General features: G+C 27.5%; 13 protein-coding genes across 13 annotated transcripts in view; 8 read left to right on the top strand and 5 right to left on the bottom strand.

The window, feature by feature from the left end:
* Positions 1–5,118: 5,118 nt before the first annotated feature.
* OCT59_029225 (uncharacterized protein) lies at positions 5,119–7,394 on the top strand (the record flags this gene model as incomplete). Its single annotated transcript, XM_066142350.1, has 7 exons — positions 5,119–5,155; positions 5,244–5,422; positions 5,650–5,718; positions 5,801–5,959; positions 6,078–6,243; positions 6,336–6,772; positions 6,861–7,394. The coding sequence occupies 7 exons, from the start codon at positions 5,119–5,121 to the stop codon at positions 7,392–7,394; spliced, it is 1,581 nt and encodes a 526-aa protein (XP_065994564.1).
* A 2,177-nt stretch (positions 7,395–9,571) lies between these two features.
* On the top strand, positions 9,572–14,329 carry OCT59_029224 (uncharacterized protein; the record flags this gene model as incomplete). The annotated part of the gene is made up of 4 exons (XM_025317031.2): positions 9,572–9,895; positions 11,024–11,485; positions 12,405–12,507; positions 13,977–14,329. 4 exons carry the CDS (start codon positions 9,572–9,574, stop codon positions 14,327–14,329), a joined length of 1,242 nt encoding a protein of 413 aa, XP_025179176.2.
* A 4,167-nt stretch (positions 14,330–18,496) lies between these two features.
* On the bottom strand, positions 18,497–19,104 carry OCT59_029223 (uncharacterized protein). The gene has a single exon (XM_025317030.2). The coding sequence runs from the start codon at positions 19,074–19,076 to the stop codon at positions 18,627–18,629; it is 450 nt and encodes a 149-aa protein (XP_025179175.1). The 5' UTR covers positions 19,077–19,104; the 3' UTR covers positions 18,497–18,626.
* A 7,840-nt stretch (positions 19,105–26,944) lies between these two features.
* On the bottom strand, positions 26,945–27,411 carry OCT59_029222 (uncharacterized protein; the record flags this gene model as incomplete). The annotated part of the gene is made up of 2 exons (XM_025330343.2): positions 26,945–27,102; positions 27,195–27,411. The coding sequence occupies 2 exons, from the start codon at positions 27,409–27,411 to the stop codon at positions 26,945–26,947; spliced, it is 375 nt and encodes a 124-aa protein (XP_025179174.1).
* Positions 27,412–30,161: 2,750 nt separating this feature from the next.
* On the bottom strand, positions 30,162–31,107 carry OCT59_029221 (uncharacterized protein; the record flags this gene model as incomplete). Its single annotated transcript, XM_066142333.1, has 5 exons — positions 30,162–30,245; positions 30,316–30,488; positions 30,710–30,779; positions 30,846–31,015; positions 31,080–31,107. The coding sequence occupies 5 exons, from the start codon at positions 31,105–31,107 to the stop codon at positions 30,162–30,164; spliced, it is 525 nt and encodes a 174-aa protein (XP_065994563.1).
* Positions 31,108–32,162: 1,055 nt separating this feature from the next.
* Positions 32,163–33,294, bottom strand: OCT59_029220 (uncharacterized protein; the record flags this gene model as incomplete). The annotated part of the gene is made up of 5 exons (XM_025308522.2): positions 32,163–32,320; positions 32,408–32,732; positions 32,803–32,978; positions 33,131–33,200; positions 33,274–33,294. 5 exons carry the CDS (start codon positions 33,292–33,294, stop codon positions 32,163–32,165), a joined length of 750 nt encoding a protein of 249 aa, XP_025179172.1.
* A 2,508-nt stretch (positions 33,295–35,802) lies between these two features.
* OCT59_029219 (uncharacterized protein) lies at positions 35,803–37,093 on the top strand (the record flags this gene model as incomplete). The annotated part of the gene is made up of 5 exons (XM_025331985.2): positions 35,803–35,982; positions 36,058–36,127; positions 36,199–36,371; positions 36,455–36,785; positions 36,879–37,093. The coding sequence occupies 5 exons, from the start codon at positions 35,803–35,805 to the stop codon at positions 37,091–37,093; spliced, it is 969 nt and encodes a 322-aa protein (XP_025179171.1).
* A 1,386-nt stretch (positions 37,094–38,479) lies between these two features.
* Positions 38,480–38,728, top strand: OCT59_029218 (uncharacterized protein; the record flags this gene model as incomplete). The annotated part of the gene is made up of 1 exon (XM_066142323.1): positions 38,480–38,728. One exon carries the CDS (start codon positions 38,480–38,482, stop codon positions 38,726–38,728), a length of 249 nt encoding a protein of 82 aa, XP_065994562.1.
* A 276-nt stretch (positions 38,729–39,004) lies between these two features.
* OCT59_029217 (uncharacterized protein) lies at positions 39,005–40,237 on the top strand (the record flags this gene model as incomplete). The annotated part of the gene is made up of 4 exons (XM_066142315.1): positions 39,005–39,332; positions 39,392–39,638; positions 39,712–39,811; positions 39,887–40,237. The coding sequence occupies 4 exons, from the start codon at positions 39,005–39,007 to the stop codon at positions 40,235–40,237; spliced, it is 1,026 nt and encodes a 341-aa protein (XP_065994561.1).
* A 2,842-nt stretch (positions 40,238–43,079) lies between these two features.
* OCT59_029216 (uncharacterized protein) lies at positions 43,080–43,892 on the top strand (the record flags this gene model as incomplete). The annotated part of the gene is made up of 1 exon (XM_025331984.2): positions 43,080–43,892. The coding sequence occupies one exon, from the start codon at positions 43,080–43,082 to the stop codon at positions 43,890–43,892; it is 813 nt and encodes a 270-aa protein (XP_025179169.1).
* A 17,959-nt stretch (positions 43,893–61,851) lies between these two features.
* Positions 61,852–63,383, top strand: OCT59_029215 (uncharacterized protein; the record flags this gene model as incomplete). The annotated part of the gene is made up of 2 exons (XM_066142303.1): positions 61,852–62,105; positions 62,168–63,383. The coding sequence occupies 2 exons, from the start codon at positions 61,852–61,854 to the stop codon at positions 63,381–63,383; spliced, it is 1,470 nt and encodes a 489-aa protein (XP_065994560.1).
* Positions 63,384–65,408: 2,025 nt separating this feature from the next.
* OCT59_029214 (uncharacterized protein) lies at positions 65,409–67,067 on the top strand (the record flags this gene model as incomplete). The annotated part of the gene is made up of 3 exons (XM_066142298.1): positions 65,409–65,705; positions 66,393–66,607; positions 66,668–67,067. The coding sequence occupies 3 exons, from the start codon at positions 65,409–65,411 to the stop codon at positions 67,065–67,067; spliced, it is 912 nt and encodes a 303-aa protein (XP_065994559.1).
* A 4,980-nt stretch (positions 67,068–72,047) lies between these two features.
* The window catches only part of OCT59_029213 (uncharacterized protein), a gene marked incomplete at both ends in the record, with an annotated part of 1,532 nt that continues 1,490 nt past the window's right edge, over positions 72,048–72,089 (bottom strand). Inside the window, one exon of the mRNA XM_025317027.2 lies at positions 72,048–72,089. This exon is cut by the window's right edge and continues 1,165 nt beyond it. Within this exon, the coding sequence (XP_025179164.2) occupies positions 72,048–72,089 (42 nt within the window).

Raw genomic sequence — 72,089 nt, 5'->3', positions numbered from 1 at the left:
TCCAAAGTGTGTTAGTTTATATCTATCAAAAAATAATAATTATAAACCAATGTTTTTGAAACAAGAAATTAATCAAATCAAGATAAAATATCTCAATTGTAATTGTAAGAATACGTGTTTTGTTTGTAAGAACAAAAAATTAGAAATATCAAAAAATGAAAATGACGTTGAATGTATATTATTTTATAGCTAAATCTGATTTATTTGTTATTTATTTGGATGGGGCAGGGTTATTTATTTTCATGAAAGATGAATAATCATATTTATTTTGCTTAATAAATAGGAATGAGTAAGCTATTATTATGTATCCTTAAAATCAGTATCATGACACTGTAAATATTTATAAAATAATTTCATTTTTATTTCCAGAATGAGAATATCATTGAATCCATTAAATCTGAATAATTATATAAATAATTAAAGAACACTTTTAACTACAGTCGGACCTCCATGTAATCACCTCCTATGTAATCACAACTCTTTATAAGCACACAATTTTATGTAACCGACTTAAAATTAATTAAAAAACCCTTTTATAATCACGTATATTATATAATCACTATCACCGAAATAATCATGCAACGTACATATTAGTTTTATTAATATAAAACCTTCCTTGTAATCACATAATTTCTGATTGGTTTGATTATCAGTCATTTGATTGGCAGAAATGTGTTGGATATACAAATGCACAGCACCAGTGAGTAGTGCGCCTTTTACATAACACATTCTATTTAGTATTAAAATTTATGATACTTGCTAAAAGACAATATTTAGCTATTAGTATGATAGTAATAATATCAATCACCAAATTTGTAATTGGGCAGAGGTTAAGCAGATTAAACATATATAGAGGCCTCATTCCAAGTAATCACACTTCTATGTAATCACCAATTTTCTTGTAACAGACTCGGTGATTATATAGAAGTCCGACTGTATATAAAATTATTAATTGACTTTACATTTTTTTTAAATATTAATATAACAAGATATGATAGGACTGTTCATCCTGAAGAAGATTGGCATGCCAAATTAACTGGCTTACAATTTAGTTTTATTGTTCAGCTTCAAACATGTTATCATGAATCATGATGTTAATTGATCTTTCTGCCTCTATAGATGTTCCAAAATAAAACGGACATATTACTCTTTAACAGATAAGCCGATTACTTTCGAAATCAAACCTAATACGGAACAAATTATCAAATCCATGTAGAGCATTTCACATACTTGAAATTCTGGAATAGTTTTAGAGAGATTGATAATTATAATTTTGCATTTGCGACTTACCATGTCCTATTTGTGATGGAAAACATGGAATTATGAATTACATGGCGAATGGTATAGAAATGGAAGAATGTTGTCTATAAACTCAAGTTCGCAATTTTAGCATAAAGCTTATCGAGCTAGTCTTGCACTTGTATTTATTTTTTTCATCGCTCATTAATTCACACCTATCGCCTGATATGTAAAAAGCAGTGATGTCAGAGACTGTGACCATGGGTCACGAATCAAGATCTCAAAGTTTGGCACTTTTTTTATGTGTAGAATGTAAAATATGATTCATCATCCATCAATTCCTTTTAAAAGTTTTTCCGCCAATTTCTACTGCGTCTTTGTGTCCATCAGAAAAATAAATGCACATCAATCACTTTTTCCCGAAAGTTCTAGGATATATTTTTTTTAAGACTAACTGTTAATGATTTGCGCAGATTAAACCAAGCTTCTATTATGAATTTAGGAGGCGAGTTGATCTGATTGCGAGGCTTTAGTTAGTAAACCCTCACGCAAGTAAAAAAAACGAATGAGTAAAGAATAATAAGGTATTGTTCGATTAGCGAAACATTTAATTACAATGTTAATCGCCTCTATAGACGTTTCAAAATAAACCAGACATATTAGTATTTTTAAGTATATAGTTTACGAATAATAAATAAATGATTGACTGCAAATATTGTTTTAACGTTTATGAATTTTATTTTTTTTCTAAAATATATGAAACTCTAATTAAAAATATTCTTTATAACATCTGTCATACCAACTAAAGAACATTGAAAAGATTTTTTGAAATTTTGATCTTACAGATAAAAACTTTTTAATAACCGAAACCAAACCGTTTATAGACGATTTAAACAAACATGTCATTTAAACATATTAAAAATCTTGGAAATATTCGGTAAATCGGAAATATTTGGTACCGCCTAATTTTAGAAAAGAGAAAGATGCTTTAGTGTTTAAATTACCTTTGAAATTTTCAAAAATAGAGGGGATCACTTTTTGTAATTTAACTTCTACAATCTTAAGAATAAGAATTTATGAAATTATTTGAATAGCTTATTAGTTATTTACCCAACATTATACTAGGATTTCATTAAAAAATTATATATATTATATACCTTTTACATTTCTTATTACAAATGTGAGCTAAAAGGAATTAATTAAAAGCTTGTTTGAATTAAAACAGAGGCACTATATGAGTAAATTAGAAAATTAGAAGCATTTGTAACAGTCTTCAACATATTTTTCAACCTTAATTTAAAAAAGGTTGGATTATTTTCATATTAATAAGAAGTTATTAAAACGTTATTAATACACTTTATTCAGTTTATTGTTACCCATTATTTTTACTACAGAATTAACAAAAGATTTTAGAAAGCAAGTGTTAATTTTGGGATATTGTAAACTTAAAATCGTGTTGCTAGTATTATAATTTCATATGAAAATTATTTTCTGGCTGTTTAAAATTAATAATTGGTTTTTAAAAAAGGAAATTCTTGGACGTTTACAGAAGATAAGTGGAAAGTAAAGTCGTTAAATAAGACCATATGATAATCGGCCAATCAAAATGCTTTTGTCAATTTATTGACAACCCATATGGGTTAAAAGAAACAATATATGTATTATTTTGAAATTGACTTTTTAAATAATTAAAAATCGAAAATATAATTTAATTTAACATTATTTTTATTTTTATTAACGATTATCTGGTTTACATTTGACATATGCACCAAAATGACTGTGCCATGCTAAAACGAGACAAAGAAAAAGAAAAGAAAATGTATAAGAAAAGCAATAAACAAACTATCACCAGAAAAAACTAAATATCTTTAACCAATTTCATTCAACCCACTTTTCAATGTACGAGGGTCTGAAAAAAATTCTGCACTTAATGATCCCCTACAAAATATGAAAAACTCACTAAAAATACTCATATTAGGAGTATATTGCGTCAAAGAATCAATTTTTTTAAGAAATTTCATGGTTGAATTATGGGAAAAGCGAAGTTATTCATCTTGGAAAACGTGTGAATAAATAGTCGTGATTATCGGCAGAAAGAGCTCCCTTAAAGTAATATCCTCTTTTAAGTAATATGTTCAGAGAATTCAAATATATCAAACAGTTGTCAAGTATTAATCTTAGACATGAACAGGAGTTCATGTTTAAAGAGGAGTTAAAACTATAAAATGTAAAATACAGTATATTAAATGTGATTTATTTTGAACTTGTTTATTTCTATCATTTCTAATAAAATCATGACATTCGAATTTATAATAAATATTTTTAACCATAATTGAGTTAATTATGCAAATTTTTTAGTATCTTGATTTTATCATACCTTCAGAATTGTTATTTTTTGTGCAGCAGTGAAAGGAGATGTTTTTATATGAAAAGTTCTACTATAGGAAAATTTGTGATGAGAGGGTCGCTGGTTCTAGCTTCCTCAAATTAACTAGAGAAGAACTTCGTGCTGAACCTTACAGACTCCTTGATTAACCAGCAAGAAGGATTGTTTGAATAGCCAAAATAGTAAGTTCTATTATAAAATAGTTTGATGCTTTTACGCCTCACGTTTTATTCAACAAACGTTTTTCAAGGCAGTTAATTTTCGTAGTAACTAAAGCTATTTTTTTTTTTTTGCTTTTTCAGAGAATAAGCGTTATCATGTGTTCCGTTCCTATTGTGTATAATCAAAATGTTATTACTTCACAGGATACTACATATTCAGGTGATCAATTTCCAACGGAGATTCGTCTTTTGGATGATCTTTTCAAGGAAATTAATAAGTTTCACTTTGACAATTAACCAAAATTTGAAAGACCACAATTTGGCAACTTCCTGTCTTGCATTAATGAAGAGGATATTTGCTGCACTTTTTATTGCAATATTTGTCAAGTTTTAAACATTCTTTTGCCAGACTATAAATTTTCGAGACAATCAGTTCCTATCACTAGTATACCAGATTTTCCTGCCATGTTTGCTTCATTTGAATTTATCGTGCCAATCGAGATCAAGAGAGAACACGGTTTACAATTGTACTATTGAATGGTGAACTAACATTCTTGTATTTTGATGAAACAAACAAACGTTATGAAATGAACGAACATGCAAGAGATGCTATCTGACAGACTTTCACCTATATGACAGAAGCTCAACTTTAGTATGGCGTAGTATCAACCTATCAACATCACTGATTTCTGCGCCGATCAGCTGATGCTTCCTTAAAAAATTGGACATTTCCACTGTTAAGTTTTAAAGTGTATTAATTCAAAGTCATACATGCATCCTTATTACAATCTATTTTTCAGTCTTGATCTTTTGGATTACTTTATTACTCATATGATATGCATTATACCTTAAATAATTTTAAAAAATGACTCAAAGTTAAACAATGACCTTTCTATGTTTTTTCATTTTTTATTCATAGTTACACCAATATCTATGGTGTTGCTACATTAAAAACATTACATGTTCTAGATATATAAAGAAAAAATGTGTAAATTATGATATATTGCAAATCACATCATAATGTCAATGTGTCATATTTATTAATTTTTTTTTCTTTTTTTGGTAAAAATAATTGACAATATATGAATAATTCGTTTATCATTTCTAAATCAAGCTACCATCTTGTAATATTGATGCAAAATTATTAAAAAAATGTAATATTAACAAAAAAGATGTAATATCGATTCATTATTACTAAGATAATGTTAGATCAATTTTTTTATTTAAAAAACCCCACTAAACTGCTAAAAAACTTAAAGATAAATTTATTACAAAACTTAAAGACATAAATAATAAATTTATTACTTTATTTTCTGCCATTCATTAATCAACATGAACACCTCTGAGTTGAACTACTTTGGCCAAGACAGTAAGTCTTGTGCATTTGTCTTGTAATCTTCTTGATTAGTTTATTTACTAATCTTCTTGATTAATTAATACTAATCTTCAAATTTCAGTCCTCATTGCTTATTTAAAAGAACGAAAATGTAAATCCTACAAAGGATTCTTAGATCTACATTATGATGACTTGATCACTTCCTCATCATCATTCTCAAACTGGAAAAAAATGGATAATTATTGGGCATTTAAATTTTTAAGAGAAGCAGAGAGCCTTGGGCTAGATTTAAATGAAAAGGTGCGTGTTTTTATTTTGCAAAGTTAGGGTAACTCCCATGACAATGCGTTTGATTGGGAGAATTACTGTCTTGTCTGCTTGGTAACCACCCCGTAGTTTTCACTTCAGGTGTCCTAACTTTGTTGTTGGTAAAGGTCTGTTAGTTCTGGAGGAGGAACTGACTATGTACCTTCCTTTATCCTAAATAAAATATTATTGCACTACTAATGTCTTATTTCTTGCAATAGGTAAAATCAGAGCGTTTAGGAAAATGGGTGAAGATATATTGGGAAGGAATCATTAAAGAACATAAAAAGGTGAATATAATATTACAAATTCTGACATGTGGTAATTGATTATACATTCACTAAGCTATTTAATGTATTTAACAATTTACAGTTAATTTACATATCTAGTCCAACTTCTAACACATCTAGTCCAGATTTTACTAGTAAAGTTGCTTCTAGCACATCTGATCCAGCTTCTATTAGTAAAATTCATAATTTAAGAAAGAGGCAAATCATAGATTATAATGAAAATCAGATGGCAAAAAAGAATGTAAATATTTATAAAAAAATAAAAAATTTATGTGAATTTACAATTAATATTTTTTATTTTTATAATTTTGATTTGGCTTTTATAATTAATATTTTTTATTTTTATAATTTTGACTCAGATAAGAAGACAATTCACTCAATCAAATGATAAAGTCATTCAGTCTGCTCAAGTGGTTCAATCCAAAAATGAAAATGAAAATGAACAAGAAATTGATAACTTAACCAATTTTGATCTTACCTACCATAGCCTAAACCCAGCAAAAATGTGGACTCTTAAATCTTCTGGTTGTATTGTTGAAATATATATAAACTTATACTTACCTTAGGAATCGAACCTAGGACCTGAGGCACTTATTTTTCGTGATCTAATCACTTAGACTATTTAAAAGTAATTTATGAATATGCACAAAATTTACCATATGAATCATATTTACATTCCTTTATTATTAATGATGTTGATAAAGAAGCAGAATCTTTATTTCAAGAAGAAGAATGGGAGGAAATATTTTCTTTTAACTTACAAAAAGTACCAAAAATTGATAAATCACTTACTGATCTTATGAAAAAGTATTCTATTACTGACTTATCCTTATTTCAAAAAATCATTTTTGAGCCTTTCTTACCTGCTAATATTTTATATTCCAATAAGGAACATTTTGACTTAAATTACATTCATCTTGCATACAGTATAATACACACACTTTGGGAAAATGAAGATTTCACTCTAGATTCATCAAGATTAGAAGGATGGTATCAGCATAATATATGGAGTCCCATTATTGATCCAATATTTCATAATTCAAAAATCAACTTGGTACGGGGAGAAGGTATGAGTACAGCATCTAGTGATAGAAAAAATAATAAAAGTTGTAATACAGATCGAAAAAAAATTGGTAAAAAAGGTGATGGAATTTTTTAGATTAAAAGGGGATAGATTAGAAATTGGTGGAATTGAAGCTGGAAGAAAATGGGAGGGAAAAAATGGAAGAAAATATCTTCGAGATAGTTTGAAGTTAGGTAAAATGCTTAGGGATATGTTAGTACAACTTATAAAAGAATGTAATGGTGATGAACAAATTATTAGAAAACTACAAACTGTTGGAATGTTACATAGTGCTAACCGATTTCAACTTATTACCATGGATATTCCAAATGGATATATATGTCGAATTAAACGTTTTGACATTCAGGAAGTTGCTGGCCAGATAAATAACCCTCCATTAGCATTTGTAATAAAAGATATATTAAGAGCAAAGGCAATTATGATGCAAACTTTAGAATTAGTACAAGAAAAGAAATCCAATCTTAATGACCTTGATGACTTTGATGATAATGGAAAAGAAGTTAATAGATCAGAACAATATACAACTCATCAAACAATTACCTTAAGTGAAACTCACAAAACTCCATCACGAAATTTCAAGCAATCACTTTAAGTGAAACTACAAAACTCTATTATGAAATTACTCAGATAATTTAAGATAAGAAGTTTATAGTATAAATATTTTGTGAAATAAGAAATGCTCATTTTGCTATGTTAATATAGTAAGTAATCTTATCAATTTTAATATCATTAATAACAAATTTATTTCTATAATATGAATTAATATAATATCATTTATATTGTAATGAAAAATAAAAATCAATTAGTTTTACAGGCAATTACCAAAGTGATTTGTATTTTGTTTAAAACAGGTTAACTATAAAATACTATAAATACATATTCCAAAGTAAACTGAATTTACAATTTATAATATTAAATAAAACTAAATGAAGTATGTTTGAATTTAAATAAGAAATCTACATACGACATATTTTACACATACATAAAATCATGTATGGTTCTTAAAATTATATAAAATAGTGTATGTAAATTTTATATCAGTTTTGTTGAGATATATATATATAAGTTCTTTGAATCTTTGTTCGTAAAAAATTGATAAGTTGTTCCGCGTCAAATCCTTTCACATCCTCGACCGCAGTAGTACTGGTAGAAATGATATATAATGGGACGAAGGAGTCAACTGTTGTAGTACCTTTGGCACTGGTTTAAATTAGAAGGGTCAGAGCTAAAGGGTTGAGCAGAAGGATTAGGAGAGGAAGAAATATTAGTTATTAAGGCTCTACAATCTTAACAGTCACCACTTCCAGACTGTAAACAGTAAAATTAATACACGAGCTTTAAAAAAAAAAAAGATGTAATACCGATAAGTTTATCAACTTATGTATTTAATACAAATACAACCCGAAAAAGTATTAAGATTGCCGCCAAAAGTATAAAATTTGATATGGGGAAAAACGGTTTACCATGGTTGAAAACGAAATAAGTTTGGAGAACAGTTCTAGAACTAAGAATCACGGTCTATTAAAGTTTTTCTGATATTGCAGTCAGTGTTAGCACATGTTTGTCATTTGGCAACGCTTATGACTTATGACTTTGTCATAAGATTCTTAACTCCGGCCGACATTATAAATTTGGCCGGAATTATAATATAATATTGAAATATGCTGTGTTACAACATTTTATATGTGCTACCGCTGAAATATATTTTTATAATTTGGCATAGCAAAAGGTTAACAATTAAACAATTAAGTTTATTAAGTTTATTATTTTTATTATTATTAATTATAATTATCTTTTTTTTTAAATTTTTTCAACAAAAGCGTAAAAATATTCAACAAAAACGCAACAATAAATTATTGGCTGAAATTAATTACGTAGTTAAACTCGCCTTCCTTTCCAAAGTAAAAAAAAATAAATAAAATTACGTATTATTTGCAAAAAGATTTATTTTTTACCCACCTAAAAAACCAGTCAGCATTTTTTTAAGACGATTCCCTTTTTCTACATAAGTCTTTAAAGTTATTTTTACAATTACTTTACTCCCTTCCACTATTTTGCTTTTCATTTCCCTTGGGCAGTAATTACATATTTAACTCGAAAAGTTCCTTAACCGCTGCTTTACTTTACCCTGGGTCGGTTCTGTAAATCAGCCCATAGGTGTACGAAAATTCAGAGTTGTACGAAATTCAAATTTATTGTACGAAAAAATTTTAAATTTTCTTACGTACCAGTATAATTTTATCATACTTTGTAAACGGGCGTACAAGGACCCCGAAATATATATGTAGAGGTCAGGTCCAGAAGTGGTCCAAAATACGCATTCTTTCAGGGCCGGAATTACGATAATTTCAGCCATTATCTAAATTAGGAAATATTATTTTGGCTGGGATTATCCATAAAAGGAATGATCTACATGATTTTTTTGACTCATTATACGCAAACTCTGACCTGACCCTTTTATGTATATTTCGGGGTCCTGGCGTACATCCAAAACTTGTATCAACGTACAGTTCTATTTTATATTTTCATTATCGTACAATATTGAATACAGCACCTTTATTTATTTTTATTTATTTAAATTAAAGTTGGTAACTCAAAATAAAAATAAATCTAACGTTAATTGGAATGATCGGTGAATTGATGATATTAGTGCATCATTACGTCATATTTTTTTGTTAACCAAATTTAGTATTGTAGTGAATTTATTTAAAATTATTATTTTATCGTTCATTCGTTCTATCGTTTAAAATTTCAATATTATTTTATTAAATGAAAATTCTTGATTTTAGAGATTTGACTGCTGGGAAAAAAATTATTGCAGAAAATTTTGCAAGTTGGACCAGTGGAAATGAAATAATTGATAATTTCATTCAAGAAAAGCAATTAAATTACAATGAAGATGCAGTATTTGAATGGATACCATATAGTGAACTTATGGATATTAAAGAAATTGGAAATAATTGTTTAACTACAGCAATATGGAAGGAAGGTTCATTATATTATAATAAAGACGAAAAAGAATGGATAAGATGCCCGTATGAAATTGTTACATTAAGATTTTTATATGATGTAACTGACGAATCTATAAATAAGGTATTAAATTTCCCTGTTAATTTAACTAGTAATATACAGTATTAATATATTATTAATATCATTTTTTATTTTGGTAGATTAAAGCATATTTAACATTTGGATACTATGGAGTATCTCAAACCCCAGATACAAAAGTTTATATTTTAGTTTTTAACAAAGGATATATTGACGATTATTGTGGAAAATGTGGTAATACATATGAAAAATGTCAAACAAATCATTTAAAAGATAATTTTATAAACTGGACAAGTAGAAATGTAATACTTGATGCCTTTATTCAAAAGATGCAATTAAAACTTAATAATTATGGTAAAATATTTGAATGGATACCATACAACGAGTTTATCATTATTAGAGAGTTAGAAAATTATACTACTTTAGCAATGTGGGAGAAAGGTCCATTATATTATAATTCTGATGATAAAAAATTGGTTAGAAAATCATGTGAAATGGTTTATTTAAAATATCTATATAATTCGCAAGAAATTACTGACGAATTTTTAAATGAGGTATTTAATATTTTCTATATATTTAAATCGAATATCAACATAAATTTGATTTTTTTCTATATATTTTGAATTTTTGATAGGTTGAATCATATTTAGAAAAAAGTGTAATCTTTGGAATATCTCAAAATCCAGATAAGGAAGTTTATCTTTTAGTTTTTAATGATAAATATTTTGATCATTATTGTGAAAAATGTGGTAGCAAATACGAAAATAATTTTAATAAATGGTGTAAACAATGTAAAATAAATCAATTAAAAAATAATTTTACAAATTGGACTAGTGGAAATATACAACTTGATGATTTTATTCAAAAAGTGCAATTAGAATTTTATGTATATTATACACTATTTGAATGGATACCATACAATGAATTTATCATTAATAAAGAGTCAGGGAAATACAGGAAACACATTACTTTAGCAATATGGGAGAAAGGTCCATTACATTATAATACTAATGATAATAACTTTGTAAGACAACCATGTGAAAAAGTTTATTTAAAATGTCTACATAGTTCACAAACAATTACTGTGCAATTTTTAAATGAGGTATTAAAATTTTCTATATATTTAAATACGAATATCAATATAATATTAATTTTTTTTTCATATTTTGATAGGTTAAATCATATTTAAAAAATAAAGTAATCTTTGGAATATCTCAAAATCCGGATACGCAAGTTTATCTATTAGTTTTTAATAATAAATATGTTAACTATTATTGTGAAAAATGTGGTAACAAATACGAGGATATTTATTATAAATGTTGCAAACAATGTCAAATAAATCAATTAGAAGATAATTTTATAAACTGGACTAGCGGAAATATAAAACTTGATGACTTTATTCAAAAAATGCAATTAAAGATTTATGAATATAATACATTATTTGAATGGATACCATACAATGAATTTATCATTATTAAAGAGTTAGGAAAACATACTACTTTAGCAATGTGGGAGAAAGATCTATTATATTATAATACTAATAATAAAAAATTGGTAAAGAGGTCATATAAAAACAAGGTTTATTTAAAATATCTATACAATTCACAAGAAATTTCTGATGAATTTTTAAATGAGGTATTAAAATTTTTTATATATTTAATTTAAATCAAATATCAGTAGTATAATATTAACTTTTTTTTTCTTATATTTTTGATAGATTGAATCATATTTAAAAAATAATGTGATCTTTGGAATATCTCAAAATCCAGAAAAGGGAGTTTATCTTTTAGTTTTTAAATATATATATATTGATCATTATTGTGAAAAATGTGGTAACAAATACGAAGATAGTTATAATAAATGGTGTGATCAATGTCAATCAAATCAATTAAAAAATAATTTCACAGACTGGACTAGTGGTAAGGCCACACAAATTCAATTTTTCGGTTCACGTAACATTGAAATTTAAAATCGACCCGGGGACCCGGGGTTTATTGTTTATTAGTAAAAAAAGTTTATATATAAAATCGTGACATTTGATTGGTTGACTTTTAAAAGGGAGGAATTTATTTTCGCTCTAGAAGTTCTCAGCCGCGTGATAAACTTACCCGCCAATAAATTTACGTCCTGATCACGTGATAAATTTTTTTATATATAAACTTTTTTTTATTGAAATTTGAAAAAGTGACCCGGCCGGGTGAAGTGAACCGAAAATTCGAATTTGTGTGGCCTAATATAAAATTTGATGACTTTATTCAAAAAATGCAATTAAAAATTAATAATAATAAGATATTTGAATGGATACCATACAATGAATTTACCATTATTAAAGAGTTAGAAAATTATATTACTTTAGCAATGTGGGAGAAAGGTCCATTATATTATAATACTGATGATAAAAAGTTGGTAAGGAAATCACGCGAAAAAGTTTATTTAAAACATCTATATAACTCACAAGAAATTACTGACGAATTTTTAAATGAGGTATCTAATATTTTCTATATTTAAAATCGAATATCAATATAATATTAATTTTTTTTTCATATTTTGATAGGTTGAATCATATTTAAAAAATAATGTAATTTTTGGAATATCTCAAAATCCAGATACGGAAGTTTATCTTTTAGCTTTTAATGATGAATATTTTGACCATTATTGTAAAAAATGTGGTAACAAATACAAGGATAGTCATTATAAATGGTGTAAACAATGTGAAATAAATCATTTAAAAATTAATTTTGCAGACTGGACTAGTGGAAATAAGAAAATTGACAACTTCATCCAAAATATGCAATTAAAAATTAATAGATATAATGATAAGATATTTGAATGGATACCATATAATAAGTTTATTGAAATTAAAGAAATAGGAAATGATGTCTTTGCTACAGCAATACGGAAGGATGGACCATTGTATTATAGCAGAATAGGAAGGATTTATAAAAGGGAATTAAATAAAAAAGTCATTTTAAAATATCTATATAATTCGCAAAATGGTAGTCACTTATTTTTAAATGAGGTATGAAACTTTTCCAATAATTTAACGTAATAATTAATAATTAATAATATAATAATGATTTTACATTTAACAGGTCATATATTCAGTTGAGGAAAATTATGGAATAACTCAAAATCCAAATACAAAAGATAATATATTAGTTTGTAAAATTGGATATCATTGTGAAAACTGTGGTAAAAAATACAATAATCAGTTTGAAATAGATAATAAAAGCTGTATGTCATGTCAAACAAATCATGAAAATAAAAAGATCAATGATTTAATTCAAGAAATGAGATCAAATATTGGACATAATTATAGATATTTTGACATGATGTTTGAATGGATACCGTATGACCAGTTCAATGATATTAAAGCAATAGGTAAAGGTGGTTTCTCTACAGTATATTCAGCAATATGGAAAGATGGTTTGTTATACTATAGTTATGAAGGAAATGATTATCGCTGGGAAAGAAAATCAAATACAAGAGTTGCTTTAAAATGTTTAAATAATTCACAAAATTTCCTTGACAAGTTTATAAATGAGGTATGAAATTTCTTTATAATTTAAACAACATTTTTTTAGCGAAAATAATAATATTTTACCCATATATTAATATTATTTAATAGGTTAAAGCATATCCACATCAAAATATAGATAATATTCTTAAAATATATGGAATATCCCAAAATCCAAATACAAAGAGTATATCATGGTTCTTGAATATGCAGAAGGTGGAAATTTCAATAGTTATTTAAAGGAAAAGTGTAAAGTTTTTGATTGGTTTAATAAATTAAAAATATTAACTAATATTATTGAAGGTCTTAATACAATTCATCAAAAACAAATGGTTCACCGTGATTTTCATATTGGAAATATATTATTTACAAGATTATATTATGATAGGGATGAATATACTGCATGTATTTCTGATATGGGTTTATGTAAAAAAATTAATGATATTAATGAAACAAGTATTTATGGAGTTATGCCTTATGTAGCTCCTGAAGTGTTAAAAGGAGAACCTTATACTCCAGCAGCAGATATATACAGCTTTGGTATGATCATGTATGTCATAGCAACCGGAAATCAACCTTTCACTAATTGTGCTCATGATGATATTCTAGCATTAAATATATGTAATGGAATTAGACCTGAAATTAATGATCAAATTGCACCAAAATGTTATACTGATTTAATGAAAAAATGTTGGGATTCAAATCCAGAAAATAGACCAAATTCAGTTGAAATAAAAAAATTGATTAACCTATTTTATCAATATAATGAAATTAAAATGAAATTTAACGAGACACAAGAATATAGGAAGAAAATTTTTTCAGCAATAAAAAATAATCAATTAACTACTCATACACAAGCTATTTATACATCTCGATTACTTAATCCTTTTACAAAAAATCTTTCAAAATATAATGATAATATTAATAATAATACAGTAGAAATTACTGATTTTACAAAGTAAGTCCATTTGCATTTTTTTATTATTCTCCTGTTCTTGTATTTTACTCATTTTTTATTCTTATTTTACTTTTATAGCTTATAATAAGTTATACTCATTTTTTTGTAAAAAACATTTAATGGTTTTAAAATTTATGTATTTATCATTAGATAGTAGTTTTATATTTACTCAGTTTTTGTTTAACACTGATTATAAAAATCAGTTTGTAATTAAACAAAATTTACTTTTAGAAAATCCTTATTATACTTTTTTTTCATAAAATTATTTTGTCATTAAATAGTAGCAATTTATATTTACTAGTTTTTGTTTAACACTGATTATTATAGGGTAATATGTAAAACTTTCTTTACATAGTAAAAATCAGTTTGTAATTAAACAAAATTTTATGAATCATTAATAAACAAATACTATAAAATCAATAAATAAATTTAATTTTCATTTCTTGTATACTGTATCTCCTTAATATATTATTAAAGTAAATACAACAACTATGAAACTTTTTTAATCTTGAAATATTCAAACTTGAATAAATATACAACTTCACAAAATTAAAATATTATGAACTTTATTATGGTCCCTTATATTAGTTTGCTCTTTTATATAAATTTTGATTTTGGCCGACACTACGAATTTGCAATAATTATGGTGTCGTTAAAGATCTTACAACTAGATTTTAATTAAATTTTAGTCTTATTTGAAGAAATCTTTATTTCAGAGTTTGCCTATGAAAATTTTAAAAGATCAGTTATATGAAATTCTAATTTTCAATCAATATTTAAAATTGAAGAGCATGAAATTTAAAGCGAATATAGTGCATCTGACGCACAACGATAATTTTTACATTTATTTTCATTTTTACTAAATAATCCATTTTTACAATGATACAAAGTACGTGCAAAGAATAAGAAATACAAGGAAAGATGTTAAGCAATCATTTCTCCCAATAGCGTTATATATTTCTTTGAAATGAATAAGTAATAAACTTTTCCTGCTGAATTTATACTTGATATTTTTTGAAAAGAATGTAAAGAATATAATATTTTAGTGATGGTATTATTTTACCCATATCTTTGATTAGTTTTGATCATGAAAGTTATAAAATTTCTTGATTCAATTTGGATTAAATAAACAGTTTAATTATTATAAAAAATATGAATGAACCCAAGTTGTATTTATAATATATTATGTTTTCAAAATTAAAAATATAAATAAAGCTTTAGAATATTTTTTTTATCAAAAAAAAATTAATAAGAATATAGATATTAATGATCCCGGTTTTAATTTACTCTTGTGATTGTTGAAAGTGATCCTAAACCCAGATTAATTTTTGAAAAGTTATGAAATATAATAAATATTATAAAATGAAAATTTCTTATTATACACCATATGTATTTACACCTGCCACATGATATTTATATTTTTTTTAAATCATGCTTTCCGATTTTTATCACATGAAATTTGCCAATCATTTTCAATTTACTACATGATATGATTATGAGATATTATTTTTTTGTTTTTGAAAAATTCTACATATCAATGTATTCTCAATTATTGCCAATCAATTAATTCTAATTGTATTAATTATATTTATTCCATCTATTATTGGTCAACTTGTATTAAAATCATATCAAATATTACTTAAACTTTTAAAATTTAAAGTACCATCCGTTTAAAATTAAAATCAATATTAACGAAAGGCAACAAACCAAAGATGATTAAATCTAGCGTTTAGAATTCATCATTTAAAGGTAAACAGATATTAGGAGATAGAAGACAGATCAGTATATATTATGACAAAATGTAGAAGGTGGTAATAGCAGTATTATCAATAAAAAGGGCGCGAGCGTGGAAATGAAATCAGTACGAACATTACTCTAAACTTATTTAGAATTTCATTAAAGACCATTTGTTCTTTAGAATTTGTTGTAGGATTAGGATAGGGGTAATTTGTTAGGAAATTTTACTTTTCGAAGCTTATAATAAAAATTAATTAAAGCCATGTGATCATGGACAATCATGCGACTTGTGTTTACATAGTGTACAAATAGAAACAGACCTAAAAAAAATCAATTTTTGATAACTCAAAATAAAAATAATCAAACATTAATACTGTGATTATCTACGAGTCCATCATTACGTCATATTTTCTTCGTTAGTTAAATTTAGTATTGTGCTATTTTTATTTAAAATAATGATACTATTAGGCGACGCAAAGTTATAAATTCGGTTTTCATATCACAATAGCCCTGTTCATTTCCGGTCGGTCACATTTTTCAGTCGGATTTTGCTGTACAAAAATTATCCAATAAAAACTGCTTTTAGATTGAAATCTCCTTATATTGATATATTTTAGCCCTGTCACGCGAAGAGATGACGACTCCAGAAATTATCTAATTTTGGTTGGTTATTTTTTGGCGTTCGACCAAAAAACCCGGGCCAAAAGTTTAGAAAAAAATAAACTTAAATCCGACCGACGGATGAATCAGATGGATCCGATCTGACAGATCAGATGACAGGATTCATCCGCGGATGAAACAGATGATCTGATTCTGAATCATCTGATCCTGGATTAATCGCAGAAATTCCATGGAATTTCACAGCCGCAATCCAACCATTAATTTTGAAAAATAATAATGATTTTTAATTAAATATAATTTTTAAATTTTTATTAATGAAAAACAATTTTTTTTTGTTATTACATAAAAAAAATCGCTCTTATTTATTTTATTGAAAAAGTGAAAAAAAAATGGATCGGCAGGTTAATTTATTTTCTAATGGAATTCTTCTATATAATTAAGATCAAAGACATTTTTTGCCTAACCCACAAAAATGTTCTTAATTAAAAAAAAACACAAAAACATACCATCTAAAAATTTTTTTAAAAAAAAATTTCAAAAGTTAATCTGACGGATGTTCCCAGTCATCCGTCATCTGACCAGATCGGATGAGATCGTAACTCTATTTTGACCCAGTCGCCCAGATTTTTATTTTAAAATTCAAAAATTTTAACCAATAAAATTTAGCTATCTGATTAATAATTTTCATATGTTAAAAGTTTTAGGTTAATGATATCGTAATTATTAAATTTTTGGCGTGGGAAATCAATTGTAAAATATTTAATAAAATAAATAAATAAAATTGTTAATCTTTTTTTACATTTACTAGAATGAGAAATTTTCTTTAAAGCAATGTGTCTGTCTCAATTTATATTGATTTCTGTAATACATGCGGTTATCACATGATATTATAAAGTATAAACTATTTTTATTGGCCAATTATCTTAATATAAAAAAATTAAAATTTTGAATTTGTGATTTATCCGACCCGGCCGGGATATGAAAACCGAATTTATAATTTTGCGTTCACCTTATTGTGAAAAATGTGGTAACAAAATACGAAGATAAAAAGTTATAAATGGTGTAACCAATGTTAAATAAATCAATTAAAAAAATAATTTTACAAACTGGACTAGTAGAAATATGAAACTTGTTGACTTTAATCAAAAAATGCAATTAAAAAATTAATAGATATAATAGATATAATGATACACCATTTGAATCGTCATCAAAGAGTTAGAAAAATATACTACTTTAGAAATGTTAGAGAAAGGTTCATTATCTCATAGTACTGATAATAAAAAGTTGGAAATCGTATTCGCAATTTCTTAAGCAAACGCTAATTAGCTTTTCCATTTAAAGGTTATGATATTTTCCCTCATATAACTTTTTAATGTTCAAATTCAAGAAACAAGCGAATAGTTGATTTCATCTAATTTCGTGACTCCATAAAATGTAATTATATTTGGATGAGGATTAACAATTCCCGTTACATGAAATAAAAATGGTGAATTTGATAAAGCTATTTACGATAAAAAGCTGTATAGTTAATACACTTCATTAATAATTGCTTCTTTATTGACATCTTTGACGAATGTCTTAATTGCAAATGTTATGATTTTCCAAACATACATTATAAACAAAGAGGATAGCTTAGAAGCAATATTATCAAGAATCCTAAAGCCTTGAGGATCAAAACAATAAATTATTTGTAATATCTCATCACCCAATAATATCTTTAATCCGTTTGTATCACATTTATTTAAGATGCAGCTTTATTTAAAATTTCAAGTTAGTATAAATAAAAAGACCACGTGACAAAATTTCATTGACTTGAAAATATAAAAAAATTGGCATAGATTTTTTTATTTTTATTTTTTTTTGATGCAAGTTACACATCTACGCTATATACTATACAAAATGCCCACACTATATATTTTATCAATATTGTACATTTAAAATAATTAAAAATGACTCTCTAATGTCCACAACTGATTAGGGTCACCAGCAGTATGTTTATCATTAGCAATAACTTTCATTCCATCTGCTGTTGCACATTCACTAGGGACTGGTATGGAACAAATGGTAACATTGGGAATAATTTGAGGTTCTATAATGCTTCCGACATCCCATTTTTCCAATATTTCAACAGGTCCACCTTTATTTGCTATAGCGAGTTGTTTGCCAGGACCTTGGTATTGGACGGCGACCGTGTCATTACCATAAGGTGAGATTTCATTGTTATAAATTGCCCATTTGATACCATTTGGGCTTAAAATAACATTAGAACCATCTAATGCCCAAAAAAGATTACTATTACTTAATTGAATTTTAGTTGGTATTATAACGATTCCTTGAGCAACATCAGTAAGGATGTTTAAAAGAAGGAAAAGTAAAAGTAAGATAAATTTCATTTTATTGATTTTTTACTTTTTTTTTTGTGGAAAAGAAATTTTTAGTTAAGATGTATTTATACAATAAATCGGTATAGAGGCTTACTGCTTAGCGAAGTCATAAGTCTGGAGGCTTATAATCAGTTAATCAAAAAAAATCATTAAAAAGAATTATTGATGCAGGATTTATACATATAACTCGGTATAGAGGCTTACTGCTTAGCGAAGTCATAAGTCTGGATGCTTAGAATCAGTTAATCAAAAAATTCATTTAAAAAGATTATTGATGTATACATGTAAATCGGTATAGAGGCTTACTGCTTAGCGAAGTCATAAGTTTGGATGCTTAGAATTAGTTAACTAAAAGGATTGCTGATGCAGGATTAAATCGTGGCATGTTATTACGTTATTACGTTGCCCCTGAAAATATAAGGCTTTTGAATAGATGATCTCCAGCATCTGATCTGCTATTCGTCTGGAGAGCACTTTTTTCTTCAATGATCTTCATTGATTATCGAAGCTGCGCCATCCTCGTTGTATTATGCATTATGCTATTGTGATGGCTTAGCAGGCTTTGCCACTGTGCCGTTCGTCTATGTTTTTCTTGAAAAATGATTGCAATAACAAACTGGTGAAATCATTAAGCCATTATGGTGGTAAAAATATCATAGCCATGATCAGACTGATCAGTGGCCAAAATGAGGTCACGTGTTATTCGGGCCACTACATTCATTAAATTTTTCAGACGTAAAATTATTGCATTTACGTGCTCAAAAAAAATTTTTTTTTTAATTCCTTAATATTTAAAAAGTTTTAGTAGTATGATAGTATATACAGTAAGACTAGGGATAGTATTTAATTTGACACATTGAATATAAAATTAATGATTTCGATTTTTTCTGAAGCAGTAAATTCCCTTTACTACAGAGTTATATGTCATATTGGCTATTAACACAATATATCACGCTCTTCTACTTATCCGCTTAAGAATAAGAAAAAATATTATTTGTCACTTTTATACGACACACCTTACAAATGACACAGAAGCCACTAATGTAACAATATTTTTTTATCCAATTGTACAGCGCTATATAGCATATTTTTATCGCAGCCGGTAGAATAATAAATAAAGTTAGAAATGCGTTTTCATTCCAAGATTACTAGTAGTAAATTGATTAAGTGGTTATTAACAATTTCTAAAGTAATATTTAATATTGAAGATTTTTATTGAAAATAAATAAGATGAAGTAAAAGAATTATTGTATAAAAAAAATAAAGTAGAAAGAAAAAAAATATTTAAAATTAAGAAAATATATAGCCTTTAATTATTAAATTCATAGCATCAAATTTTCTTTGGCAGATTATTGATCATAATATAAATTATTTAAAAAATTATTTTGAATATTAGTTTTTTTTTAAGTTAAAAACTTTTATTTTTATTTTGAAATTACAAATAAAAAAAAAAGGAGAATAATAACGCGAAAAAATATGGTTGTTTTTTATAATAAATAATCGTCAGAAATAATATGATATATGGTAAGTCGATTATTTGGTTACACCACAATTTCCCGACAACCTTTTTTCCGACATACCCTTTGCCCGACAACGATCACCCAACAAGACATATTCCCGAATGTATATTTTACCGACATGACACATTCCCTAATAGACATTATACCGACATGTTAGTTCTCCCGACATGACATTATCCCGACAACACATTTCCCGACAGACATTTTCTCGACATGACATATACATTAAAAAAAGCGATTTCCCGAATTTCCCAATTATTTAAAATAAAACATATGGAGAAAATTTTTTTTATTCATATATTTATTTTAGTAAAAATTCGCAATTTCATGTACACTGTATATTTCATTTTAATAGTGCAAATTTTTAATAAAATAACTTGCAGCAACCCGTTGTGTCCCTACAAAAATTTATTTTAGTTGCATTTATTTATTTCCAGTTATTTTTTTAACAACTTTTTAAAAAAGAATTTGCCATAAGACAATTGTCTTATTAAATATATCCATGTCTTATAAAGTACAACGGTTTAAGAAACCTTTTTTTAAAAAAAAAATTGTTATAAAATAGTTATTTTTTAAAAAAAATGATAATAAATTAAAAATAAATTTAGATAAAAAAGTAAATTAAAACGGTTTTAAAAAATTATTAAAAAAAATGAAATAATTATTAAATAAATATATATATATATAAACCATGCTGGTCGTGAAAAATCACATTGAAAAAAAAGGAAAATAAAGAACTGTTAATAACAGTCATTTATATTTATATTTATAAACATGATACATTATAATAAATTACTTTTTGTAAATCATCTCAACATGTCGGGAAATTTCTGTTGGGATATGTGTTGTCGGGATAATGTCATGTCGGGAAAACTAACATGTAGGTATAATGTCTATTAGGGAATGTGTCATGTCGGTAAAATATACATTCGGGAATATGTCTTGTCGGGTAATCGTTGTCGGGCAAAGGGTATGTCGGGAAAAAGGTTATCGGGAAGTTGTCCGACATTGGATTATTTATGTAGCGAACGATGACGTGCACTATACTATACGCAAAACCGCACTTCTTCCCCTTTTCACGTTAAAATATTTTTTAAACAATAAAAAATCTAATATTTTTGGCATGGAATATTTACAAAAGCTGTACCAATTTTTGTTTATAATAAAACGCGTTTATTTTATAAGTATTAATAATTATAACACTAGTAATTAATAAAATAATACATAGCGATAAAAAAACCATTTAAATATCGGGTTCTCTTGTTGTGGCATAGTTTTTTTTTTCTTGAGTGTCTTTCGTTTTGAAATGTAAGTTAATTATAAAAAATTTTTTTTAACTTATAATTTTTTTAACACCGGGAATTGCAAAATAGCAGCAAAATATGTTTTTAATATTGACCAGAATAAAAGAATGATGATTTTTTGATACTTAAATATGATGACTAAAGGAAATGAGAAGGTAGTTTTTAACACTAGAAATTTGAAATGAAATAATTTTAATGATGTGTAAATATAACTGAAATAAAAGAAATATAAAATTTAAGAAACACTGAAATAATGAAACATGAAATTCACCACATGTTGTGTTACGCGATCATATTAATATTAAATTTTATTTATTTTAAAAGATCGAACTAAAATAATTTGAATAATTTATATTCTATCATTTTTTTTAGATCTTTTAAGAAAAATAAAAATTGACTATAATTGTAATTATTCTTCGATTCGCTCGTTTTTTTTCCATTTGAAATTAATTATACTATACATTTGATTAGTGCTCCGCAAAATTCGGGTCTAACCCGGATAATTCAACCCGAGTGAATTTTAAATCGGGTCGGTACTAACAATTTTAATAACCCGTGACCTGCATGACCCAACCCATCGGGTCGGGTTATTCATTTCCTGGACTCGGGTTTTGACCCGAATTAGACCCGGATGATCATTAAAATCACTGATCACATATTGATTACGCGTTAATGTTAGATGAATGAGGTAGTATATCCTCACTTAGCGAAAATTGCTAGAGACACCTTGCAATTACAGGTATGTGTATGAATTATTATTATTAATTATTAACATTACATTAACTAATAAGTTTATTTTGATGATTAATAAAGCAACCAGCGTTCCAGTAGAAAGAGTATTTTCCGGTGGAACCGATTTGATAGCTGCAAAAAGATGTAGTCTTAAAGCAGATACAATTAGAGCATGCATGTGTTTAAAGTCCTGGCAGACATATAGTCAAATTTCTGTTAAAGCAAGTGATATAATTTCGATTTTATAGTTCAAATGTAAAGCAATAAATAAACAGTAATTGAAGATATCTTTAAATTCGTGCTTAGCTTTAGTTTTAATAATAAGAAGTTGTGTGACCTATATGATCATCTTGTAAGATCAATTACCTTGCGTTGTTGAAAAAATTATATTTGAAAAAATATTTTTGATATATTACTAAACATACAGTATATTATCCAATGAAAATTTTGGGTCTAACCCGGGTTATTCGAATTAAATATACCCGGGTCGGGTTAAAATCGGATTATTTCTATTTTTGCCGGGTCGAGTCGGATATATTCTCCAAACCCGACCGAATCCGACCTGGTAGGAGCACTACATTTGATGATTTTGTTATAAAATTTGTTTAATTGATTAAATAAAAAAAATACTTTTTTTACATATAAGAATCATATCTAATTTTTTGGACATCATATTCATTGTCAAGTTGGTTACAAAGATTTTTAAATTTTAATAATATTTTCAATAAAATAATTTATTAAGAATTATTGACACTAATTTATTTTTTGAGTATACAGTTCACGAATAACGAATAATTGGTTGAAGCTTGATAATAATTACAAATATGTAAGTATTGCTGTTAAGTTAAATCAAAAGTAGAATTTAATTTTATTAAAATCAAAGAAAGTAAAGAGTTTGTAGTATTTATATAATAATAATTTTATTAATGATGGAATCGGTCTTTAATGTAAAAAATAATAATATATTTTTTACCTCTTCACGCTTAGTCTTAAAAGAATGTAAGGATCATTTAAATAAATGATCTCGCACCCATGTGTGATGTTTAAATCTCGCCTTTATTCCAAAAAAGGATATTTTGTATGCCGATCATTTAATTCTGACCAGAATTAAATACGTCACGTGATTAAACGGAAAAAGACCCGAAAAAAAAGTTTTGTCAAATAAGTCAAAAATGACTTTTGATGTTCCTGCTATTCTTCACATAAATAAATAAATAAATAAGTCAAAAATGACATTCAAAGCCATCTCTGATGCTTTAAGTAAATTTGTAAAGCAGGGGAAAATACACATAGTAGATATTTTTTAAAAAAGTTTGTATATTAAAAATTTCTTTTTTTGTTACAGAAGGCGAGATTTTAACATCATACTGGGGGCGAGATACTGTATACATTTTCCCTAAATTAAATAAAATGTGTTTAAAATTACAAAAAAAGTTTATTTATGATCAATTTAATTTGAATAAATCTTTTGATAAATTCAAATAAGATAATGAGTGACGTGTAAATTTCTGTTTAACTCGGTAGAGTTTGATTAATAAAAAATAGTCCATTTTGTTATGATATCAATTTATTAATTATTTCAATTAAAATTATTTTGAATAGTTTTTTTTAAGTAAATTTTTTATTTTTATTTTTAAAATTACAAATAATAATCTATAAAACATGAAAAAAATATGGTAATTTTCGACTTTTCGTAACAAAAAAGAAAATTCTGTCCGAAAAATAGATAAAAAAGAAATGATATGAAATTATCTATAAACATTTATATTTTATTTATCGGAGTTTATGTCATATTCTTCACAACTTGATTCACTTTCGTTAGAATTAAGATCAGTTGATACATTATTGTTTCAGAATCAATAGGATCACTAGAATTAATACTATCAAGTTCTTGAATTACTTGGTTAATATATGGCCTTTCATCTGGTTCGTGTTGCCAGCATTCTATTTATATAAATAAATTGTATTAATTAAATCTTATTGCAAAAAATAAATTATACTTTTATTCATACTTTATAAAGCGAACCGAATTTTATCATTTGTGATTCGAGTAGGAATTTCTCTCTGTTTATTATTGCTTAATTTAATGATTTCAAAACAATTTTTATTTTCAAAATCAACCGGTGATAAACGACTAGAATAATACTCCCAAACCATATATCTGATTTTTTGGTTAAATCATACGGCGAATGATTTTTTCAAAAAAGTTTAGACGGTATGATTAGCTGATCTTGTTTTGACAAAATCTGTATAAAATATTATTAGGGTGCAAAAAGAATACAAGATCTCCGTGTGTAACCTTAGTGTTATCATGTTACTTGCAATTCGCTCTCTCATTTAAAGGTTATAATATTGTTTTCAAAATAATTTTTTAATGTTCTACCATCTGCATAGTGCATATTCAAGAACGAGCGAATAATTCATTCTATCTGAAGAATAAAATAAAAAGTGTAAATAAATAACTTCATATAAATTTACTAAATTTACCTTTTAATTTCGTAACTCCATAAAATTGAATTATATTTAATGAGAATTAACCAATCCCGTTAAATGAATTTGAAAAAAAAATTTATTATATACTGTAAATATTAACTATCAAAAAAGTTATATAATAAAGACTATATCAGTAACGCACCTCATTGACAATGGCTTCTTTGTTTGAAACTTTTAACGAATTTTTTAATTGCAAATCTTAATGTACTTTTCCAATATACATTATAAACTAGGGCGGATCCTCTGAAGCAGCCTCAGTAATTTGAGAATCAGATACCGAAAATACGTCAAAGATATTATTAAATGGCGTGACGTTCAATTAACTGTTATGATTCTCAAAGTTTTACTGAGATTTCTTCTGGAAGATTCGCTTCGGTTTATGCTGCAGACTGAAAAATGCGACAGTATTTGCAATTAAAAAATTTCACAATAGTTGTTCTATGGAAGAGATTATTAACGAGGTATGATTTTGTTTACATAAATTTTTTTTTTTTTTTTGATATTTATATAAATTATAACATTTTTTAGGTTTTTTTCATCCCATATTTAATAGTCACGTGCCATTATACATTTATACGGGAACGTCATATGATATGATAAAAATGCTATTCTAGTGAAGGTTCTGCGCACCAGAAATTATTTCGACAAATACTTTCCTGTCTGCAGTTGATTGACTTGTATTCTATTACAGTACTATTTTCGATCATAGTCCAGTACCATTATACGTCCTTTATATTCTATTGAACCTTAATATAACGTTATATCGAAATAATATAGGATAACCTATAAATTTAATTCTCTTTAGAGCTTCGTAGAAATAGTGTAACTGCATAATCATTAGTTAGTAACGCATCTTCTTATAATGGTTATTCATACAGTAAGTTGTGATTGATATAGAAATGCTGTGATGCAATGCATTCCGCATGACATTTTTTTTTTTTGGACGTAACTCTGCGACGGGGAATAAACTTATGTTAATTAACTAAATTTGTGAAAAATATGCGTAGGATCAGATTTTGTGAATTTTATGTAAACTTACGTAGAGGATTACAACCTTATAGCAGGGTTACGAATTAGATAATTTCAGGATGTATATACGAGGGAAAAAAAATGAAACTTGAGATCATGTGTATCGCAAGAAAGATTATAGGCGGCTTTATTGCCGCTAAATGGATAAGTTCAATGCACAGAAGGAAATGGCATCTCGGTATTATCAATCATTATATAGGGCTTTGTAATACAATAAACTAAAAAATATGTGATCCAATTCTTGTTTCTAATAAATAATAACAGTGTGTTATGCCTAATTTGACTTTAAATACGATAAAATAAAGTAACATTATTTTATTGGAAACTCTTTCCATGTGAAATATCTGTTAACGGTTTCAAAAATAACGTAGAGTTGATTGAATCTCAAGGAAAACAAGATAGTAATTACAATGTCATGATTTTCCACAAAATATTATTTCGTTCATGATTTTCTTTTATTTGTCTAAAATCTGTTAACATCATAATATAAAAAAAAAACGAAAATGATATATAAAACGGTGAAGGTAAGAAATGTTCTATATTGATATATATCATGTGATATATAATCATCATATGAAAGGATCATCATTAAGATTGTTATGACAAAAAGGATTTGCATAAAGCAAAGGAATTGCCGATCAGCGAAATTTTTGTGCAGAACTTTGATGTCAAGTGATAGAATTTCAACTGTAAAAGCTAAAATCTAATTAAAAAAAATTGGCCTAACTTGAAATTCGAAAATGATTATTCATAACTGGTTTAATGATTAAATATAAACCTATATAAAAATTCTATATATTCAAACTTGACATGATAAACTATAGTTTTCTGATTCTTTTGTTATTTCACTTTCTTCGAAGTTGGCGATTGTATTATTTTTTTCGGGGCTAATACTCTTAAGTATAGTAACTATTTCGGAAATATCTGGCCTGTCATCTGGTTCAAGTTCCCAACATTCTATTTAAATAGACATATTAGGGTTAGATAATATTTTTTATTACAAAAAAAAAAATCAGAATATTATTGTTGTTAAGATTATATACACTTACTCTGATAAAGCCTAACATATTCACTATTTGTGTTTGGGATAGGAATTTCTCTTTGACCATTAATGATGCAGATCTTTAAACCAATTTCTGTTTCAGAATCGAAAGGTGGTTTACAACTCGTTAACTGCCAGAATAATACCGCTAAGCTATATATATCAGATTTTTTGGTTAAATCGACTGAGTGATCCTTAAGAATTTTGGGATCCATGTAAAGCATTACGCCGTATGCTTTTTCTTTTTTATAAATAACCAATCCGTCTAAACGTGAACATCTTTTTTTTTTTTTTTTTTTTTTTTTTTTTTAACTGTAACGCATCTTTATTAAGGTCTGGTGTCTATAGACTACCCTAAAGTACAAGATACATAGAGCCAACATGTTTATACACCATGTCAACCCTATAACAGAGTTCTAAGCTATACTACGAAAATATATTACAGAAAATAATAAAATAAATACTATATCCGATAAAATAAAATAAACTAAAATTAACAGACTATTTGATTTTTGAAACCTAACTATTTGAATTCTAATTTTAAAATGTGGGAGTAAAAGTGAAATGTGTATATAAAGTTCGAGTCTGCCATGTGCAGCTTCTAAAGATGAGCCCCAACGGTCTCACACCCAAACAGTTTATTCCACCAAATCCCCCTTATACCTACAAAAAATAAAAGTTAGTATTCTAAACTAAATTAAACAAATCGAAATAAAATACATTTTGTTGTTAATTTTTGTTATCAGAATCTTTTTTACATGAATCATGTGACTTTGATTAAAAATGCAATTCATTTCTCCTCGTAAAACTCTTCCACTCTCTTTACTTCTTGTTATTCTTCTTCTTCTTCTTTTTCTTTCCACTATTCTTTAATGGTGGTGATGCCTTGGGTTCTGCTTCATCTTCTTTATCTTCGTCGCGCATCGTAAACGTAACTTCTTGGATTACTTGTGTGTTCTCTTGTTGATAATTTGCTGTCCAGTATTCTTCTTCAGGAATAGTACTGTTCTCTTCATCAACATAGTCTGAATCCAAGGGTTCTTCCTCTTTCTTCGGAGATTCTAACATTGGTCTTTTTTCTCCCGTCTTCTTTTCGTCTTGATATCGATTTTCATTCTCCAATCTTTGTTTAAAATTGTCGTTTAGGGTTGTATATTCCTCGAATATTTTTGATTTTTCTGCTAAACTTATAATTTTATGTCCTAGTCGGAAAAAATTATTATATTCCGAAGCAAGCTTCTTTGTTTCCATGAAATCCTCTACCCCTATCTCCTCCTGAAATTCGAAAAAGGCCCATTTTGTTGGACGTTTGATTGAAGATCGCTTTCACTTCGTCCAATTTCTTCATCAGGTTCTCACTGTCGGTGGTTGATTCTTGATACTGAACGTATTTAATTTTGTTCGTTCTGTAATCTTTTATGATTTCGACCACTTCTTCTGGCGCTACGTTATTTTTCTTCAGTACTTGTTTCCCCTTGTTTTCTGAAGTGTCGTTATGGTCATGAGTATTCTCTCCTACTCTCCAATTTTTGATCATCTCAACAACTTCATTTTCGTCTGGCGTCTTACTTATCCTTGAATCCTGTTCCGCTTTTGATGGATGTAGTAAGCTTTCTTGTCGCGAAGCAAAGTTCCCTAATTCTCTGTAAATTCTCTCCGGTGGTGTCATAGGTGTCTTCGGTTCACTGGCCAGTCATAGAGGTGGGTTCGTCCTGTTATCCGTAGCAGTTTCCTTTTCTTGAACGATCTTCTTCTCGTGTAATTTCTTCGTCTCTATCTTGGCATCACCGTCTTTATATATCGTCTTTTTATTTCTCACTAACCAAACTCTATTGATATCTCCTTGTGTGCATGAATCCTCCACTGCCTCTCCCATTTCTTTGAGGTTCTTGAAATATCCAATCACTTTCCAATTTTTTGTGATTTTGATAATTTTAATGAACGCTGTCTTGGAAGTTTGTTGCAGTTTTTTCGTGAAGTCGTATGTATTCCCCTTCTTTATGGATTCCATTTCCTCGTTAGTTAGGTCTCTCACAGTCTGCCATTGGTCTCGCTCTTGTCGTCCTTTCAAACCTAGTTTCGCGTCATACCATCTGATAAAGTTTTTGCTAATACAAATACTGAAATGTCCATCCAAGAACGTTTTTTCAAAATTTTCATTCAAAGCGATTTTTGCCTTAACGGTTTTGTATTTATATTGTCCTCGAATTTGCAATCTATAAACTGTTCCTATCTTCATCAGATTTGTTCTTACATCATCCTCACTCCAGTATTTTGGTATATCGTAGAAAAATATGTCATGTGCCTCCTTGGCCTGCTGATCATTTCTGGTATTTTCGGGTAAAACTGGTATCTCTAGGATTTCTTCCCGTTTTCTCCTGTTTGATGTAGATCGGCCTTTTTTAGATTTTTTCGGCTGATCGATTTCTTTGTTGACGCCTGTTTTAACCTTTTTTAGTTCTGATCTCGTTTTTTCCACTTCTTGCGAAATTTTCTTTATTTGCTCATTTTTCTGCGATATTATTCGTGCTTGTTGTTTCTCCTCATTGACTTTTCTATCCATCACGTGGTCTTTCCTCTGCAGTTCTTCGCGCAGTTTTGAATTTTCCCATGAGAGTCTTTTTATTTCGTCTATATAGACGTCGAAAGACACTGCTGAACACTTTAAAACAATATCTTTTATAGTTTCTTTTCTGCGTACAGCGTCATTCCGTATTGACTCCAGGAAGTTTTGTTCAGTTTTGCTGAGACCCCCGTCTCTTGGTGCTTTTTCATGACTTTTTGTTGAGGTCCTTGAGTTCGCACTAGAAATATTTTTTGTTTCTTTTAGAAACCTGTATCTATATTCTGTAAATTTGTATGCTGACTCCATTTTTGAGGTTTTTTATTTAGGTTTTATTAATAAAAAAAACTCATAAAAGACGTTTTTCTTTCCGCTGAAAATTTGGGCAGAATGATCGTCAGAAAGAGTTTTTCAACCAAAACAGATCTCTAAACGTGAACATCCAAAATCTGCTATTTTTATTGTATGTTGATGTATCAAGATATTACCGGGATGCTAAATAAAATTTATTAATTAAAATAAAACTTAAACTATTAAGCGAATATAATGATTTTGGATAACTTACAAGATCTCCGTGTATGATTCCCTTATCATCATGTAACCATGAAATCGCACTTGCAATTTCTTTAGCAAACTCTAATTGATTTTTCCATTCAAAAGTTATAGCATTGTTCCTTAAATATTCTCCTAATGTTCCACCGTTCGCGTACTCAAGAACAAGCGAATAATTTTTTTCGTCTAAAAAAAAGTATATAATTCTTTTTTAAATATTTGTTTATATAACGTTCAAAAAATATGTACCCAGATCTTTCTGAACGATTGAGATCATGTGCAGTTGTCAAGTAGATCAGTTCTAGAACTGTTTCACAATGTCAAAGAGTATAAAGGGACACGTTGCGTGCAACAATAATCTCCAATCATCTAGATATTTTTTATTAACTATAGAATTATTACTTTACCTTTAAATTTCGTAACTCCACAAAATTTAATTATATTTGGATGAAAATCAACCTTTTCCGTTAAAAAAACCTAAAAAAAAAAATGTATGATTTATTTAAATGTAAAAAAAAAATTTTACGTAAACAAAAATCATACCTCATTAATAATCTCTTCCATAGAACAACTATTGCGAAATTTTTTAATTGCAAATATTGTCGCATTTTTCCAGTCTGCAGCATAAACCGAAGCGAATCCTCCAGAAGAAATCTCAGCGAGTTTCTTAAAATTTTGAGGTTCATAACAGTTGATTTGTAACGTCACATCATCTAATAATAATATCTTCAGCGTATTTTTGATATTAGTCTCGAGGCGCAGCTGCTATAATTAGACATTGGGCGTTTTTTGATGATGCGGGCATTTTTTTATGGCGATTTTTTTGATGCGGGCGTATGTTGTGTATGTTGCAATTGATAAACAGAAGTTATTTTCGACCCACTTTTAAAAAAAAAAACCATTTAAATATCGGGTTCTTTTCCCTTGATAGTGGTTGTGGCGCAGTTTTTTCTTTAGGCTTTCGAGTGTCTTTCGTTTGGAATGTGAGTTAATTATAAATTTTTTAACTTATAGGAATAACTCAAATAACGGCAAAATGTGTTTTTAATATTGACCAGAATAAAAGAATGATTATTTCTAAATTTGACAATTAAAGGAAATAAAAAGGTAGTTTTTAGAAATTTGACAAAATAAAAGAAGTGAAAAGTGTATAATTTTAACGATATGTAAATATAACCAAAATAAAAGAAAAGACCGCCTATTCTGATTACTATTATTAACATTATATTTATTAGATCAATTAAATATAAAATAATTTGATAATTTATATTCTATCATTTTTTTTTGGATCTTTTAAGAGTTATAAAAATTGACTATATAATTATAATTATCCTTCGCTTCGCTCCGGACAATCTATTTCGCATTTTTTTTTCATTTGAAATTAATTATATATGATATATGCGAGAGGAAAAAAAATGAAAACTTGAGATCATGTGTACCGCAAGAAAGATTATAAGTGGCTTTATTGCCACTAAATGGATAAGTTCAGGAAATGATATCTCAGAGTATTAGGCTCTGTGATACAATAAACTAAAAAAAAATATGTGATTCATTTCTTGTTTCTAATAAATAATAACAGTGTGTTATACCTAATTTGACTTTAAATATGATAAAATAAAGTAACATTATTGGAAACTCTTTCCATGTGTTGACGGTTTCAAAAATAACGTAGAGTTGTTTGAATCTCAAGGAAAACAAGATAATAATTACAATGTCATTATTTTTCACAAAATATTATTTCGTTCATGTATTTTCTTTTATTTGTCTAATATCTGTTAACGTCATAATACCAAAAAAAAAACGAAAATTACATATAAAACGGTGAAGATAAGAGTCTAGTACTAATTTCTAATTCGATATTCAAACTTGACATGACAAACTATAGTTTTCTAATTCTTTTATTATTTCACTTTCTTCAAAGTTGGCGATTGAATTATTTTTTTCGGGGCTAATACTTTTAAGTATAGTAACTATTTCGGAAATATCTGGCCTGTCATCTGGTTCAAGTTCCCAACATTCTATTTAAATAGACATGTTAGGGTTAGATAATATTCTTATTACAAAAAAAAATTAGAATATTATCATTATTAAGATTATACACTTACTCTGATAAAGCTTAACATATTCACCATTTGTGTTTGGGATAGGAATTTCTCTTTGACCATTAATGATGCGGATCTTTAAACCAATTTCTGTTTCAGATTCGAAAGGTGGTTTACAACTCGTTAACTGCCAGAATAATACCGCTAAGCTATATATATCAGATTTTTTGGTTAAATCGACTGAGTGATCCTTAAGAATTTTGGGATCCATGTAAAGCATTACGCCGTATGCTTTTTCTTTTTTATAAATAACCGATCCGTCTAAACGTGAACATCCAAAATCTGCTATTTTTATCGTATGTTGATGTATCAAGATATTACCGGGATGCTAAATAAAAATTTATTAATTAAAATAAACTTAAACTATAAAGCGAATATAATAATTTTGAATAACTTACAAGATCTCCGTGTATGATTCCCTTATCATCATCATGTAACCATGAAATCGCACTTGCAATTTCTTTAGCAAACTCCAATTGATTTTTCCATTCAAAAGTTATAGCATTATTCCTTAAATATTCTCCTAATGTTCCACCGTTCGCGTACTCAAGAACAAGCGAATAATTTTTTTCGTCTAAAAAAAGTATATAATTCTTTTAAATATTTGTTTATATGACATTCAAAAAACGTGTACCCAGAACGATTGTGATAATGTGCAGTTGTCAACTAGGTCAGTTCTAGAACTGTTTCACAATGTCAAGACGTTGCGTGGCAATATTACTTTACCTTTAAATTTCGTAACTCCACAAAATTTAATTATATTTGGATGAAAATCAACCTTTTCCGTTAAAAAAACCTAAAAAATAAAATGTATGATTCATCTAAATGTCAAAAAAAAAAAAATTTTACGGAAACAAAAATCATCATACCTCATTAATAATCTCTTCCATAGAACAACTATTGCGAAATTTTTTAATTGCAAATATTGTCGCATTTTTCCAGTCTGCAGCATAAACCGAAGCGAATCCTCCAGAAGAAATCTCAGTAAGTTTCTTAAAGTTTTGAGGTTCATAACATTTGATTTGTAACGTCACGTCATCTAATAATATCTTTAGCGTACTTTCGGTATCGGTCTCGAGGCGTAGCAGCTAGTATAATTAGATATTGGGCGTTTTTGATGATGCAGATGCAGATTGATGCACATTCATCCGTTTTTTTTGTTATTTTCAGCCCACTTTAAAAAAAAAAACCATTTAAATATCGGGTTGATGGTGGTTGTGGCGCAGTTTTTTCTTTCGAGTGTCTTTCGTTTTGGAATGTGAGTTAATTATAAATTTTTTAACATAAATTTTTTAACACAGGAATAACTCAAATAACGGCAAAATGTGTTTTTAATATTGACCAGAATAAAAGAATGATAATTCTAAATATGACAATTAAAGGAAATAAAAAAGATAGTTTTTAGAAATTTGACAAAATAAAAGAAGTGAAAAGTATATAATTTTAACGATATGTAAATATAACCAAAATAAAAGAAATATAATTTTTTAAAACTAAAAAGACCGCTGTACGAAATTCGTTATATATAATTTCATCCGCATTTTGTTATGTTACGCTACAGCTGCATACATTAGTTCGGCAAATCACATTTAAGATTTTCAGTATGAAAATTTCTCTTACCATTTTTACATGATTTCGAGATGTTTTCATTATTCTGATTACTATTACAGTATTAACATTATATTTATTAGATCAATTAAATAAATAATTTAATAATTTATATTCTACAATTTTTTTGGATCTTTTAAGAATAATAAAAATTGACTATATAAATTATAATTATAATTATCCTTCGCTTCGCTCCGGACAATCTGTTTCGCATTTTTATTTGAAATTAATTATACTATTCACACTCGATGATTTTGTATCATTAATAAAAAATACTTTTTTTATAAGAATCATCTAATTTTTGGCCGTCATATTTATTATTAAGTTGGTAACAAAATTTTTAAATTTTAAATAAAATAATTTATTAAGAATTGTTTTTGACACTTTAATTAAATTATTTTTTTAGTATACAGTTCACGAATCATGAATAATTTGATTACATATTATTTATGTAAGTATTGCTGTTAAATCATCAAAAGTAGGAATTTACCATTAGAGAGTTTACAGTATTCATATAATAAATACTCTCCAAAGATGGGAATTATGTTTTTATAATATTTATATTAATGATGGATTTGGATTTTTTAAAATAGGATATTATTAAAGATTTTATTTCATTGATTATTATCCGTTATATTTTATTAAATTGTATTTATCTGTTATTGGATTCAATTGATTTTATATTATTTTTTTTCATTTTTTTCCTTGGTAAAAAAAAGTCCTGAAAGCTTTATAATTTTTTACAACACCTGACGCTACCAACTAATGATAAATCGATTTAATAAAAGAATAAGAAAATTGGAAAAATTCTTTAAAATAAATCCACTTATTCACTCTATCTTTCACATAAACCGTTGGTTTAATGATAAAAAAAAGTTAATTTATGCTCGCTTTGTTAACTGTGGTAGATAAGTAACGGCAGCTTTTTCCTTGATACTAATTAAACTTGATTTTTACATTTAGTTTAAGACCAATATTACTATTAATTATATGATTATCTGAATCTAAATCTTGACTAGCGATTTTTGTATTTTCATTGTAATATATTGTGTATATAAATTATACCTAATAAAGAAATGAGTATATCTATTTAAAAAAGGGCTATTTTTGTATTACATAATTTAGCTATTCACATTTCTTATTGCGGTATTAGATACACAGAATGCAATTTATACAAAGAAACACGACTTTTCAACTTTCAAGTCTGTTACTCGTTAAATTATACTTCTTCGTTATGGTCTATTGACTTGGGCCATTTGTTGTAATTTGGCTTCTACTATTTTAACTTCTACCATTCCAAAAACGAATTTTCCGAGACTATTCAAATATTTTATTACATAACGTCATCGGGAATAAACTTTTCAACCTCAAATTTCGTTAAAAAATTATACATATACCAATATACGCTTTACATTTCTTTTATTCTGTGTTAATACAAAGGTACAATTTGCTTTTATTTCTGTGTTAAAATTATATTCCTTTTCGTTCTTTGAGTTTAAAATTATGTAAAATCAATTTCCTCAACTACAATATACAGAAACTCAGAAAGCCTAAAGAAACACCAGTTGATAAAATTTTATTTGTAAATTAAAATTGTCGATATGGAAAACTGCGCCACAACAGAAGAAGCCAGCGTTTATATGGTTTTTTTTTTATCACGTGGCTGGAGTTTTTCTTTGTCGCTTACCGACCGATCAAAGATATGGGTACACAAAAACTTATGCCAACCATATATGTGCATAATAATGCCGTAATAGCTGCGCCTCGAAGAGTATACCGACGATAGCCTGATGATATCATTAGATGATAAGATATTGCAAATAATTCGTCGTCATGAACCTCAAGACTTTAAGAATTTTGCAGAGATTAGTTCGGAAGGAACCGCTTTGGTTCATATTGTAGACTGGATGAATACAAAAGTTGTAATTAAAAAGCTCGTCAAAAGTTCTATGAAAGAAGCCATTAATGAGGTACAGTACTAAATATATATTAAATTTTTTCACCCAAGATGTTATTTTTGTATAATACCTTATATTGCCCTGTAGATTTGTTTAACGGGTTTAATTAGTCCTTATCCAAACATTATCACATTCTATGGAGTTACAAAATTAGAAGGTATAATAATTTTATTTATTAAATTTATAATGATTTATATTTACATGTTTAATATTCTTAATATTCATTAGATGAAAAACAATATTCGCTTGTTCTTGAATATGCGGACAGTGGGACGTTAGGAAAATATTTAAGGGATGATACTATAACATTTAAATGGGAGAACCAACTGAAGTTTGCTAAAGAAATTGCAAGTGCGATCTTATGGTTACATAATGATAAAGGAGTAATACACGGAGATCTTGTAAATATATCCATATTATTTATGAATTATAGAGCGTTACTGATTCGTTATATTGTATTATTAATATATTCTTTTTTTTTTAGCATCCCAATAATATCTTAATACATAAAGATACAATAAAATTAGCAGATTTTGGACGTTCATGCTTAAAAGGCTCAAAATGTTATAATACTGAAGTATGGGGTGTAATACCTTACGTGGATCCTAAAATGTTTGATCGTAAAACTTTATATAAATTAAACGAGAAATCAGATATATATAGTTTGGGAGTTATATTCTGGGAATTAACCAGTCGTTCATTCCCTTTCAATTATGAAACGAGAGATAATCATGTTGTCATGTTAGAAATTCTTAATGGTGTAAGAGAAAAACCTATTCCAAACACGAATGTTAAATTTATTGAACTCTATCAAAGTAAGTATGAAAATAATTCGGTTCCTTTTGAACTACTGTAATATAAATTTTCTTTGTTATTGCAAACTAATAACGATTTATTTGAACGAATAGAATGTTGGGAACACGAACCAGATAAACGACCAAATATTCGTCAAGTAAATTCAGAACTTAATAGTATTGATTCTGAAAACAATAATAATGTATGTACCGTTTTTTATTCTAAAGAAAAAAAGACGAGTGAAGAAATAGAAATTGAAGATTCTGACTTGTCAAATTGCGATAAAGAATGTGATTTAAATGCGATGATGACTTTCCAAGATTCTTAGATTAATTCATCATATATTACTTTTTTTTTTGAATTTTGTTATAATGATTTCAAATAAATGTTATTTTCTTTTTATCTTAAAAATTTTTATACGAACATTTATTTTTTTATATAGAGTAAAATGAAAGTTAGATTTTTTATTACGTAAAGTTCCGAAATCTTTATATCAAGTGTTGATATTTTTTACTGATTGTGTGTCATTCAATAAACAAATAATTTTTTAAAATGGACATAAAATTTCAAAAGTAATCTTCAGTTTTCATAAAGCCGATTTTTAAATTTTAATGTAAAAGTACGTATACGTTGATAAATCAAAGCTTGTTGTGATTGACGTAGTACCTAGTATAGAAGTAACAAACAACCTGAGCAAACAGTGTTTGACATCTAATTGGATATATATTCAAATGTCCAATAAATTTTTTGGACATAAGAAAAAAAATGTCTAATTAGCTTCTATTTAATTTACTCAAAAATATAATGAACTTATTTATTAATAGTGAGAAAATTCCATTTTATTTCAAAAAATAAAAAAAATCCTTGAAAAAAAAAATATTATATATTCATTAATTGATCAACTTATGCCTATTTCAAAATTAACTATTTTTATATTGAACGTTGAATATTTTATTTGAACCAATAAATTTGATTTATACCGTTTCATCAAGGCAATTATGATTGGTTGATTACGTTCAATTGAATTTATATTAAATGTTTATTATAAAAAAAATAAAAAAAATAACGTGTTATAAAATTTGCGTAAAATACATAACAAACATAAATCTCAAATTTATATATTATATTCTTTACGTTTCGCTCCACTTAGATCTACTTTTAGTTTTTCTAGATCTACCTTTTTTTTGGGGGGACTTCAAACTATTCTAAATGTTGAATAATTATAATAAGGGACGATATGCGGGTATGTGATCGTAAAAAGGGTAGAGAAAATAAAGAGAGATTTTGAATATTTACAAACACAAACACTAACAAAAGCGCAAATGAGTCCTAAAGCATCTTTACTAACCGTTAAACTTTAAGTTTGTTATTAATTATGCAAGGAACATTATAATAAATTAGTTTGCTATGATCGCAATATGAAAAGATCTTAAAAGAAGTAATGATACAACAAAGGATACTGTTTATCATGGAAAGAATATTCAAGAAAAAAGGGATTAAGAGAATAATGTAATTACTATAAAACATTTAGAATTGCAAATTAAGGTAGGAACTTGAAAAGAAATTGGAGGAGTCAACAAAAAAATGGTAGCAATAAAGGTAATGTACAATTAGAATTTTTAATTATTCATTATTTATTATCATATTTATTTCTAACTATATATTATAAATTATAACAGAATCTACACAGTTTTCTAATTTTTTTAATAGTCAAATGGAACGTATGTCACGGGTACTTTATCAACATCAACGAGAAGGAAATTCACCAATTCAAAATGTTGATGAATTTGTTTGCTTGGTTGAAACTCGTGATCCAGAACTTGTGGTTTTTGATATTTTATTTAGATCTATGAATCCTGATGAAATAAATAAAAAACACAACCAATACAAAAATAATTATGCTTTGTCGTCAAATGGCAACAAACATGTTAGTGGGTCAAAGCTGTTATTGGACTATAAATGACTGATAAGTACTTTTTTTAGTTCGAAATTTAAATGCGACGCCGACGCATCTATACTATGTGATAGGTAAAAAAAAATTAAATAACATAAAGTTCAAACTAAAACGACCTCAATTTACAATTGGTTAAATTTAAGTGACACAAACAAAACATGACATAATCTATATCACGTGATCAGAAAAAAAAAATGTAAATATGTAATCTATTGAAGTCACTACTGACCCTGTTTTCACTTGGAGATATAAAAATAAAAATAAAAATAAAAAGTAAAAAAATCAATGGAAAACTTATCCCCTTACTTACCTCCTTTATCAAAAGTTTTTTCTAAACAAACTAGCGAGGATAATATGGATACAATGCATAACACTTCCAATAGTGAAGAATCAGCACAAACTGAATCAGCACGAAAATCTGCTTCCGGTAGTAAAAAATCAACACAACAAATTGCTTCCGGTAGTGGTAGTACGGAAGATTCAGAACATCTTCGTGATCCGAACTTTCTCAGTAATTTTGTGAGTTTGTTCAATCCTCGAGACAGACGTTCTCTGAATGTGACTTTTCGTCCAGCTAGGCGTGTAGCCGAAGTGATTCCTACTTATTTAAATGGTACGCTATGTTAACGTTTCTCTTAATAAACTCAATACTTACAGCTTAAATTCATATAGTCAATATTCCGCAAGAGGCGAAAGCGTACATTCTCCCAGAAATCAAACGTTCTGATCTCGAAAAGCTCCACCTAAATATTAATGAATTAAGTAATGATAATATTATTAAAGCCTTCATCTACAAACTTCATCAAGCTGTTATCAACTCGGAATTAAAAGTAGACACGGCTGAAACTTTTACTGATGCGTTGGTAACCCATTTAATATTTCGTACTGTTAACTTTGATCAATGGCCCATGGTGATTGAGTTAGTATTGGTAGAAATATCTTTTGTTTGTTATATACTGGTATTTTATTGATACCATTGCATCCAAACTTAGATTACGTCCAAAGCTCGAATTTACTGTTGGCAGTGCAACTTTGATAGCACGTCCTGAATTCGTTATTTTTTTGGGAAAATATGCCGTGTTGGTTATTGAGGTCTGAATATTTTTGATTGCTTGACAAATCCATATTTACATTGTCCCATTAATCCAAATGATCTTTTTTTAATAGGATAGACATATAAAAAATGTCAAACTAAACTATGAATATGGGGAATCTCAAATAGCTGGAGAGATAATTGCATGTGGGAATGAAAACTTGCGTATTGCTAGAAAGGTTTTTGAAATGCATATATATGTGATTCGTGTAGTTTTTACATATGTTACATTTTACCATGCTCGAATCTCCAAAAAGTATTGGTATGAACTTGCTGCAGGTTGTCCACGTCGGCAGTCAATTTCAGTAGATAGGTATCCAGGAGATGATAGTGATCCGTTAAATGGTTTTGATCTTGCAACCTCAGAAGGAAGAGAAGCTGTGATTAATGCATTATGCAAAATTCGTGAAAGAATTAGAACATAGATGAAAATCTTTTATATAATATAGTAGGAATAATAAAAAATTATGTTCTCTTGAATCATGCAAGCTTTTAAGTTCTGAAGTTAAAAAAAGTTAGACAATTTTACTGTAGGTATCATCACGTATTTGGTACAATTTTAGTTATCATGCTGGTTTTACAATAAAGAATATTGTATACCTAATGCAATTAATGATTTCATTGATCCTGGTATTGATAGATATTCTAAAGTATCTTAACGATACAAACTTAGCGAGAGCGTCTTTTAGGCAAGGAAAATAATTAATTTAAATTTTAATGGAGAAAAATTTTTAGGTTTATTATGTAAGACGTAACATAAATCATGAGATATCTGTATCGCTAACAAAAAATGAATCTGTTTTTTCTATAGCATAATCTTGCTAAAATCAGCTAAATCGTTAAATCTCTAAACCGATAAAATTCTAAATCATGGTTTGGTAAGGATATACAGCTTAACTATTGGAAAATTATCTTGAATAATATGTGCTATTGAATTAGAAGAAAAATCTTGGAAACCGTTAATTTTTTATAAATAAATATTAATGTTCTATTCTAAGAGTAGAAAAAAGGTGTCTAATTTTGCAAATTGCGCTAAATTTGGCGCAAGATTATTAGGATTCGTTGTCTTTACTAGAGTAGTCATGTGATTTGGATTTATATCGTTGGCGAACGGTAGGCAACCTAGACAAAGAGTAATATATGGCGTTCATTGTCTGAATACTGAATATAAGATTATTTTCATTGTTTGCTAGCGGCGCTTTTATCTAATGTTCCAAATACGTTATCGAGATTCCATCGCTCGGTGATTGTATTTCTATAATTTTACCTAAAATGTTGTCCTGAAAGTAGGTGACCAAAACGAAATTCATTTGTTTTTGGAAGATAGAAGGGTTGTTGATAGGGTTATATTATCTGAGTTATTTAGTCTTCTATTGTTGGATAATATAAGATTATCTTCTTGATATGTGAACCATTTCGGTTTTATTCCTTTCATTAGTAACATTTTTTTTGATATCATTCCATATACGTAAGCAGCATCCATTCAGGTGTGATCAATCGACCAAAAAAAAAGGTATTTTATTATCAATGATGGCATTATTGGCAAATATCGATCGGGAGAATATCTGCTAATAGAATTAATCTGCCCGTTATTTCTGTCTTATTATTAGTGGAAAAAAAATATGTTCAGTTTTTCTAAGTCTCGAATTGTAAATTCTAACAACAAAGTATTTGAGACATTGTTGGGAATTGCATGTAAGCTGGTTAGTTTGTGAACCTAATATTTTCGTTAACATAATGAACTACTGAAGGGATAACATTATTATGTGAGGAAGGAAGGTGAAGTGAATTTATATAATGAACGTAAAGGCAATATAATAGAATTCTGTAAGGTGTATATTTTGTGTGATGCATTAAATTGAAACTTAGGTTATAACGTAACGACTATGTTCGTGTGTTAGTTTCTTTTTTTGAATCGAGAATTTTAAATGTAAGGTCCATAATAACAGGGTTCTCTATACGAATTATAACCTGTATATAATTATTTCATAATATCTTTTCGTTACTTTTTAACGAACTACAGAGACAAAAAATAATTTTAACAATGTAGTAGAACATTTCATGGTATAGAAATAACCGGAAACAATTTTATTATTTTTTTTTGATTCTAAAGAACGTAACCAAGTGCGAGGACGTTAGTTAACGTAGGTGATGGACAGATCATTTGAAAGTTAAAAATATAGTCTTCATAAATGTCTGCTATAAGAGCGATTAACATTCTTGTTCTACTATCTAGATTTTCTAGTATGAAATCATGCGTCCACTTTCTTTTACTATTTCACATTCGATTTCGAGAGTTTTTCATTATTCTGATTATATTAATATTAAATTTCAATTAAATAAATAATTTAAATAATTTTATTCTATCAATTTTTTTTTTTTTTTTTTTTTTGGATCTTTTAAGAAAAATAAAAATTGACTATAATCGTGATTATTCTTCACTTTGCTCCGGACAATCTCGATTTTTTTTTCAATTATACTATTTACTCGATGGGTTTGTTATCAAATTTGCTTAATTAATTAATTTAATAAAAAATACTTTTTTCAAGATTTTAAATTTTAATAATATTTTCCATAAAATAATTTAAAAATGAATTATTTTTTGAGTATACAGTTTATGAATAACAAATAATTGAGTTAAGGGTGTGATTACATATTATTAATGGTTACAAATATGTAATTATCCCATCGGTATTATGTATGTATACACCGAATGGATTTTTTCGTAATTACTCAACCGGTATAAAAAAGTATAAAAAAGTATAAAATCCATCGGTGTATACGTCATTACGTAAAAATATCATCAGTTATGATAATATCATTAAAAAAAACACTGACGACTAAACATAAGATTTAATTTATCATACACAATGAGATGCCTGTTATTCCATGGGTATCTAATATATACCGATGCTCCCCGGGCCCCAGGTACAATACATCGTTTTTTTGTTAAGACCTTGTCTGATATCCGCAGTATGGAATTAAATCAAAAGTTGCACGTAACTTACAATTACAACTACTATATACTATAAATGATTACACCTGAGATACGCAATATTTAATTAATATGGCAATTACATATTAATTATTAAATGACTAATTGTCATGTGAGCTTCGAGCTTGATTAATGTGATTATGATTTTATATCATGTGAAGTATATGTGAAGTATAAAAGGTATTAGTCATACTACAGAGTTATTTCTTGTCTTTTTTATTTCTTACTGTCTCTTAACTCTCTTTTCCTTACAAAGCTAAAAATATTATAAAATGGAAGAATTAACAAAAGGAATGAGATTTATCCAAATCCCATTGGAAGCTCATCGAATTAATGCCTTGCATCAAGGGCTTTTGCCACAGGACTATAAGCTTGACAAGTTAGATGATAGATACATAATGTATTACTCAGAAGAAGTCTCCTATAAAAATATACGAGGAGTTTCCTGTTTTGTGCCCTCAGATACACCCCACAATGTTCCAGCTCAAAGTCATGAGAAATTATCATGCTTTTTTCTGTCAGAAAATACGCAACTTCCTTCAGAACTAATTTTTATTTACACACATAAAATGAGTCTTAGATTTCCTTTTGGCAGACGCCAAAATGCATTACATTTCCTGATTGCACCCACAAGGAGAATGACAAAAGAAGACTATGAACAAGCGGTAAAGAATTTAAATTGGAATGTATGTGAAATGAAAGTTTTTGCCGAAGTGAATAAATTAGTGAGCCTTGATGAAGACCTTGATGATGTTGAAGATTTCCGAATGGTAGAATTATATTGGCTCATGGAATACTTTTATGAGAACAAAGCAAACCTATACATGGATCGTCTTCATATGATTGATTTTACTACGTGGATCGCTCAGACAAAGCCGAAATTTGATGATCTCCTCAATCAAGAGTTTCGCTCTTATATTGTATTTAATATTCTTCTCCATATGGACTCTCATACTCAATCTGATTTAACAACACAGACATACATTTGGGATATCTTAGGCGAGTTAAATGATGTGTTTAAGTGGAATGAGTCCAATTTTTTAGATGATTGTCTCCCAGATACAACTCTAAGAGCCCAAGGGTAATAATGAAAATGGCAAGGAAAATAGTTCAATCATCATTGTTCAAGAAAGATAAGAAAAGATTTTAATTTTGATAGTATTATAGGAAAGCTGGTAACGTTGGTCAAATTACACAAAAATAGTTAACTGCGTAATATTTATAAATTCATTAACAACTTTAACAAAATCATATGGTTACTAAAAATTTACATTGTTATTGTAAAAATTTAAATTGTATTTTTTTTTTCAATGTAGCTTTATAATGCAACTAATAAAATTTAATTACTTATTTGCTTTATTTGCTTTTAAACGTTATAATTGTTTGAGTTTGCCATTTGTTATAATTAAATACACTCTTTGGATGATAAATAAAAAAAAAGCATATATCATATAATCACAAAATACAATACTGCTCTATACATAGACCATGTAAAGGACGCAAGAGAGATGATGGAATTTCGAACGATTTTTATAATCTACGCGATAAGACCCACGCCCGTGATAACTCACATTGCCACCGCAGTCTTAACACAAATGATATTTTTTTTTAATAATATGATATTACACAATAATGCTTGGTTTAATAATATTTCCTAATAAGTTAATTTATAAATTATAGTTATAAATAAAAATAAATCCCGAATTTCTTTTTTTTCAAAGTCTAAATTTATTCAGAAATGATTTTAATTCTAAGTTCAGTTTCCACTTTTTGAAGTCTTCCCGTTTTCATTTTTAACAAATTTTACTTTTAGTAAACCTTTTTCTTGCACTCATTACCTTTCAGAAAATATCGTTTTCCACTTTTCATAAATATAAAATTCTCAATTTTTGATCTTCAATCCTATTTCTATTTATAGTAATATCCCGAACTTAATTCCCATACCCAAATCTAAAAATAAATACGAACACAAGAATTGTTTTACATCGTTACGGATGTAACGCTTGTAAACAATTATAATACTAACAGCTAAAACTAAATTGGAAAAATAATTCACGTGAAGTTTGTCACTAGTATCGCCACAAAAATTTTCCACCCCACGTCACACCCTTCCTGTTTTCCATTTTACTATTTTTCAGTGTGTAAAATCCTATTTGTCACGCATTATTTGTCACATGCTTAATTTCTTAATGCCGGCCGAGACCTATAATGCCGGCCAAAAATCACGTGGGGTGGAAATTTTTGGGGTAAATCACTCTAACGGTCAAGTTATTAATTGTGGGGCGCAGTATTATATTTAGTTTAGTGTATCTGCAGTAAGTTTACCGTGTATAAAGATTTTCTAAACATAAAAGCCATGCGCTGAAAAGGAAATTATTGGAGAAAGTTTTGACGAAACTATGACATGAATACTTTTGGCTATAGCTGTGCAGATTCGCAAGGAAGCTATTTCAGATTTTGTAAACTAATGTCTCATTTTGACAAGAAAAATTTTAAAGGGTAGTGTTCATTTATTTTTGTCGCTATACATCCGTATAAGTACATGTATAATCAATACCATTTTTATTCTATTTATGATGAATCCAATAGTTAATCCAATTATAGTGTTGGTGTTGAGGTTCAAAAGTGTGTTCCACAGGGTATCAATTTGCTTTGTAAAACAAAATATTATATCTTGGAATCTATGGATATAAAATAAATTCGAAATAAAACTTATTCTTGCAGGATAGAATAACGTGAATATGGTAATATTCAGGTAAGTTCTCGGAAACCAAGGCAAATTTGCGTACACCATTCGTGTAACTTCTTTTATACGAGAGGTAATTGCCATCAAACGGATGAATTAAGGATTTAAAACATTCAGTGTTTAGAAATTAATTAGTTCATAATTTATTTATGTAATCAGAAAATGCAGCCAAAATTACGGAATAAATTTGTAACAAAAAAATTTATGCACTATTTCTTAGTTTAATTCGAGTCAACACTATATTTTGTTCTGTAAAAATAATTTTAAATGCATTTAATTGTTTTGAATTTTATTAGATTCATTGTATCAAATTTTCTTTGATTATTATTTTAGTAAAATTATTTTAAATACGATTTTTTTTTAATTAAAATTTTAAAATTTTTACTTTTTATTTTGAAATTACGAATAAAAAAAAATAATCTATAAACACGAAAAAAAATGACGTGTTCGTAATAAACAAGAGAAACTCTGTCCGAAAAAAAAACAAAAGAAATAATGAAATTATCCAACGTTTATAACGGAATTTATATCGTATTCTTCACAACTTGGCAAGTCAGAATCTTCATCTTCTGTTGATTCACTTTCGTTCATTATTGATATCAGGATCAATAAAATCAATGTTATCAAGTTCTTCAATTGCTTGGTTAATATATGGTTCGTGTTGCCAGCATTCTACAGTACTTAAAATAAGTAAAATTATATTGCATAAATAAATTATTTTATACATACTTTGATAAAGCGAAACGAATTTATCAGTTGTGCTTGGAATAGGAATTTCTCTTTTACCATTTTAAAAGAATATCTTGTCTAATTTGAATGATATTAATATGATTTTTATTTTCAAAATCAAATGGAGATAAACGACTTGTTAATTCCAAATAATACTTCTAAACCAAATATATCTGATTTTCGGTTAAACCGTATGAATGATTTTCTTCAAAAAATTTAGGATCCATATAAGGTATTACACCCACACGCTTCAGTATTACTAACTGATCCTTTTTGAAATGAACGTCCGAAATCTGCTAATTTTTCGGAAGTGTAAGCGTAGGACACTTATGATTAGGTACACTCTATTCTGGATTCTTGTCTGTCCGCACGCGTTAATACCAATCATTTTCTAGTATATCGTGTGGCAATAAATATGCTGTGATTTTGTTTACTAATGATGGCATGCAATTCATGTGATTATAACGCTTCGGACGCTCCAACAGTTCCTGTTATCTAGTTTTATTGTATCTTTATGTATTAAGATATCATTGTAAAAAAAAGGTGTGTTAGTGACGTAAATATAAATGGATTATTAAATAATATGAATATACTTACAAGATCTCCATGTATGATTTCCTTGTTATAATGTAACCACACAATCGCACTTTAGCTAATCTTAATTTGTTCTTCCATTCAAAAGTTATAGTGTTATTTCTTAAATAATTTCTTAATGTTCCACCATCTGCATATTTAAGAACAAGTAAATAATTTATTTCATCTAAAAAGAGAAAAATATTAGAATATAACAATTTATTTTCTATTTTTACCTTTTAAGTTTGTAACTCTATAAAATTGAATTATGTTTGGAAGAGAATTAACTATTCCTGCTGTTAATAGAATTGAAAAAAAACAATGAATTTAAATAACAATATTAAAAAAAAAAGGTTATATGTAATATATAGTTTACACACCTCATGAATTTTTTAATTGCGAGTTTTGATATATTTTTCCAATATAAACCAAGGCGGATTCCTCCGGAAGCAAATCTTCAAGGGTCATAACAATGAATTTTTTGTAATACCTCGTCATTAGGGTTGGATTAGTCCGGTCCGGTCCGGTCCAGTCCCCAAAAGACCCGGTCTTTCAGTCGGAACCGGACTGGACCGGGACCGGACCGATTAATATTTAGAAAATTTGTCCCACGACCCATTTAATTAGGTTTATAGTTAAAAAAATTTATTTAAGTTTTAGTGAATTATAAATTAATCCATTTCGTTTTGATCTATTTACTGTAATTATAAATAAAATAAAAGTGAAATGTACAAAATTCGCTAAATTAATTTAATAAAATATTCTCATTTAAAATAAATATCAGTGCCTTTAAAAGTTTAAAATTTGATTTATTACTATGTAGCAATTTCAATACAATAATTTCACCAAATGACTAATTAACAAATGGCTTCACGAATCCAACTTTTCAAGCACAATGTTACTCTAGCTATTTCGGCATCCAGTCTATTTCTCAATGGCGAAATTGTTAGTCCTGCTACTGAGAAAGCCTGCTCTGAAGCCACGCTCGTGGCTTGAATACACAAATAATCTCATGCAATTCGGCTTAGAATTGGAAATTCTTCCCGTCGAACTTGCCACCAGAGCAGGGGATCAACTTGGTCTTCTAATGGTATTGCTAAATACCTTTCCATTTCATGATCAAGTGTTCTGGATGCCAATGTATTGTTATTTACTAACATAACAGTGTTGTTACGTAGATTTCGAAAGAAATTTCGCGTCTCTACAATATCATCTCCAGTTTCTCCTGTTGTAGTTTCTGCTAGTGGTGATAACGCGGAGGAATATTCAGTTAAATTTAATACCAAATTTTTTGCATTAACTTTTTCAATTTCATCTTCAAATGCAGAGAATTTCACCCTTGGATCTAATAATGAAGAAATCTGCGAAGATTCACTCATAATTGGCCAATAGTTACTTATCTTTTGGTAAATTGCATCTGCCACAATACACTGCGAGAAGCTTTCATTATTAATATATCGAGATAAATGCTCCTTAATACCGAGAAAAACAAACCGAACGTCACCATGTGTTGGATAACTAGATGCTGAAAGGAGGCAGGTTGCATGTTCGATTGGGCTTAAAAAGAACCATAGTATCCTAATTTTGTCAAAATACAGTAAGTTCCTGCAATATTACTATTGAAAAATATGCTGTAAGGATACTTACATCAACATTAACACGATCAACATCATCAAGATACCTCCGACGAACATTTGGATCATCAGCGGCAAGTAAGTTCAAAGCAGGCTCCATTCTTTTCCACTTTTCCAACATGTAGAAGGTGGAATTCCACCTAGTATTAACGTCCAGCTCGGGTGCTAGATATTCGATTCCCTTTACCTTACATAATGTTTTTAACGAGTCACGTACCGGCTGAGAGGACTTAATGTAAGACATTAGAGATCTTACTTTCTTAACAGACCCACTAATTAAATTTAACCCTTTGTTAACTGCAAGATTCAAGATATGCGCGGCACATCGGTAATGGGCGAAATCTAGATTCTGAAATTCTTCTTCAAGTTCTTCCACTATAAACACGCCACAAGTAATCATTGAAGATGCATTGTCGGTTGTTAGCGCTAAAGTTTTCTCAGCTAAACCAAATTCACGAAGAACCTCCATTATTGCATTCGCCATGTTATATCCACTATGTCGAACTTCAATTGGTATGATGTCAAGAAGGAAATTTTTTAGTTTCCAAGAAGAATCTACATAATGGATGGTAAGACTTAGGAAAGATGAGCTATTCGATGCTGTCCACATGTCCGAAGTCAATGCAACCTTTCCTGGAATCCGTTGTACCGCCAATTTAACAACTTCTAATTTTTCTTCAAATAAATCTATAATATTGTCCTTCAAAGTGTGTCGGTTGTGAAATCGATATCGTGGATCAAATTTAGCAATCATTTGTCGCCACCTCTTCACAATCTACAACGCTAAAAGGTTGAATATCACATACAACCCAATTAGCAACTAATTTATCACGTTCATCCTGTTCTTTTTCAGGATGAGGATCAATACGGTAATCATGCATGGTTCTTTGGCGCTGTTTTTGTGCTGGAATTTTGTGAGAAGACAAGTGTCTTCTTAAAGTAGAAGTTCCTGATCCAGCCAAAAATAAAGTATTACATTTTCGACAAACAGGACGACCAGGATATTTAACCGTTTTAGTATCAAAGTGATCCCATACGGATGACTTAGAAGCACCTCCTTTATTTCGTGATCGTGATTTAATAGATCGCGTCCCTCTTTTACTACACCGAATAGGAACTTCAGGTCTAGTTCCATCATCATCTTCAGCCCTAGGTTCTTCTTCGTCTTCAGCTACGGGTTCATCAGCCACGTGTTCGTCTTCAACCAAGAGTTCATCTTCATCTTCAGCCAAGAGTTCACCTTCATCCTCAGCCACAAATTCATCTTTGTCTTCACCTTCATCTTCAGTCATGAGTTCGTCTTCATCTTCAGCCATGAGTCCATCTCCATCTTCAGACACAAGTTCGTTTTCGTCTTCAGCCATGAGTTCGTCCTCGGTCATATCATCCATAGTTTCTTCTCCACCTTCAAGTTCGGTAGTATCTTTATATTCGTCTTCTGAACAGTCTTTACTTTTTCTCATTGTAGTTTACACATATATTGATGGTTGAAGTTCGCGTATGTGTTTAAGTAAGAAACAATGAAATATTAAATCAACTAACCGTGGGATTTAAATAAGAAAAGCATCGTATTAAGTGGCGAAGAACTTAAATGGGAAATTGGAATAGGGGAAGTTACGATTATAGTAATAACGAAGCATTTTTAAGTACGATTTGTGGATCTCCGAAGTCTGCTTTATATAACTTTATTATAAATAAATTCATTTCGAAAATTTCAAAAAAAAAATTCGAAATTAGAAAATTTAAAACATTTTAAAAAAAAATCGAACTAAAAATTCGAAATAGAAATAGATGAGCACAAAAATTTGGCTCATTTTTATTGGATACAAAAAAATCATGTGATCGGTCCCGGTCCGGACCGGTCCTCAAATCTTGGACCGAAGACCCGTGAAGACCGGTCCCAAGACCGATACAGGACCATCCAATAATATTTTAATACCTTTAGTCCATTTTTGGTATCACTCCTTTAGGCGCAGCTATCACAATCGAATTGGTATGTATTATCATTTGGCGTTTGTAAATTTGCATATGAATTATCAAACGTTTTTAAGTTTTTTTTTGCATTTCAAAATTATCAGTCCAGCGGTAAAAAAAAAATTTAAATATCGGGTTCTTTTCCTTGACTCTATTTGTGGCGCAGTTTTTCAGGTCAGCAACGTTAAAAATGTTAAAATTTTTCTTTAGGCTCTCGGTGTTTGGATTTTTAGAATCAGATATTATCAATAATTTTTTAACTAATAGTTTAACATTGAAATAAAGCAGGATGTATTTTTAATATTTGACTAGATAAAAGAAATGATTTTTGATAATGTAATATATCCGAAATAAAAGAAATTTAATTTTTAAAATATTGAAAATATGAAAACTGGAATAAAAATAAATATGAAATCTGTCATAATCACTCACATTATGTTATGTTACGCTGCATGTTTTGCATCTATATAGCCATATATAGGTAATGCTGCTTAGATAATATCTACCTATTTAGTGTGTGTAACTGCAGTTGTAGCAGCTCATGCAAATTCAGCCGTTTCAAAGACTGATTGGTAATAGACTGCCCATATTAAATTTTTTTTTTATTTCAAGCTTGATATTTTTTTTTTTGAATATACTGTAAATGATAAACAGGTCATATAATCCCGTAGTTTCCACAATGATATGTACACAGTAAAAATAATACAATAAATTCATTAAAAATATGACAATTTCCTGTACGACGAGTTAATAACGTATTTTAACGAGTCGAGCATTAGACAAAAATTGCATCGTAAAATTCAAAAATTTTAACACTATCGTATTCGTAATATACAGACTAATAATAGATTATCAGTGAATATCATATGCCCACTTTCTTTTTTCTATTTAAATTCTAACTGTAAATATTAAAATAAATTTGGAAAATAATTTCTCTCTCTTCAATTTCATAAGAAAATTCGAACATTTTCTCATTATTCCCGATTTTATTAATATTTATTTTTTAAATAGGATCGATATAAAAAGTACTTATCCAAAATTAACATTAAGTAAAATAAATATCAATAATTTAAATAATTTTTATCAAAATAGGGTTAATCTAACACTTTTTTTTGGATCTTTTTTAAGAAAAAGTAGAACGTGGTTAAGAAAAAGTAAAATTTGGCTATAACTGATAATTGCAATTATCCGATGCGATCGATTTCTTTTTTTTTTCGTTTGAAAATAATTATACTTTCCCCTCGATGATTTTGCTTTATCAAAATTTCAGTTCTTAATTAATTAATAAAAATTTAATTTTTAGTCGTTATATTCATTATCAGATTGGTAACAAGACTAATGGAATAGTTTATTTCTCAAAAATTAACATATTGTTGATGAATTACAAATATGTAAGTATCGTTAATTGGTGAATTGATACATTTGATTGTTCAATAAAAAATTATCTGTTATGCGTTTACGTAGTGCATCATTACGTTATATTTTCTTTGTACATTTTTTTTTACGCCACCATTTAATAAAAAAAAAATTAAGGTTTGACGTTTTTGGTACTCAAAATAAAAATAATCTAACGTTAATTGGAATGATCGATGAATGATTGTTTTATGCGTTTTCGTTGTGCATCATTACGTCACATTTTCTTTGTACGTTTTTTACTTTTTTTACTCCATTTAATAAAAAAAAAATTAAGGTTCGACGTATTTAGTAATTTAAATAAAAAAAAATAATAAAAGGCTTATAGGTTTTCATTACGCCATATTTTCTTTGTTAACCAAATTTAGTATTGTACTATTTTTATTTAAACCAAATTATTATTCTAGCGTTCAATCGTTTTATCGTTTTAAAATTTTAATATTTAATGGAAATTTTTAATTTTAGAGATTTGACCGCTGGGAAAAAAGTTATTGAAGAAAATTTCGCAAATTGGACCAGTGGAAATGAAACAATTGATAATTTCATTCAAGAAAAGCAATTAAAATACGATGGTGTCGAAAAAAAATTAGATGATGGTGAAGCAGTATTTGAATGGATACCATATAATGAGCTTATTGATATTAAAGAAATAGGAAATAATTGTTTAACTACAGCATTATGGAAGGAAGGTCCATTATTTTATAGTAAACATCAACATGAATGGTCAAAAACATCGTGTGAATTTGTTACATTAAAATTTTTATATGACTTACAAAATGTAACTGACGAATTTATGAATAAGATAGATAAGATAGATAAATGTTATGGAATATCTCAAAATCCAGTTACAAAAGTTTATATTTTAGTTTTTAATGATAAATATTTTGACGAATATTGTGAAAAATGTGGTAACGAATATTATTATCGTAAATGTTGTAAACAATGTGAAATAAATCATTTAAAAAATAATTTCACTAACTGGACTAGTGGAAATGAGAAAATTGACAACTTCATTCAAAAAATGCAATTAAAAATTAATAGTTATGAAGATAAGATATTTGAATGGATACCATACAATGAAATTGTCATCATTAAAGAGTTAGAAAATTATACTTTAGCAATGTGGGAGAAAGGTCCATTATATTATAATACTGATGATGAAAAATTAGTAAGAAAATCATGTAAAAAAGTTTATTTAAAATATCTATATAATTCACAAGAAATAACTGATGAATTTTTTAATGAGGTATTAAAATTTTCTATATATTTAAATTTAAATATCAATATAATATTAATTTTTTTTCATATTTTTATAGGTCGAATTATATTTAGAAAATAAAGTAATCTTTGGAATATCTCAAAATCCAGATAAAGAAGTTTATCTTTTAGTTTTTAATGATGAATATTTTGACAATTATTGTGAAAAATGTGGTAACGAATACACGAGTATTTATTATAAATTTTGTAAACAATGTGAAATAAATCATTTAAAAAATAATTTCACTAACTGGACTAGTGGAAATGAGAAAATTGACAACTTAATTCAAAAAATGCAATTAAAAATTAATAGTTATGAAGATAAGATATTTGAATGGATACCATACAATGAAATTGTCATCATTAAAGAGTTAGAAAATTATACTTTAGCAATGTGGGAGAAAGGTCCATTATATTATAATACTGATGATGAAAAATTAGTAAGAAAATCATGTAAAAAAGTTTATTTAAAATATCTATATAATTTACAAGAAATAACTGATGAATTTTTAAATGAGGTATTAAAATTTTCTATATATTTAAATTTGAATATCAATATAATATTGATTTTTTCCATATTTTGATAGGTCGAATCATATTTAAAAAATAAAGAAATCTTTGGAATATCTCAAAATCCAGATAAAGAAGTTTATCTTTTAGTTTTTAATAATAAATATCTTGACAATTATTGTGAAAAATGTGGTAATAAATACAATGGATACTATAATGAAGAGTATAAATGGTGTAAACAATGTCAAATAAATCATTTAAAAAATAATTTCACTAATTTGACTAGTGGAAATGAGAAAATTGACAACTTAATTCAAAAAATGCAATTAAAAATTAATAGTTATGATGATAAGATATTTGAATGGATATCATACGATGAGTTTATCATCATTAAAGAGTTAGAATATTATACTTTAGCAATGTGGAAGAAAGGTCCATTATATTATAATTCTGATGATAAAAAATTAGTAAGAAAATCATGTGAAAATATTTATTTAAAATATTTACATAATTCACAAGAAATTACTGACGAATTTTTAAATGAGGTATTAAACTTCTCTATATATTTATATTGAATATCAATATAATATTAATTTTTTTCATATTTTAATAGATCGAATCATATTTAAAAAATAAAGTAATCTTTGGAATATCTCAAAATCCAGATAAAGAAGTTTATCTTTTAGTTTTTAATGATGAATATTTTGACAAATATTGTGAAAAATGTGGTAACGAATACGAGGATAGTTATTATAAATTTTGTAAACAATGTGAAATAAATCATTTAAAAAATAATTTCACAGACTGGACTAGTGGAAATGAGAAAATTGACAACTTCATTCAAAAAATGCAATTAAAAATTAATAGTTATGAAGATAAGATATTTGAATGGATTTCATATAATGAGTTTATCATCATTAAAGAAAATTATACTTTAGCAATATGGGAGAAAGGTCCATTATATTGTAATAAATATGATAAAAAATTGAGTAGAGAATCATCTAAAAAAGTTTATTTAAAATATCCATATAATTCACAAGAAATAACTGATGAATTTTTTAATAAGGTATTAAAATTTTCTATATATTTAAATTTGAATATCAATATAATATTAATTTTTTTCCATATTTTGATAGGTCGAATCATATTTAAAAAATAAAGTAATCTTTGGAATATCTCAAAATCCAGATACTGAAGTTTATCTTTTAGTTTTTAATGATGAATATTTTGACAAATATTGTGAAAAATGTGGTAACAAATACGAGGATAGTCATTATAAATGGTGTAAACGATGTGAAATAAATCATTTAAAAAATAATTTTACAGACTGGACTAGTGGAAATGATAAAGTTGATAATTCCATTCAAAAGTTGCAATTAAAAATTAATAGTTGTCGTAGTGGGATATTTGAATGGATATCTTACAATAAGTTTATTGAAATTAAAGAAATAGGAAATGATGTCTTTGCTAAAGCAATATGGAAGGATGGACCATTATATTATAGTATATTTGAGAAGATTTATAAAAGGGAACTGAATAAAAAAGTCATTTTAAAATATCTATGTAATCCACAAAATGTTAATCACTTATTTTTAAATGAGGTATGATATTTTTCTAATAAATCATCCAACTTAATTATTAATTATTAATAATATAATAATTTACATTTAACAGGTCATATATTCAGTTGAGGAAAATCATGGAGTAACTCAAAATCCAAATACAAAAGATTATATGTTAGTTTGTAAAATTGAATATTACTGTGAAAATTGTGGTAAAAAATACAATAATCAATTCGAAAGAAAAAACAAAAGCTGTATATCATGTCAGACAAATCCAGATTTTAAAAAAATTAATGATTTAATTCAAGAAATTAAATTAAATATTGATCATAATTCTTGTATATCTGACATAATGTTTAATTGGATACCATATGACCAGTTTAATAATATCAGAGAAATAGGTAAAGGTGGTTTCTCTACAGTATATTCAGCAATATGGAAAGATGCCTTAATTTCTTATGAATCTAAGACATGGGAAAGAAAATTAGATACAAGAGTTGCTTTAAAATGTTTAAGTAATTCGCAAGATAACCTTGATGAGTTTATAAATGAGGTATGAAATTTCTTTATAATTTAAATATCTTTAGCAAAAATAATAATATTTACACATTTATTATTATTCAATAGGTTAAAGCATATACAAATCAAAAAATAGATAATATTCTTAAAATATATGGAATATCCCAAAATCCAAATACAAAAGAATATATCATGGTTCTTGAATATGCAGAAGGTGGAAATTTCAATAGTTATTTAAAGCTATATTGTAAAGATTTTAATTGGTCTAATAGATTAGAAATATTAACTAATATTATTGAAGGTCTTAATAAAATTCATCAAAAACAAATGGTTCACCGTGATTTTCATACTGGGAATATATTATTTACAAAATTGAAAAAATATGGTGATTATATGGCATGTATTTCTGATATGGGATTATGTAAAAAAGTTAATGATATTAATGAAACAAATATTTATGGAGTTATGCCTTATGTAGCTCCTGAAGTGTTAAAAGGAAATCCTTATACTCCAGCAGCAGATATATACAGCTTTGGTATGATTATGTATGTCATAGCAACTGGAAAACAACCTTTTTCTAATTGTGCTCATGATGAGGTTCTAGCATTAAATATATGCAATGGAATTAGACCTGAAATTAATGATCAAATTGCACCAAAATGTTATACTAACCTAATGAAAAAATGTTGGGATTCAAATCCAGATAATAGACCAAATTCAGTTGAAATAAAGAAATTGATTAGATCATTTAGAAGTTCTCAATTTGACGAGACAAGAGAATATAGAAATGAAATGTTTGAGTTAATAAAAAATAATCAATTAACTACTCATGCACAAGCTATTTATACATCTCGATTACTTAATCCTTTTACAAAAAATCTTCCAAAATATAATGATAATATTAATAATAATACAGTAGAAATTACTGATTTTACAAAGTAAGTTGCATTTTTTTTAATTCTCCTGTTTTTATATTTTACTCATCTTTTATTCTCATTTTACTTTTATAGCTTATAAGTTATACCATTCTTTGTAAAAAAAATGATGGTTTAAAATTTAAGTAAAAGAATGTATTAAACTTCAAATAAATAACATAAATATGAATAGCAGAAATTATTTGACTAAATTTGTGGCATATCCTTTCAGTTAATATTTACTTTTCGGAAAATTTATTATACTACATAAAATTATTTATCATTAGATAGTAGTTTTATATTTACTAGTTTTTGTTTAACACTGATTATAGAGTAATTTGTAAAACTTTTTTACATAATACAAATCAGTTTGTAATTAAACAAAATTTTACTTTTTAGAAAATTTACTTTTTTTTCATAAATTATTTTATCATTAAATAGCAATTTTATATTTACTAGTTTTTGTTTAACACTGATTATAGAGTAATATGTAAAACATTTTATATAATAAAAATCAGTTTGTAATTAAACAAATTTTATAATTTTATGAATGGTTAATAAACAAATACTATAAAATCAAATAAATAAATTTAATTTTCATTATTATATGCTGTATTTCCTAAATATATTAGTATAAAAGTAAGTACATCAACAGATTTCAGTTATTTTCAGCAACTTTTGTAATCTTGAATATTTATACTTGAATAAAATATTACATTTTATAAATTAAAATATTATGAACTTTATTATAATCCCTTGTATTAACTTGCTCTGTGTTACATAAACTTTAATTTCAGCACTACGAATTTTGTTACCAGTTTCAATTTTTTTGAAAATTTTTAAAAAAAAGATCTTATAACTCGACATTTTATTAACTTTGAGTCTTTTATTTGAAGAAATTCTTTAAGGTTTACCTATGAAAAATTTTTGAAAGATGAGATATATGAAATTCTAATTTTCAATATAAAGTATTATTCAAATATTTAAAATTGAAGAGTATGAAATTTAAAGAGAATTTTATATTAGAATATTTGAACATTTTTTGGCTTGATTCCATCAAATTATAATTACTGCGTTTACAAAACATTTTTATGTGAGGTATATACACGATATTTTTGCATTTTTTTCATTGTTAAATGTCTCCATTTTCCTCCTATTTTACCATTTTATTAATTTTTAAAATGTACTAAAATATGATATATATATACATATTGTATATATTATATAAAATATGTGCAAAGAACAAGAAAATATCAAAAAATGATTTAAAGAGTTTATATGGAAAATTAATTCGATATAAGAAAAATTATAAAAATGATAAATCAGATATTGACAAATAAATAAATTATGGTTATCATTTATTGGTTGAAAAATATTAAAATATTAAAGATAAATAACAAGATATGACAGATTACAAAATTCGTTAATAAATCGGATCATTAATACAAAAAAATTAAATCACATTTATCACATTTTCTTTTACTCTATTCTAGGATTTGCTTTTAAGAAATCGTGACATAACCATCCCTATAAAAAATGTTTGTCTGATAAATATTTGGAATGGGGTCGATTTTCCGAACGCTCGCACGTTATTATACAATATTTGTTATAATTTAATACAAGATGCAGAGATTGAGAATTTTCGACCACATAAAAAACGCACAATATCATGATAAATGTCCAATAAATGTCAAGTAAATGTGCAGAACGGGGTCAATTTTCCGAACAAAAAACCGAACAGTGTTTGGACAACTTTTTTTATAGGGCATAAACTGTTAAAAAAAAATCATAATGAGAAGTTAGTAAAATAAATTATTCCAGTTACTCCTCAAGAATCGTGAACTGTTCTGCTGTTTTTTTTTTAAATTGTCAAGGATCGATATTTAATGCCTTGCCTCATTTTGATTTTGCGTCATTTGGTCTTGTACACTTCTTTTTGCCTTATTTTGGTTTTTCTCATAAGGAAATTCGGAATTTTGAAAAATACCGTTAAACGAACATTGCAGAAATTTTTAAAATCGAAACCATACCGTGACCAAGTTGAAATTTTATCATAGACCTTATAACCAAGGCTTGGTCACGATATGGTCTCACATCGTTACAATAAGTTTAAGTCAATCGTATGTATAAAGTTGATGCATATTAGGGAGATCGTCACCTGATCTAATCGGATCGTACAAAAATAGTATTGAAATCACAAAATACAAATTAAAGTTATAATTAACGCATATTTAAGTTGTAATAAATAGATATTAAAGTGATATTAAAGTTAACGCAAACATATATATAATTTATGTTGAATAGATATTAAAGTTAAAGTAAATGTACATTCAATTTATATTGAATAAATATTAAAGTGATAGTAAAGTTATATAATAAATTTATTTTGAAGCTGTAAATAAGTTGTAAAGTATCTTACAAACTAATAGTAGAGTGTTCTATTCTAAATCTAATTGCAAATGTAAATTGATGTAAAATGTTATATCGATAATAAACATTAAATGGTCTTGAAAAAATATAAACTTCGCATATGCAAATCATTTCTGATCGCCTCCGATGCTAAGCCATCTAAAAAAAGAATAATGAGATATTAGTAAACATGCTCGTAAAATAATAAAGAAAAAAAAGAAAATTACTTACCAAAATTTCACGTTCAAAACGCCAAGGAACCAACCATTTTTTTTAAAAAAAAGAAAAATTAGTAATTGTAGAAAATATGTATACTGTTCACCAAAATCCCACGCCCAATGAACCAAAGAACACCTAAAAAAAATATAAAATAACTATAAAAAAGAAATAAAATGAAACATTTAATAAACGATTCATTGAAAATTTTTTTTTAAAAAATAATACTCACATCCGAAGAACCCAATTTCAGCTATCCGATATTTTTTGTTAGCAACAACTGAGGAAGATCGTCTAAAAAAAGAAAAAACAAGTCTGCCAAAGTCTCTACAAAAAAAGAGAAATGAAAGAAAAAGCAAATTCACAACGAAACTTACTCTTTCTTTTAATTTCGATGACTGGCCAACCGGGACCTATAAAGAAATAAAAAAAAAGTAATAAAAACATTTTTTCAAAGTCTTCAAATTATTTTCAAAAACTTACCCGATTCTGTCATATCTGAGTTGGCTTACAAAAGAGTAAAAAAAGTTAGAAAACTTTTTTTTTGAAATTTCAAAAAAGAAAATTTGAAATTTAAAAGTTGAGAATCCAAACTTTGGATCATTTTCCTAAAAAAAAAATAAAGAAAAACGTTAAAAAAAATGTTTTTCCTTTTTGAAGTTTTGCAGTACCAACTTCGGAGCCAATTTTCTAAAAAATAAAGAAACGTTAAAAAAAGTTTTTCTTAAGTTTCAAAAAATTCAAAACTTACCTATCAGGATTTCAGTATCCAAATCAGAATCAATTTCCCTAAAAAATTGAACTGAAAACATTAAACTTTTTTTTTTTTAAGTTTCGAAAAGAAAGTTTTGAAAAAACTCAAAACTTACTTGAAATGTTGTCTACTTTGGAGCTGATTTCTACAAAAAGAGAAATATTTTAGAAAACGTATTTTTAAAGAGAGTTTTACTCTTTTCAGAATCTCATGTTATTAAGATGACTAGGATGATATGTAGGAGAATTTGTGTTATTAGGATGATTAGGAATGAAAATAAGATTCAAATGTACTGTTCAATATGATTATAAAGTGAAAGTTATTTTCATCTTGAATAACTCCCGTTTCTTTTTCTGAGAGGTATTATAAGAAGACTAAATAGTTATAAGGAATTATAAGAGATTGTAAAATGATCTACAGTACGATATTTCATTTTTAGTTAGTCTTATTTTTATTCGACATTTCTCTTGGTTTTTTTAAAATAAATGTTAATTTTATTAATCAGACTTTTACTTTGACCTAAACTGAACTAAATAAAAAAAAAGGTTTTTTATATGTACTTTAAAAAAAAACAATCAAAATAGTAGCTAATATAAGTTTATGGTGAAGCCATGAAGAAATAATGACAAGAAAATTATTAGAATCACCGGATTCATCTGATTTATCAATTAAAGAATCAATAAATCCCGTCAATAATGTTTAGCTTGAGCCTTCATTTCATTTAAAAGTAAAGGCACAAATTTATCAACACTAACTAAAAATGTGAAAATAATAATAATTAAATTAATATTTCAATGCAATAAAAGTAAAATTTCCATATACAATATTATTTTCATTAAAAGGTTATCGTTGCTTTAAATACAATCTTTTACGTGTATTATAAAACTCCTTTTATTTAAACTTCACATGATGCTGCGGACTGTGGTCCCATCCTAAATAAGTAAATATTGCATCCCAAATTCTGTACCAGATTTTGATCAATAAATTTTGTTTCTATCAAACAAAAAAAAAAAAGAAGCTCATAGTAGTTGACATTTTGGTTTTTTTTTTATTAAAGTTTTTTTTATTATAAAAATTTTCCTTTTATTTGAAAAAAAAAATCAAGTACGTTTAAGAATAAAGAATTTATTTATAACTGAATAACCAATCAGATTTCCTTTTAGACTAGTCAATCATTTTAAAATTCCTACATACCAGATTAAAATGAGAAATAAATTTTTTATTTTGAAAAAAAAAAAAAATTAATATTTATTCCTAAAAGAGAATTGTCTATCTTAATTATACATATTAATAACTTTAATTAAATGAAAAAAAATATATATATAAAATTTTGATGAAAAATGAGCAACTTTAATTCTACGAAATTCTACGGAAAAGAGATTATTAAACAAAAATGGAAATTGATTTCACACTTTCATTTGAAATTTTTTTTTTTTAATACAACAATTACAACATCATTCTCACGGAAAGAAAAAAATTTAGATCAAAAATGGGAAAGTGATCTCCATTTCTAATAAAAAAAAAATTAAAAGACGTTAGTTTCACCCATGCTAATAATATCCAATTGGGGAAATAATCTATATAATAATACTAAAAATGCGCCCAATTCCTAATTCAAGATATAATTACCAGAATTTTAATGCATTTCAGGATATGATCATCAATTTTGTACAAAAATATCTATTGTTTTTAAAGTTTTCTCACCTTACGTAAATCATACGTTGATCACTAAGGTTAAGTATTAAATTGAGTTTATCATTTGCCAGCCGTTCAGTTGTTAACATTTTATTTTTGTTCTCTTTTACCTTCATATTTCACAAACTAAAGAATAAAAATGTCCAACCAATTTTTTTCAAAATTAAGTCAAGATTACATTGAAGGTTTAAAAGATGATGAATATTATGATATTACTATTGAAGTTGGTGAGGATCCGAACGTAAAAATATTTCGTGCACATATGATTATCCTATATTATCGTTCTCCATTTTTACGACGAACTTTGGCTGCTATCAAAAAGAATAACGATGGTACCTTGGTTCATATTAAGTTTCCAAATATTCCACCAGAAATTTTTCATATTATTTTAAAGTAAGTTATAATTTAATAACTTTTAAAATATTTATATTTAATACTAATCTTTTATAATATAGATATATTTATAGTGGTACAATCTTATTAAATGAGGAAGAACCTTCAGAGATTTTAAGAGTATTGGCTGTTGCTGATCAACTTGATCTACAAGAAATAATTATTTATTTGCAAGAATACTTAATTAATAATAAATTTGAATGGATGGAACAACATTTTGGATTTGTTTATCAAACGAGTTTTCAATCTAATACTTTATTAGAACTTCAAAATTTTTGTACAAATCTTATGACTAAATTTCCTCAAAAAATATTTAATTCTTTTGATTTTACTTTAATTTCTGAGAAATCTTTGATTTCACTCATTAAAAAAGATGATTTACTAATGAAAGAAGTTGAAATTTGGGAACATGTATTAAAATGGGGTCTTGAAAAAAATTATACCCTTCTTTCAGATCCAGCAACTTGGTCTGACGATCATTTCGAAGCGATGAGAAATACTTTGCAACATTGTTTACCTTTAGTAAGATTTTTCTGGTTTTCATCTAAAGATTTTTATCGTAAAGTTCACCCTTATGAAAAACTTTTAGGATATCAACTCTATGAAGATTTATTAGAGTCTTATTTAGATCCTGATAGTGTACCAAATGATAATATTATACTTCCTAGATATAAAAATAGTGATGGAATTATTGATTCAACAATTATTAATCCAAATATTGTTTCATTAGTTTCTAGATGGATTGATAATATTAATTATGATATTAAAAGTAATTTTGCTTCTATAAGGGAATTATATTTAGTACCATATGAATTTAAATTATTATTAAGAGGAAGTAGAGATGGATTTACTCCTAAAAAGTTTCATGAATTATGTGATAATATTCCTAATACTATGACGTTCATTAAAATAAAAGGAACGGAAGAAATTATTGGAGGATATAATCCTTTGAAATGGCAGATATCACATGATGATGATGATGATGGTGAATGGGGTGAAACCAAAGATAGTTTTATATTTTCTTTTAAAAACAAGGATAACTTTAAAGAATCAATTTTAAGCCGTGTAAATGATGCGAGCAATGCTATATATTATCACAATAGATTTGGACCTACATTTGGTGAAGATGATATTAATGTATTTGTATATAATGATGATTCAAGAGAATACAGTTGTTGGTGTGAACAACGAAGTTACGAAAAAGAGATTATAGATACGGAAGATGTCTTTTCAATGGAAGACTATGAAGTATTTCAAATTATAAAAAAATGTGATTGATTATTTAATGTTGTTAAATTAAAGTTTAAATATATCATTGTTTTATTTGAATCATTTCTCTTTTTTTTTTAAATTTGTAACATTATTTAAATAAAGTTATTTTAAAGTTATTTGAAAATTATTAATCAAACGCGTTCGCGTTATAAGGTTCTTGTTATTCAGTTCCATCATATTTATGTGTAGTAAAAGATATATAAAGAAACCTCTCTAGGTGGCTAGGATCTTACATCTCAAGCGACCTATTATGAGTGAGATGTGTAGGTAAACGAATAAATGTCCTTTCCGTAAAGTCGGCGTATTAGTATCGCGATCACGTGATTTTTTCACTGTCATGTCACATTGTCACATCACATTTTATTATCACATCGTAAACTTGTAATACGTGAGAAATCATATGTAAAAAATTAATTATATTTTCAAGATGACTCATTTTAATTTAATATCATTATGGCTTAATGTGACTGAATTTGACTGGAAACGTAACTGTTAATTCTGATTAATAGAATATTAAAATTATATCATTAACAGTCAAATTAGAGTAATAATTGATCAGACTGATGAATGACAAAAACTGAATCATTACCAAAAGAAACTTTTAATTATGAATCATGCATGAGGAATTATGAGTTATATGAATAATTAGTCTTACTCATACTTTTGTACAATAACATAATATAAAGTAATAACTGAATGTATATTAGTCATACTATTAAATATCACTAGGAAAACGGAAACCGTTGAAGGTCCGTCGCTTAATACGTTTACATACATATATAAATGGTTATACAAAATGTGTTGCTAAAAATAAAGCGTTACAAAAAATGTGTTACAAAACATAAAAGGAAATAAGCAGGGGCTAAATTATAGTGACGTAGGTGGAAGGAAGGAAAAATACATGGGTTAAACCGGTACTGCAAATTTATCTAGTTCCGTACAATAAATAGTCCTTCGCTACGCTCCGGACAATTATGACTTAACTGAATCTAAAATGGGCACAGTTTTTGTCAGAGTAAATTATATTGACTACATATTACAAGCCGATGAATCAAAAACTGTTATAGATACAGTCATAGTTACATTTTTTTTTACATCATTAGACTCATATCACATGATGAGAAAAATAATATAAAAGAGGACAAAATCTGATAGATAGTTTCATCGTTAAATTTTATTTTTTGATATCGTTAAATATCGTTTATTTTTAATATCATTATCATAATATCGTTAAATAAAAATTTTTTTTTTTAATATCTACAATATCTTTAATATTTCTTAATATCCTATATCCTATATCAAAAAATATTTAAAATGACCAGACATCATAGGAAGAAATCTTTTCTAAGTCAAACACAATATGATATTCGAGGCAAAGTAAGGGCTGTTACACTATATATGGTAAGTATGAAGGAATGGTGCGCGCTGCAGGATTTACGACCGGGTGGTATCCGCCCAGTTGCATCCAAGGTTACAGCCTGAACGGAATCTTACTTAGTTATATTTGTAACTAACTTTAGTTTTTTGATATAGGGCAAGGAGAAATGATAAATGGAAATAGTTCTACCACAAGAACTTGGCATTTTTCGTAAGTAAAAGATTGTCAATTAAGTTTATTATGTTAATAAATTTAATGACTTTTGTTATATATATAATAGATTAAATAATCCAAAGAATCATAAAGTGATCCGAAAGCCAAGGAAAAATATTAAGGAGGCCACTATACAGTCGCCACTGGTTATAACGAACCTGTTTGTACCGAAAACTTGTTATAGTGAACTAAGTTTTACAGAACCAATTTTTTTATAATAAACTACATTGGATATAACGAAATCACATAATAAATTGCTATATACCGCATCCGAACTCATTATAGCTAGCCCAAATATATTAGCTGCATATTTAGTATACCGAACTGTCACGTGACTTATATGGGCTAATATAAAAGATGATCGCATCACCATTACGCGTAAATACTTTTTCCAATTTCCGTTAGTCTGAATCGGATAAATTTCTTCAAAAGTTCCGATAATGCTGACAAAGAGAAAAAGAGTTAGTCTTTCTGCTAAACAAAAGCGCGAAATCTGTGAAATGAAAGAGAAAGACCCAACACTCCAAAATGTAGAACTTGCGCAAAAATATAATGTTGGGAAGTCTACAATTACTGACATTTTAAGAGAAAGTGACCGTTGGCTTACAATTACAGAAAGCCAAGAGAATACTAAAAAATTTCACGGACCAAAATGGCCACAACTGGAAGGTGCACTTGGTTTATGGGTTGACAACGCACTTAATACTAAACAAGATATTGATGGTAATATCTTGAAGGTAAAGGCAAGCTATTTTGCCGAACAGTTTTCAATAGAAGATTTTCATCATTCAGAGGGTTGGTTAGGTGGCTTTAAAAAATGGCATGGTTTGCGTCAATTTAAAAAGCAAGGTGAAGCTGAAAGTGCTCCTTCAGCTGAATCGATAGAAAGAGATCGTTTTGCTTTACAACAGCTCCTTGCACCTTACAACCCTGAAGACATTTGGAATGGTGATGAAACTGGCCTATTCTGGAAGATGGAACCTTCTAGAGTTTTGGCACGTAATTCTCTATCAGGGCATAAAAAAGAGAAATCCCGTGTTACAATATTTTGTGCAACAAATGCAACCGGCAGTGAGAAAATGACGCTAACATTTATTCACAAATACAAAACTCCTCGTGTTATGAAAAACATTAATTATAAAAACCTTCCAGTTTATTACTTTTGGAATAAAAAAGCATGGATGCAAGTTAGCATTTTTAATGAAGTTCTTCTTAAACTCAATGAAATAATGAGACGAAAAAGACAAAAAATAATTTTTTTAATTGACAATGCACCAGTACATCTTATTTTAGATGAAACTCGAGAAAAGTTGGATAGTATAGATGTGAAATTTCTTCCACCAAATACTACCACTAAACTTCAGCCTTGTGATGCGGGGATCATTCATTCATCTAAGTGTCATTACAAACGCCTTTTCATTCAGAATAGGATTGATGCATATGATGATGTGCAGGACGGTATTGTGGAAGAACTTGCAGATTATACCATTTATGATGCTCTACAGAATGCGGCTGAAGCATGGTCAATAGTATCTTCTCAAACGATTTCAAACTGTTGGAAGAAAACGGGTATTCTTCCACCAAGTATTAACGAAACTGGAGAATTTCCTGATAATGATTCAGCATTTTCTGATGATAGGTATGCAAAATTATATAATATAATTTTTTTAAAATTAACATTAACTTCTATTTTTCTTAGTTTTGATATGGATATTGATGAACTTGAAGCGTTAATTTCCCAGCTTCCAAATAGTGATCTTAATGCGTATGAATACCTTCATGTTGAGGATGAGATGCCGGAAGGTGGGCTTACAGATTTTGAAATAGTTGATACTATACGAAATGCAGATAAGGAAGAGGAAGATATGATGGATGAGACTGAATTTACACCTATATCGGAAAAAGTGAGTCCAACAGATGCAGAAAAGGCTATAGATAAAACTATAAAATTTTTGTATGAACAGGGACTGGAATTTGGTGATGTAAATGAAGAGTTAAAGGTTTTAAGAAAATTACATAAAAAAGTAAAACTTTTAGTTGTAAATAATCTTAAACAGCTTGATCTTCATTACTTCCAATATAATAATAATAATGTTTAAATAGCTGGTTAATAATTATAGTCGTTAATAAAATAATATTGTAGTACATCGCGCATTTTATTAACTTTAATTTAAATATAATGGTCATGTGCAGCTAAAACTATTGGATAAAATTTATATACCGAACAGTTCGGTATATAACATAAATATTATATATCGAATTCGTTATATACCGAACCAAATCTCTTGGAACGGCTGGTTCGTTATATCCAGTGGCGACTGTATATGGTAAGTATGAAGGGATGGTGCGCGCTGCAGGGTTTACGACCGGGTGGTATCCGCCCAGTTGCATCTAAGGTTACAGCCTGAACGGAATTTTTACTTAGTTATTTTTTGTAACTAATCTTAGTTTTTTGATATAGGGCATGCTCAAGATGTGATAAATGACCGCATTTATCGAAATTTTATATTTGGGCTAATAAATTGCATAATAGAATTAAATAAATAACTTTTAAAAGATCTATTAAATAAAGAAAAGCCCATAAATGAATCTTAAAACATAACAAATATATTTCCTTAACTACATTTTTTTGTATAGTTCGAAATGATAAAAAATTCTTTTGAGAAAATCCAACACTTAGTTCAGGACGCAAATTTTTAGGACAGAAGGTAAAATTTTTTAGAGAATAGTAGTATTTGATTATATGAATGAAAGAATCCATGACTAAGAATCCATGACTAACTAACTACTTAACAAATGCTATGACCATTGCCAGTGAAGCACTTCCAATAATAACACTTCACCGGCGCCAAAAAACTATACTATAGTAAATTACCGAAAAAAGGGAGAATCATTTGATCAGGCAAACTCTTTGATGAAAATTAATCATACAACTGATAACTTTTTGCGCCAGATATTTTATTTTCGATTAAAGATATTAAGTTTAATACACAATCACTCAAATAATTCAAAATGGGAAGCGATCAAATTCATTTGAATGGCTTTAAATAATAAAATTACTCAGCTAGATGATTACCGACTAGAGAAGGATGAAAATAGGTTTAAGGGCGCAGAAGATGATATAAATGTGCTATTTAAGAAGTCAGCTACAAATCCTTAAGCTATTTTCAGAAGTCAATAAAAAATGCCTCATCACAATAAGCTTCGGAATTATATTCCATCTGAGTCTATTCAGCCAAGTCCAGTTCTAGTTCTTCTGACCAATGCATGTTACGCTTGTTCATCTTAAGAAGAAATCGAGAAGGAAGTTCATGTGAAGAAATCTAAATGTCCTCTGGATTAATTGAATTGAATAACCAGGCAGTATGAGTAAAAAATAGAGGCGTAAGACCGCAAGTAAGTTTACTACTAATCCCATGCAGTATTCTACTTAACCGAATATAAAGGAGGATTGTGTAGTAGGTATGGGTGATTATCCTATGCGGACGGATATTTAGATGCGAACTTAATTAAGCTTAAAGTAGATATCTGTTGCACAAATTTATTTTTTTATTAAACGAGTTTATTAATTACTAATGCTGAACGGACAGTGAATCTCTTATATAAACTAGAGATGCGTCAATCGTGCCATACCTAGGGCAACCACCGACATAATGCGTATGCGTGTGTATTATTATATTATGGATTAGATTTAGATTCAATCATAAAAATTATTTATTTAATTAAATATTTATAAAAATTTTGTTAATAGGTTAATTATATAAAATGGAGCAGCCGATTAATTTTTTATTTAATTATAAATATGTAAATAAAAAAAAATAAAAAAGAAAACTCATTCAACCTATTAACAAAGTCGTACGCGGCAAGTCGCAAATCTAAATAAAATAATTTATTAGCTAATTAAAAAAAATTTTTAATCTACACTTGTATCGCCGTTTTCAATTTAGTGCGAAGCGTAACACCCCCTAAAAATAATCAATTTTTAAAAATTTTGAATACCCGTGATTTTTTTAAATAATCAGCTAGAAAAGGGTTGATTACCTATGATTACCGGGGGAAATCATGGAAAATTCCCAATTATTTGAGTAGTTTACTTGTAAAAAACTGTTATTGTTACACAAAGTTAAAAAACTTGCTTATAAGTAAACTACTCGAAAAATTGAGATATTTCTATAATTTTCACTGGTATTCACAGGTTATCAACTATTTTCTAAATGATTTTTAGAAATATCATGGGTATTCACAAAATTTTGATAATCATATTTTTAAAGGAGTGCTAGCTGTGATCGCACTAAATTGAAAACAGCAATAATTACTATGTCGGACAAAATCCCATTTTCCCGTCCAAATATTTTGTTGCTTGTCTTTTTTTTAAATCGTCTGTCGGGAAATCGTTGTGTAAATAATTATTGCCGTTCCCTTTTCGTAGTATGACACATTTGAAAAAAAAAGATTACCAGATTACTATATAATTACCATGATTACCAGGTGATTAATTGGATGATTACCATTTACCAATATGATTACCGGTAATCTTTTTTTTTTTAAATGAAATACAGAAATTTATATAATTATCGCCGTTTTTAAAATAGTGTAGTAGGACGTATATTCAAATGAAAAAAAGAGTTTACATATAACATAATATAGGAGAGTGCGTTGCTACGCACCTGCATATAAATTTTAAAGTCAAAATTAGTATTCTAAATCCTTTTCAGTCTTATAAGTAAAGTTGTAGAGCAGGTAAAAATACGCATAAAACGTGTGCTTTAAAGGTTCTATAATAAGTACATAAAAAAAGAAACGAAATTTATGAAACCACGTGATCATAAATGATCGGCAAATTAAAGGGCTCCTGCGTAAAATTATTATTTCCTTTAAAAAATACATCAAAAACAAATTAATAATTATTAATTTAACCCTAATCTAACCAATTTGGATTATAATACTCCTTTTTTTTATAACCTCCAAATAAAATTAAAAAAAAACGAAAAAACAAACTACATAAAGTCAGCATTCTCGTTATACTGTATTTTAAATGTAGGTCAGTACATTGTAATTCGTCATGCTCGTGACGATCAATAACCGCAATATATACCCAATGCAGGGGCGCGAAAATTCATAAAAGTAGGCGTGAAATGTGTTACAAGTGACAAATAATTTTTACTATGATCATTTCATAGTACTCGCCTTAATGAACATCGTAATCACACCCTTTTCCCAACACGATTTTAACCAAAAAAGTTCAATCCGGATATACATTTATCCGGATATATATCTGCGTTTAGAATAATTTGGGCCATATTTATAGTGCCGGCCAGAATTATTGTACAAGATCGTCAAATAAATTTCCGGATAATCCGGATAATTATCCGTTTATCCGGATTGACGAATTACTGAAATCAGATATCCAGAATTCCAGATTAACGGATCCGGTCTAAAAAAAAATTTTAAAAATTGATTTGCAAAGTGGTTAATAAAATCGTGCAGTTTTTTTTATTATAAAAAGATGGTGGTTGTTATGAAAAGACAAATCATTCAATTCACAAAAAAAAATAAAAATTTATAAAAATTAAAATTACTAAATAATCACTCACAAATAATTTTCTAATACAAATTATCTTCATAAAACAATTATGAACCGATTTATTTTTTCATTCGTAATTTTGTTGATTACGCTTGTCGCCTTACCTAATAGCGAAGCGTATCCTAATCCTGGTGGGTTCTGCTGCAAGACCTTCGGTGAAGAAGAACCTACCGCTGTTGCCAATACCAAATCGCAACCTACTGTTTAAATGTTCCCATCACTGGTTAAATTTTTTTACATTTTTCGATGCATTAGAATAATAATCCATATATCATAATGTAATTTACAAAATTACTTTTTTTATTTTCCAATTTATTTTATACTTGTTTGTTCAAACTAAATCAGTTATGATACATTTAATAATTGATTTTTATTTTGTCAATTTATTTCATACTTTTTTTTTCATTTACATAATTAGTTATGTACTTTTGTATTTTACAATTCAAGAAATTAGCGATTAGAATTAGATAAAAACCAAATCATGTACGATATAGTTAATTAATCCCCATTATCGAAACTTAGTTTATGCGTAAAGAGCGTAAAATGTTTAATACTTATATACTAATAACGATATAAAAAAATAAAAATAAAATTAAATATTTTTTTTATTTTTCTGACAACTAAAGTATGTATCAATTGCGTCATGTTCATTTGCTAATTTTTTCACTCAATTCGAAATAATTCGTTAAACACGAAAGTCAATGATTAAAAAAAAACGAAAAAAAAATGTAGTACCAAGTGTACAGTACCAGGGACCCCCCAACAATCCTGACAACCATAATATCGACAGTCTACAATCAAGTACAGTTCTAGGTACCGATTATAGGAGAGGTAACTCCAATTTTGTTTAATGGCAACCTCAAATAAAAAAAAGGTTTCATGTCAATTTAATAAAAAAAATTACTATATTGAATTATAAATAATTACTTGATTGTCTGAGCAGGAGTTCTATTAATTTCCTTTGAAATGGAGATAATTTCTAAAATTTCCCGATTTTTTCATTTTTCGCAGTATCCGCAACTATTTAATCGCGACATCCTGATTTTGGATGATCGGAAAGTGTTTCTTTCGTATATTTTCCCGAAAGAAACCTATTTTATAAAATATTATTATATTGCAATGTATAGGTTAGGTATAAATGATCACTGACAATTACCCTCTGCAATGATACGTACCATCACATTTTTGATCATGTGATCTGATCTAAAAACAAAAGATCGTTCGTCGGACACCAACCCAACAATCCACCGATCACATCACCATACCAATATAAGAGTTTGGGTCTGGTGATCGGTACTATACAGGTCGCTTTTGCTAGGGCATACTAATGCACCCAAGTAAATCACATAAATTAAAACTTTATAATAAGCCAATAAAAAAATGGAGGGTATAGAAATTTAGTTTATTGGTTGTTAAAATATATTAATGCAAAAATAGTTTTTAGCTTAGTAAATTTAAAATATTTTATTATTCGATTTAAAACATAAATCATAAACTAATCGTCACTTCTCTTTAAAATTTGAAATACTTCATAATC

This window comes from Rhizophagus irregularis, chromosome 9 (assembly GCF_026210795.1).
Source record: "Rhizophagus irregularis chromosome 9, complete sequence".
NCBI lineage: Eukaryota > Fungi > Glomeromycota > Glomeromycetes > Glomerales > Glomeraceae > Rhizophagus > Rhizophagus irregularis.
Note: the sequence above shows the minus strand (reverse complement) of the source record. Positions and strands in the feature narration are given on the sequence as shown.

Bases quoted from the DNA above. Each gene is read 5' to 3' on its own strand.
- OCT59_029223 (XM_025317030.2), bottom strand. From the start codon at position 19,076: ATGAAATTTATCTTACTTTTACTTTTCCTTCTTTTAAACATCCTTACT.